Source organism: Lactuca virosa, chromosome 4 (genome assembly GCF_052849685.1).
Source record: "Lactuca virosa cultivar CGN04683 chromosome 4, Lactuca_virosa_CGN04683_v6, whole genome shotgun sequence".
Lineage (NCBI taxonomy): Eukaryota > Viridiplantae > Streptophyta > Magnoliopsida > Asterales > Asteraceae > Lactuca > Lactuca virosa.
In genome coordinates this window covers 105916529-105988617 of record NC_136429.1, presented here as the reverse complement: position 1 = coordinate 105988617, position 72089 = coordinate 105916529, and positions in this window count along the sequence as shown.

The window sequence follows — 72089 nt, the reverse complement described above, 5'->3', positions numbered from 1 at the left end:
GCTTATCTTCTTCATCAGTCTCCGTCAACGAGGGTGGCGGCTAGGGTTAGCGGTCTCGGCTGGTGAACGGCAGCAACAGCAACGGCCGAAGGTGGCCGTCGAACTAAAGAGTGGATGCCGGTGGTCCCTGTCGTCGTCGTCGATGATCGGAAGTGGCATGGCGGCGGCTCCGGAGATAAAGAAAGGGAAGGTGGCGATCTGCGGAGGGGATATAAGGGGGGGGGGGGGGTTGCGGCTGCTAAGGCTCCTAGGGTTAGGGTTCCTGAAGAGTGACGGGTTTATATACCCGGTTACTTCAAAACTTCCCATAATATGCAATTCCAGCCTCTTCTTCTCTTATTCCTTTCAATCTAAGTCCTTATTTTACCCTTTTAACCCCATCCTCTGAAATTCTTTACAATTAAACTACGGAATTTACCAATTAGCCCCTTGACCTCTAAAATCTTCTCAAAAGAAGTCCCATAAAGTACCATTTAGTCCCTGCCTTCATAAATACTTACAAAACTAATCTGAATTTACACTTTTAACCTTCGACATCTAAAATTCTTTGCAAATCAGTCAGGGACTTACATTTATTAATTTATTTAAATAAATGGGGCGTTACAATAAGGGACCCACACCCTACGGTGAAGAGTCAACAATCCCCGGCTATCATAGTCGAGGGAGGAAACCTGACCCACAATTCGCTCACTCTTCCGATGTTCCTCCTTCATGGCCTCCTGTTGGGCCTCCCGCATCCGTTCCAACAACAGAGTCACAACTGTCATTCTCAGACAGATGTCCCTGATCGGCGCTGCCTTGCGGCTAAGCACATCGGCCACGACATTGGCCTTCCCCGGGTGGTAGAGGATCTCGCAATCATAATCCTTCACCACATCAAGCCACCGACGCTGCCTCATATTCAGATTTGGCTAGTCCATGAGATACCTCAGGCTCTTGTGGTCCGTGTAAATGGTACAACGAACCCCATAGAGGTAATGACGCCAAATCTTAAGGGCGAAAACAACATTCCCCAACTCCAAATCATGCGTTGGATAATTCGCCTCGTGAGGCTTCAACTACCTCGAAGCGTAAGCGATAACATGCCCTTTCTGCATCAATACCACGCCCAAACCTGAGATGGACGCGTCACAATATACAACAAAATACTCCATGCCCTCCGGCAGGGCTAAGATTGGCGCCTCGCATAATCTCTGTCTCAAAGTCTCAAACGCATCCTGCTGCTCAGGCCCCCAGCGAAAGACCATGGCTTTCCTCGTCAGCCTGGTCAGGGGCACGACTATCTTGGAGAAGTCCTGAATGAATCTCCGATAGTAGCCTGCCAGTCCCAGAAAGCTCTGAATCTCAGATGGAGACCTCGGAACCTCCCACCTCATCACGACCTCTACCTTGGCCGGATCAACCGAAATCTCGTCCTGGTTGACAAGGTGCCCAATAAACTGCACCTCGCAACCAGAACTCACACTTGGAGAACTTAGCATACAAGCTCTCCCTCCTCAAAGTATCTAGAACCTCCCGCAAGTGCTCCTCATGCTGCTCTCGCATCTTGGAATAAACCAAGATGCCATCAATGAAAACTATCACAGAACGATCCAACATTGGTCTGCACACGCGGTTCATGAGATCCATGAATGCGGCAGGAGCATTGGTGAGTCTGAAAGGCATCACCACGAACTCATAGTCTCCATAACGCGTCCGAAACGCAATCTTCTGCACATCCTCCTCTCTAACCCTCATCTGATGATACCCTGAATGCAAATCAATCTTGGAGAACCAAGATGCTCCATGTAGCTGGTCAAAGAGGTCATCAATCCTCGGGAGTGGGTAACGGTTCTTCACCGTTACCTTATTCAGCTCCCTATAGTCTATACACATCCGATGCGACCCGTCCTTCTTCTTCACGAACAAAATCGGGGCTCCCCCCGGTGAACTGCTCGGTCTAATGAATCCTTTGTCTAACAGCTCCTGCAGCTGTGTAGATAACTCTTGCATCTCAGGAGGAGCCAACCGATACGGTGCCTTGGCTATCGGAGCCGCACCAGGGACTAGGTCGATCCTGAACTCTACCTGCCGCTCCGGAAGTATCCTAGGCAATTCCTCGGGGAATATGTCCGCAAACTCTCGTACTATTGGCACATCGCCCACAGTCGCCTTACCCGCCTCCTGGGTATCCATAACATAGGCGACAAATCCTGCGCAACCCTGCTGAAGGTAGCGCCTAGCCCTCGCTGCCGAACATAAGGCTGGTACTCGCTGTGGCCTCTCGCCCTGAACCACTAGCTCTCCCCAAATTGGGGTCTTGATCCGCACCAACTGCTGCGCACAGTCAATCACTGCCCCATTGGGGCTTAGCCAATCCATACCAATAATAACCTTGTTCCCCCGCAAAGGTATGGGAACCAGATCTACCAGATAACGCTCCTCGAACAGCCGCAAAACACAATCTCGGTAGACCTCTGATGCTCGCACTGACCGGTCATCCGCAATCTCGACCTCTAGAGGGCAATCCAACATGCCTGAAGACTCAGGAAACTTCTTGCTAAGCGCAAGAGAGACAAATGACCGGGTAGCATCCGAATCGAACAACACCTGAACTGGGATACCGTTCACATGGAATGATCCTAAACAAGACATATGTATGGCACATCAATATCATAAGAAACATAAAATAAAAGCTAGAGGGAAGAAATTGTTGGGTTTTAGTATACTACAACATCCTATGGTACACATACAACCCTAAATACCTTGGATCTGTGTTTTCTCTATTATACATGCAAATATGAAGTTTCCAAGATATTACCCTATACTAGCATACAAATATCATATACTTGGGTAATAAAATAGATAGAATACATACCTTTTTTTTTGATGTAACTTGTCTTCATGAAGCTTGAGTGCCTAGTGCCCCAAGTGTGACACCTCAAATGGTTCACACAACACCATGAACACTTGGAATAACCTTGAGAATAAGGATACTTTGGTTCTCTCTAGTGAAATCGGCCTTGCCCTTTTGTGTACACACACCAGTGCCCATTTCACCAACCAATGACATCTTTATATAGTGTGGAGATTAGGGTTAAACCCTAATACTCATGACCTTTCATTTCATATGATCCATGGGTTAAACACTCCATGGACTATCCATGAAAGCTTAGCCCAACCTAAATGAACTTGGCCCATCACACACATATATCTTAGAGTCCATATTTAATTAGTTCCTTTTGATCACTTAATTAATTATAAATTAATTCTTGATCAATACTAATTAAATAATATGATTATATATTAATATATTAGAACTTATAGTATATTAATATAAATCACTAGTATCCTTTTTCCTCATCTTGTCTATCCAATTGTCCCGATGCCATGCAACCCAAATGGACCATGCCGGGTCGGGTCAAGTCTTACCAATTATAGTTATGGACTTAGACATTAATCCAACAGTCTCCCACTTGGATAAGTCTAAAACTATTATTGAGTATGACTTCAAATCCTGACTAGCAATCGTAGCTCTCAAAAGCTTCTGTCGAACTCTGACCTTGCCGATGAACTCTGACCTTTGTCAATGACTTGTCCATTAGATAAAGGATCATATATTCCTCCATTCTAGATATCATATGGACTGAGACATGGATTATAAATCATTCTCTCTGTCCATTTGTTGTTTCCCGATTTCCGATTCATGATGACTGACTGATTGAACAAATCAAATCAGTCCTGGCTTGGCCAAGCACTCACATGTCTCATCACTAAATCATCGAGGGGCCCACAGATATCGCTTTTATCCCAAAGGTAAAAGGAATGGATAAACTTCGAATCATATGGCTTGTTCTACTACTTGTTGAATCATACACAAAGGCACGTTTTATAACATCGAGTTACCAATGCGTTTTCATGCAATCAATGTATAACCAACTCATAGTAACAACTCATATCTCTAGGTTTGAAGAATATAAGATATTATCGTCTCATGATCACTCGTGATAAAATCCATGAAGTGATTCAAATGAGCGTGGGTTGAATCCAATACTCAGAACTTATGAGCACTCATGAGTGTTGTAGCACCACTTTGTCCAACATCTTAGACCTCTACAAGCAACCCATGACCGTCTTGATTCATATCTACTTCCAACATATGACCGACTGTGGATAGTTTGAATAACTTAGTCATTCAGGAAGAATGACCTGATTTATTCTGGAAGTCAAAACATGCAAAGTGAAACACAAGAATAATTGAATCTAATATGGTATCAAAACCTATGAATATAAATAAGAAACTTTTATTTATCACCATACTGATTACTCATTATTCATTGTTTCGGTTTCATCAACTTTATGCTTGAATTAAAAACACTAGTTGTCCCATGCTCCAAGCATGTACACTATGTTTTTCTAAACAATAGCTTTGACATACACCAAGTATGCACTCTATGTTTGTCTATGATCCTTACTTTGTGAAATAAACCAATTGAACATAATTTCAATGATTCTAATTTCACACTCCCAAATCCTTATCGAAAAATGTGAGAACTTCAAATTCCTATCATTTATCGAAATCTGTTTAGATTTTAAACTTATATGCACTGACCCTCCTGTAATGAATATGTACAAAGTCACAAAGACTTGTCAACAGTCATTATAAGGTATTCCAATGGAGATCAACTCCATGGAAACTAAGTCTCATATTCAAAGTACATTGCTTTGGACATGCTTCTTGCATTAAGTTTTCTAATCTTACACAGATAACTTCCACCTATGGAGACAACTCCATATTCTCATTTTAACTATCACTTCTGAACAAGAGATGCCTCTTTTCAGAATATGTCAATATGGTCCTTCCAAAATTAGCACTATATTTCCAATTGTCCCTGAGCAACCAATCTTTGGTAAACCGTAGATTGTCCTCGACAATTGCTTAATCATTTTAGTCATATCCAATTCTAGACCTTTTCCCTTCTTAATGCCTCTAGGCATTTGGAAAAATTTAGAAAGGACAAATATTATAGCACATGCAATCGATCCTGTACCCAAAGCAAATGGGACACGATTCATGATGTCTCACATAAAGACATGATTCTAGACCAGTCTTTTGCTACAATATTTTTATTTGCCATGTTTTCAAATTTTGACTATAAAGAGGGATGCCGTAATCATAATCGAATTTTGAGAACGCAATATATAGAATTTCCTTAAGTTGAACCAATCCAACATGAAATTCATATATATATTCTTGACTAAAGATGATTAAGGTCTCAATCTAAGCCTTTAGAACTGAAATGAAGTATATCCTCTCCCTTAATTATAGCAAAACAACTCTTTCAACCCCTGCAGCCTCACGAATTGAAACTTTTATTTTCTATAATTAACATTGCAACTTGCAACACTAACAATAATTATCATGCTCCCACTAACATGATGATTATTAGCATAACACTTATGCTCCCACTAGCTTTGACACATAGTCAAAAATCAGCTGGACTTCTAGAAGTCAATACTTTACAGACTTTCTTACCAAAGTTCAGATTTCTGAGACGAGATTGCCTTGATAAGACTTTATCAAAATCATACACCTTTCCTTAGATAGCATGCATGTGTGTCTAAACAATTTCAGCACTATGACAAGGGATGCCGTAATCATAGTCTCAATTGTTTAGACCTTTTGCCATCTGCTTCAAATCTACTTGGTGGAAGTGTTTCCTCACCATCATTTTCATGAATCGGAGAGAAACCTTATGACCCTTAGATTTTATGGAGTATGTGTTCTTATCCATGTGAATCTGTCAAAACCATAATCACAAGATAAGGTTAGTGACAAATCCAAACTCATATGGACTGAACTAAATCTTAATTTCTTGCCACCTGGCAGCACAAGGGCCTGCCATTGCTTCCAAGTTGTTATGCAACCAATTGAGAACTCTAAGAACTCATCTGCAAAACCAACTTTAACTGGAATGGGCACAGAAATAGAAGTATGTCAACACGATAGGTTATTAACCTCAAGTCATGTGCTAGTGAAGAACCTCAGGTTTTACTCTTGATTAGTTCTTGAGACTTTCAAGACCTTTAAGACTCCCACTGTCCGCTTGACATATAAGACTCTCTTATCAAATATTCAAGGGATAGTGTGGATTCTTTATCAAGACAAACACTTCACACAATTGACCTTAGTTGGTCTTTGTTTAATCCAAAACATCACAACTTACCAACTTCAAATGTACAAGAGTAGGACACTTTTACTCTTACATTTGACAAGTGTTATGAACCTTTCTTTAAGATATGTCACTCAACTTATAGTCTTGGAATATGACTCTAAGACTTGTTTTGAAACGAAGTATGACTCATTTTCTTGATTTAACCATTTCAACAATTCATGACTCCTCTTCTTAGTCATAAGAATGCACTAAGATGTCCTTAGTAGACTAATTATGATGTGGTTCTTAAATCATTAAGATGATCACAAAACATGATACTAAAGTACTCTCCCATCTTTTCAGATTTGAGAAACTTTTATCTTTCTGCCTAATTTGATTCTTCTCATTCGTTCTGCCATACATCGAGACTTTTCCAATGCTTCAGAATTACACTTAAGCCTGTAAGTATAACCATATTTAATAAACTTTAGTAAATCATGACGAATAGTCTTATCGATCTTTGTGGTGGACTTGACCAGTACACAAGAATGTGTACTCGATCCCTTTAGTCATTTACTTAACTCACATATACATGTGAACAAGGAATTAGTCTTAATTTTCGAAAGCTGAAAGTTCTCATTCATCATACTATACAACTTGCATGATTCCAAGTTTCGGTCCAATTGAAACTTGGGTGATGAGAAACTTTCCTTATTTGGTAAATTTAGACACTACCACAAATGAAAGAATCAAATCCATTTTCCAATATTGCTATCAATGGAAACATGTAAACAACAATTTTTCACAAATGTCATTGTAAGGATACTTAAAATAAATAAATCAAAACTGTTTTTTATTTTAAAACTTCCGGAAAAAATTATCCTTACAATGCAAATGCATATGAAAAACTTTTTGTTATCTATTCCTAAGCAATATATCATAACTCCTAAGCAACAGCTCAAAATTCTGATTACCGAACCATGCGATCGAAAACCATCTTCGTGATCAGAATCAACATATACTTCCTTTAAGTTTCTTCACTTTTCTTTGATTTTTAAAACATCAACATGTGACCAAGTCACATCATGTAATAAGAATCTCAGAATAGAAACTTAACAGAGTTAGATAGTGAACTTTACCTGAAGCAGAGTCAAACTTATTGACTTGATCAACCTTATGATCTTTCAGGTAAATAGGCAGCTTCGCAATCAATGCCCCTTCCTTTGGCAAGAGAAACATATGGACTCACTAGGAATGGTACATGGGACTATTGCAGACTTAGCCTTTCTCTTTACCATTTGGTCAACCTAGTTGACTATGGTCAAACCCTTTCTTTGGGATGAGAAGGCTTTTCTAGATATCCAATGTTACCATTGTCAATGTCCATTGGGAAGTTGATCTCGTAATCAATTTGCTTTACTAGTCCTCAAATCATTGCTGACCAAGCAAATAGATAAGATCATTAAGGGTCATGTCATAGTCTGTTTCATAGTAGTCCCAAAGGAACTCACTAAGTGACTTAGAAAGTAATTGAACATCCAACCTTCTTAAGACTTTGACACCCAACTCTCCTGGCTTGTCAATATGTGACTTCATCTCCAAGATGCGATCACACATAGACCTTGCTTGCCAATAGGGATTGAGTGACCTTTGAACTTGTGGGTTAGGGAGAATAATTGGAGGAGGTGGAGGAAGTAAAGTTCCAAGAGATTTGGGAAGATCATAGATTTCTGAGCTAGATATCTTTTGGGAGATATTCAAGATAGTTGATTTAAAGTCCTTAATATAACACCCAACATGAAATATTAAGGCTAGGATCCAACAACCTATTTATAACTGGAAGAGGGATGCCGTAATCCGAGTTATAAAATAGTTGAAGGTAGGTAAACGACGATTTACCAATTTCCACCATGAAAAACGAAATATAATTAAGTTTTAATTGGATTTGAAACTCCTAGATCTTTTGAGATTCATTGAACTTTTCAATGACATGTTTCAATCTCGAGTGTGCCCTTCAGGTTTTGTGACTGGGATGCCGAGGATCACAAAAAAAGGTGTGAAGTAACCATGCAAATATACTTGGTACCCTTAATATTTACCCCTCAATCGATGTGCCGGTTAACCACACGAGCTCCACCGATACTATGATAAATATTAAGTTACCCTTTGCCTACCTTGTTAAATCCAGGTTAGTGTGTCGGTTAACCACACACGCTCCACTAACGGTTTAAGCAAAGTGCAAAGTGCAATTTCATGGATTAGCACCTTATTCATATTTTCCTAAGTAACTAAGATTGGGAATTTATAAGTGTTTAGTTACTTAGTATTTATCATTAATACTTTTAATGAAGGGAGAATTATAGTCCTTGTCCTACCTGTTCGGCTAACGACCCTCCACCAGTCAAGGAAGTGGTGGGTGAGAGTGGACACCCATTAAGCTGCAATTTTATAGACGACAACCTTATACCCCCCTTATAGACCGGCTTCGTGAATGAGGCCTACTAATGGTAAGACTGACTTGCTCTTATACATATATATATATATATATATATATATATATTATTAACTTATAATATTATAAAGTATAAGGGTTGAATTTTAAGTTTTAAAATTCTAAGGGCCTAACTTGGAATTAAAGTATTCATTAGAGATAACTTTTCAAATTCCAAAACTTGAGGGAAAGTTTTGAAACTATTCAAAACTCTTGGATTTTCATAACTTATGAGTTTTAAGTAAGGCTTTAAAACCTTTAATGAAGAGACTCTTGGATATCCATAACTTGAGGACAAGTTATGGAGCCATAAAAACTATTTATAAGAAAAGACTCTTCATATTTTTTGTAACCTAAGGCATATTTATGAGTTTTAAGATTCATAAATGTGAATTTTCATATAACTTGAGGACAAGTTACAAAAAAAAACACATTTTATGAACAACTTTTAGATTAATTAGGATTGAAAACAACTAAAACACATATTTTTTTTCCATTAATCTAAACTAACTCATAAATCAAGGAAACATAGAACTTTTGGTAATCCATAACTTATGGAGTTAAATGCTTGTTTTATGATGAAACTTTTCATATAATTAGTTTTTCACAAAACAAGTAATTATATTAAAATTTGACAAACTTCATGTTTTTTTTTTAAGTTTGAAAATCAAACATTTGCATGAATATAACAGAAAACAACCTGGCTCTGATACCGCTGTTGGGTTTTAGTATACTACAACATCCTATGGTGCACATACAACCCTAAATACCTTGGATCTATGTTTTCTCTATTATACATGCAAATATGAAGTTTCCAAGATATTACCCTATACTAGCATACAAATATCATATACTTGGGTAATAAAATAGATAGAATACATACCTTTTTTTGATGTAACTTGTCTTCATGAAGCTTGAGTGCCTAGTGCCCCAAGTGTGACACCTCAAATGGTTCACACAACACCATGAACACTTGGAATAACCTTGAGAATAAGGATACTTTGGTTCTCTCTAGTGAAATCGGCCTTGCCCTTTTGTGTACACACACTAGTGCCCATTTCACCAACCAAGGACATCTTTATATAGTGTGGAGATTAGGGTTAAACCCTAATACTCATGACCATTCATTTCATATGATCCATGGGTTAAACACTCCATGGACTATCCATGAAAGCTTAGCCCAACCTAAATGAACTTGGCCCATCACAAACATATATCTTAGAGTCCATATTTAATTAGTTCCTTTTGATCACTTAACTAATTATAAATTAATTCTTGATCAATACTAATTAAATAATATAATTATATATTAATATATTAGAACTTATAATATATTAATATAAATCACTAGTATCCTTTTTCCTCATCTTGTCTATCCAATTGTCCCGATGCCATGCAACCCAAATGGACCATGCCGGGTCGGGTCAAGTCTTACCAATTATAGTTATGGACTTAGACATTAATCCAACAGAAATCATACCCGTCACCACATCGGGTGAGGCGCGTGCCTCCTCGGTAGTCAACTGGAAGGCTCGGCTCCTTACCACTGGAGCCTCTGTCTTGCCCTGCCGGCCATCAGTAATCCGCAGGGTCGCTGGAGCTGGTACCTTCACTGGCGCTGCTGCTGTCAACTGAGGGCAATTGGCCTTTTTATGGCCTCGCTGGTTGCAGTGAAAAAACAGCAACTCTAATGCCTGGAAAGTGGGCGCAGGGGCGGTACAATCCCTGCTGAAGTGTCCCGTCTTGCCGCACTTGTAGCAGCCTGATAATCCCCTCATGAGTCTTGCCGCACTTTCTGCAGTGGCCCCGGCCCTGCTGGCCCTTCGACCTAGAGTCGGATCCCTTGGGATTCTTCCCCGATGCCTCAGTAACCTGTCCCTCCTCCGCCTTCCTCTTCCTGATATGCTCTAAGTCTATCTCTTTCTCCCTCGTCCTGGAAATCATGGAATCCAGGGTCGGACATGCTGAGAAGCTAACATGCTCCCGAATATCCGCTCTCAACATGTCGTGAGAGCGGGTCCTCCGCATATCCTCATCTCCCGCATACTGGGGCACCAACAATGCCCTCTCCCGGAACTTGGCGGTAATCTCCGCCATCGTCTCTGTTGTCTGCCTCCTATCAAGGAAATCCCTGGCCAACCGCTGAAGCTCCACAGCTAACGCAAACTCAGCCCTGAACCTGGTCACAAAGTCCGACCAAGTCATAGCCTCAATAGCCGAGGCTCCCAACGAGTCACCAACCGACTCCCACCATTCTCTGGCCCTATCTCTCAAACAACCCACAGTATATCGCACCTTCGACCCCTCAGGGCAGAAGCTCGTCAACTATGCAGACTCAATGTCTGCAATCCATCTCCTGGCTGCGATGGGGTCCTTAGCCCCATGGAAATCCGGCGCACCACTGCCCCTAAAGTCCTTGAAGGACAGTGTATGTGAACCTGACTGGCTATGTGCCATGTCACTCCTGAATGCCCTGAGGCGATCCTCCATCAACTCAATGATCCCTTCCTCGATCGACCCGAAAATCACCGGGATCGACTCAAGGATACCCCTCGTGATCTCAGAAGCAATGAACTCACGTAGTCCCTCATCAACTGGCTCGGTACCTGCTCCCGAACCTAATCCTGAACCGGATCCTAATCCTGAACCTCCTCCTCCATGACGTGTGATCATCACCATTCTGAAACATAACACATAAATGTCAGAATCATACATAAACCTCGAGAGGTTTCACATACTCTACAAGTTTCCTGGTTCCATCTCGGCCCTCCTCGATTCGAGTACGGATCCTCTACTTTCAGTAGTACGGGCCCATACTACCTTCCACATCTATCCGTATTTTCCTCGAGGATTGCTTCGACTTCACCAAGTCCCTCTTATTACTGTTGCACTCTTTTCCAATCTCGTCCTAGGCTTACCCTAGGGTAACTCTCCGACCTACTCTCCGCCATCAGCTGCATAAGGAACCCCTGCTACCTTTACCTAACTAGCTCGCGAATCCCATTACATATTACTAAGACCAGATAATTCTTCGAATGAAAGGTCCTACCCCACAACGGTTAGACTCAAACAAGAGTTGCGTAGTAGGGCTAGACCTAACCTTCTGGAATTATTTCATCCTTGCAATATGTAACTTCACATATTCGCTTACTAGTTAGCTAAAAAAATAACTAGGACTCCCGAAGCACAAAGCAACAACATTCGGGCATTGAGTAACCCAATCCAATCGTACTCTGTCCAAGCTATCATATAACTGACTAATCAGTGACATCTCGCAGCTCAAAAGCACATATAGCAGGCATATGAGGCATCTTCCTAGATCCTTAGCCCTAATCTAGCATGCATTTCTCATACATATACAGTAGGCATATAAGGCATCCTTCCTAGATCTTCTAGCCCTAATCTAGCATGCAATTCTCGTAATCATATCATATCATAACATAACATGTATGGGCATCTTGGGGAAAACTTACTTGAGCTCGGCCGGTCGCGCATATCACACATCTTGTTTTTTTTTCAACTTCTATTCAAGTTCCTTTATATAAAATGATTTTACTTTTGAAAATTTCTATACCAAGTCCTTAGTTTGAGTCCAGACACACTCGAGAGTGTGCCCGAATCCCTCAAACCAAGGCTCTGATACCAACTTGTAACATCCCAATTTTTCAAGGCTAAAAATTTCATTTTTAATTAAGTAATCATGTGAAATCATTTATCAAACATTGCTAATATTATATTAATTCATAAAACCATTATGTCGTGTCTCAAAAACATATCATCGGATAATAGTAATAATCAGAGTACAATCCCAGAAAACTCAATGCGGAAATCATGCGTGAGTGTGATGTGCCGCTACCGCGCCGACTCCTTCCCCTTCGCTGAAGAGGTACCTGAAACAAAACTGAAAACTGTAAGCATGAAGCTTAGTGAGTTCCCCCATCATACCACATACCATATAAACACATAACATACGTACTGCCATACATATCTGGGTGCCCGACCTACCCCTTCAGTCCTCTCGACCGGTGACCTTGCCTAGCATATCTGGGTGCTGGCCTACCCTTTCGGTCCTCTCGACCGGTGACCTTGCCTAGCATATCTGGGTGCTGGCCTACCCCTTCGTCCCTCTCGACCGGTCTATCTTGCCTAGCATATCTGGGTGCTGGCCTACCCCTTCGGCCCTCTCGACCGGTCTATCACATACACTCACGTAATCATAATCTAACATAACTGGGTACTAAACTACCCCTTCGGCCCTATCGGCCAGTAACTTGGGGACTATCTCCCCCTACTACTACCATCATCACGTAACATCATATCATGCTAGCACATAAAACATAACAGGTAGTAGCAAACCTAGATGAATATCACAAAGACAATCATCTAACATACAACTCCTACTGGTGGGCCGGCATTGTGGCTGTAGACCCACCGCTACTAGAAGGTAACTCACCTCGATGTCGTGTAGTGTCTGAACTGTCCTTGGTGTGAAGGTCGGCTCTCCTCAACCCCTCAATCCCTACACAATAACCCTCAAGTCATCAAACAGAACAAACAAACCTAACCAGGGTCAATACTAAAACGAAGCAAAGTCAACATTGGTCAAAGTCAACACTCAGTTGACCTGACTCGCCGAGTTGGTCTACCAACTCATCGAGTCCATATTCCACTACCCGATCCAACCCCGACTCTACTCGTCGAGTCTAGCAAGAACTCGACGAGTTCTCCTTCATTCAAACCATCGGGACCATCTTCATCCGACTCCTGAACTTGTCGAGTTCATCTTCCTCATAAGAATGTGTCCAGTCTATGACTCGCCGAGTAGTATGAACAAATCGTCGAGTCCATCTTCAAAGATCGGGAGATTGCCTTGGACTCACCGAGTCTGTTCATCCACTCGTCTAGTCCCATGATTCCCAGGTCCATTTTTATGACTAAACATCTACGGGACTTTTCCTTCCTAACAACTGTTCCGTCCACATAAAGGATTTGGTGGTCATTACACCGCGACTCGCCGAGTCCCAAGAACGACTCGTCGAGCCCATCCATGACCATTACTATACAGTCGATCTAAATGGGTCTTAACTCATCAAAACCATAGATCTGGTCCCCTAATGTCCATTTTACACGTAAAGTTTCCAACTTGGTGCACATGCAAGGGGTCTTTGGCCCAAAAGGCCATAAAAAGTTGTCCACAAGGTGCATGGGGCTCTCATGGCCATAAAGTTGGCACCTTTATGCCATGAGACCCTTCCAATGACTCAGATCTGAAGTCAAGACCTTATATAACACTCCACAATTCCGAATATGGCTTGGAAAGCCCTAAATGTGTCCAAAACCCAAGTCCAAAGATGAATAAACACATAGAAGACCAAGACAGGGGCATTTTACCTTGATTTAGCTGAAAATGGAACTAGATCCCTGAATCTCTAAGCCCCAACTCGAACTCTCAAGCTTCCGTATTCTTTTCCAAGCTATACCACCCACCAAATACACCAAAATGGCCTTAGAACACACAAAAATGGCTAGGGTTTCGATACACAACTTTCTGGGAGTGATAAGGGCGATGGAGGCTAAGATAAAGTGTTTAAATAGGGTGCAAACCCTAAATATTAGGGTTTTGTCAAGACAACTCCTACTCGTCGAGTCAGTCTTCAGACTCGTCGAGTAGGTCACTTAAACCCCCGATAAACAGTCGAGTCTACTCGGCGAGTTGGGCCTCCAACTCGCCGAGTCCCAAGGTAAATTGCAAAAATCCTTGAATTTAAATACGTACCAGGAATCGGGTGTTACATATATTTTCCAACAAAATACATTCTCATCAATAACATTATTTGAAACAACAATATTCATGTCTAAAGAAGTTTTGATAGGCTTACAACCAAGCATGCCAAACTAATGCAGCATTTAAGACAATATTTCCTTTGAGTTAAACACAGACCATCATCAGACTCAATTACCTCAATTCCTAGAAAGAACTTAAGTTTTCCCAAATCTTTTATAAGAAATTTCTATTTTAAAAAATCTTTTACTTTATTAATCTCAGGCATATTATTTCCTATTAAAACAATATCATCCACATAAACAAGCAACCAAACTACAAAATCACCTTTATTTCTTACAAACAATAAATAATCATTAATACTTTGAACAAATCCAAATTCAAATAAATCACCACATAATCTTTCATTCCACTTCCTAGGTGACTGTTTAGGGCCATACAAACACTTGAGCAACTTACAAACTCTATTATCACCATATGTATGATATCCTCGAGGATGAGACATAAACACCTCTTTATCAACACTACCATACAGGAAAACATTATTCACATCAAGTTGATATAAACTTCAACCACTATTACAATAACCATTTTAGGTACAAGAGAAAAAGTCTCGTCATAGTCAATACCCTCCTTCTGATTATAACATTTTGCTACTAACCTAGCTTTATAACGCTCAAACTCACCATTAGCTTTATATTTAATTTTATACACCCAACGACAATGTATAGGTTTTCTATTGGGAGGCAAAGTAGTAATAATCCAAGTGTTTTTACGATATAAAGCATCCATTTTGGTATTCATAGCTTCTACCCAATTTGGGTCAATAGAAGCCTCAAAATAACAACGTGGCTCGATAGTTTTATTCAAACTAGAAACAAAAAAAAATTCAGAGGACAGCTTAGAATAATTTAAAGATTTTCAATGCCATACTTATATGTACCCTCTACAACATAACCAGACAATCTCAAAGGAAGTCTAGACATCCTATCAGACCTCATAACTCCTATAGACTCACTACCAGATGATCCATATTCAAAAATCTAGTTTCTTCATACAAACCAGATGAGCCAGATACAACCTCCAAAGAATGAGGACTAAGTACCTCACCACCCTGGCTGCTATCAACAGGCTCAGAAAAATGGTTGCACTTGTACCATCAGTCAGGCTGCTTGAACCAGTCCCATCAGGTTCAAGTACATCAACTATAGTAATTTTTTTTTGGCAAAAATCATCATAGAAAATAAAGTGTCTGGAATTTAACTCATCAGTCAAATCAAAGAAATCAGTATAAAGATTTACTCTACCAAAATCATTTTTCATTTTAAAAGGGAAGACATCTTCATAAAACTTTACATACATGGAAAAAAAAACAGAATAACTATCAAGACTATAAAGTTTGTAACCTTTTTTCTTATTTGAATAACTAATTAAAACAGATTTGTAGACCTTTTAGACAGCTTATCAGAAACATTCAACTTAAAAACAAAACAAAGACAACCAAAAACTCTTTAATTTTCAAAATTAGGAAACTTATTAAAAATCATTTCAATAGGAGACATCCCATGTAAAACAGAAGTTGGAAGACTGTTAATCAAAAAAGTTGTAGTAAGAAAAATTTCTCCCCAAAACTTTAGAGGAAGCCCATACTGGAAAATCAAAGCTCTACAAACATTTAGTAAATGTTTATGCTTTCTTTCCACAACTCCATTTTATTGTAGTAGAGTATAAGCACAAGTAGTTTGATGCATAATACCATTAGTTTTGAAAAACTCATGAAATTGATTATTAAAAATTTTGCCCCATTATCAGATCTCACAGTTTTAATACAAACATTAAAATGATTTTTAAGGATATTAAAGAAGAGAGAAAACCAATAAAACACTTCAATTTTAGACCTTATCAAATAAACTCAAACACCTCTTGTGAATTTATCCATAATAGCTAAAAAGAATCTGAAACCATCAGAAGTAGTAACCCTATAGGGACCCCATACAGCAAGATGAGTTATTTTGCCTAACTTAGTGGTTTTATGTTCCCTTAGTTTAAATGAATTAACGAGCCTTTTTAGCTTTATGATACACATCACAAGGAGGAATACTATCAGTACCTAAATTAAGACTTTTCCTAATAACATTGAGAGACTAATATGCATGATATCCTAGTCTGTTATGCCAAGTTAACATTGAAATACACCATTGAATTTTGATTAAAGTGAAGGTTTTACCTAAACCACATGAGCTATCAATGTAATAGAGCCCCCCCTCCCCCCAAGATTCATTACCAGTCCTAGTCACCTTGGATTATGTATCATGAACAACACAACTAAACTCATCAAAAGTAACCTTACAACTATTATCCTCACACAAATTATAAATAGATAACATATTCAAATTACAATCAGGAACCACAAAATGTAATGTCCCGAATTTCAACCCAAAATTTTCATTTAAAAGTAAAAGCATTTGTTCCAATTACAACTTCAAAGATCTAAATAAAACCTCTTCGTTCAAACATTTATCAAAGTATACAATAAGAGTTATTAAGTACGGAAATCTCCAATGGATGCAATGCAATCAAACCACGCCCATCCTTTAATATAAGAAAACCCGAAACATTTTACACATAAAACCGTAAGAACAAAGCTTAGTTAGTTAGCTGAAAAACCACATATCACAAAAGAACATGCCCCGCCCAACATACATGCTTCGGGCGCAGCCCACGCATTCGGGCCCAACCCATATCATTCGGTCCCCGCCCATATAACATACATAATCGGGCCCAACCCATATAATCGGGCCCCGCCTATATATAACATACATAATCAGGTCCAACCCGTATAATCAGGCCTCACCCATATATAACATACCTAATCGGGCCCAACCTTTATAATTAGGCCCTGCCTATATATAACATACATAATCGAGCCCAACCCATATAATCAGGCCACGCCCATATATAACATACATAAACGTGCCCAACCCATATAATCAGGCCCCACCCATATAATCAGGCACCACCTATATATAACATAGATACATATGCGAGAGTCCCAAAGACAACTAGCATCCTACAAACATAATCTAGTGGGTTGGCATTAGTGCCTTCGACCCACGAGTACAGTGAAGAGACTCACCTGAAGCAGTTACATAGAATAAAACCATATAATTAGCTAAGATTGGTTTTCAAATCTTAGGATACCTATATCCACATGAATAATCCTTACTTAGCTCATATCACGCATATTACCTATTGATACTTCGTAATATACTTCTTATTCACTTTTATTATCATTGTAGCAATTGGTTTTGTGAGACATTAAACCTCACTCAACCTCCATACCCATGAAAGGTTGATATTACTTGTAATACATTTCTTTATCTTTTCATAATGCGGGACACATTCTCTAGTTAGTTTTATATTAAACTCTAAAGATTTCACAAGTGGATTATAAGAATTGTCCCCTTACTGGACCAATTAGAAAAATGGCCATCAACACCCTAGAAGGGATGAGAATCCTTCCGTTATAAAATTATGTGACAAGCTAGACCCTTCCATCTAAATGAATCCATTGTGTTTAGGCAATTTAGATGTTTCTAGATTTAATTACGCATTTTACAAAAATGACTAAAAAAACAACATGTTTCTGGACCAACCTGCAAGAAATGCCAATTCCATCTAACTTAGGAATGGAATCAGACCAATAACCATTTATCACCGAAACTACACATAAATATTAACATTTAGGAAAAACCTCATTAAAAATGATATATACACTAAAGTCCCAATATTTTCATTGATTTGACAAGAAAGTCCTAAACTTTATTTTTTTTACAGTAAAGTCCTAACTACCAGCAGTTTTTGACATGTTTACCTTTTTTTCTGGTTAGCCGGTAATTAGGACTATACTATCAAAAAAATAAAGTTTAGGACTTTCTTGTCAAATCATGAATTAGGAATTTACTGTAAAAAAAATAAAGTTTAGGACTTTCTTGTCAAATCATTAAAAATATTAGCACTTTAGTGTATATATCCTTTTTTTGGTTAGAAATTTAATGGTATGATAACTTTTAAGCATAACAGTTATTGAAACCTGCTCTAGTCAGCTAGATCCTATTGAAATCCTTAACGTTTGCTTCTTGTTAAATAGATTTTTTTTAATCTCAGCAAACCAAAATTGAGAAAAACAAGATAATTAAGAAAGAAAAATAGAACCAGGGTTGTGTTGGATTTTCGTTGTCCTAAAAAATGAAGAACTGAGAAACCGAAACTGGCCTCTTTACCCCTTCTCCACATTCACACCTTTTTAACTAGGCGTGTGTTGTTTGTGTTTGTACAATCTGTCCCCTCTTTTCAGTTCAAGATTTGGCACAGAACCAAAAAGAAAGCTTTACAAGTCTTCTCACCCTCTCTTGCTCTCTCTTGGGCTACAAAAATACACTAAAGTCCCAATATTTTCAACGATTTGACAAGAAAGTCCTAAATTTTTTTACAGTAAAGACCTAATCCACGATTTGACAAGAAAGTTATATACTTTTTTTTACAGTAATGTCCTAATTACCGGCTTACCGAAAAAAAAGGGTAAACGTGTCAAAATCTGCCAGTAATTAGGACTTTACTATCAAGAAATAAATTTTAGGACTTTCTTGTCAAATCAATGAAAATATTGGTATATACTTGACCCGACCCGGCAAGGTCCATTTGGGTTGCATGGCATCGGGACATTTGGATAGACCTTTTGTGAGAAGAGGATATTTGTGACATATTAATATATTATAAGTTCTAATATATTAATATGAAATCATATTATTTAATTAGTATTGATCAAGAATTAATTTGGAATTAATTTAGTGATCAAAAGAGACTACTTAAATATATGAGGATTGATTGTGTAAATAATTTATTCTTATATATGTGGGCTTATGATCCATGATTCCTTATGTTGGGTTTAACCCATGTGGTGACCCATGGATACTCCATGAAGGTTAAAACCCATGGAGCATAAGGAATGGGTAAAGTCATGAGTTACATGGTGTAACCCTAATAGCCACACTATATAAAGGCCTCATTGGTTGGTGAAATTGGCACTAGTGCATACACAAGAGGGCAAGCCAATTTCTATGAGTCAAATATCCTCTCTCATGGTTATTCCAAGATGTTCATGATGTTGTGTGAACCATTTGAGGTGTCACACTTGGGGCACTAGGCTCTTAAGCTTCTTGGAATCAAGCTACAACAAAGAGGTATGTATTCTATCTAGTTTGGTTATCCAATTACATATGATTGTATGCTAGTTAAGGTAATACCTTGGAAAATTGATATTTGCATGTATAATAGAGAAAACATAGATCCAAGGTATTTAGGGTTGCATGTACACCTTAGGAGTGTTAGAATGCTCAAAACCCAAAAATGGTATCAGAGCCTAGGCCTGTTTTCAATTATACTTGCTTATATTTGTTGAAAATCGAAGTTTTGCTATTCTGGGCTGGGGACTCGCCGAGTCCACCGATGGACTCGACGAGTCCATGTGTAAAATCATCCAACTCAACGAGTTGGTTCATGCACTCGACGAGTTGGACCCCCTGACAGCATATCTTCGTGTTTTAAGGCTGAAATTGGTCTAGAATCATTACCTTAAACTACTTTGGACTTATAAAACATGTTTTTGATGTGGTAATGATTATGGTAAACCAATTTCAAATTCATTATCAAAGTTTCAAGTTTTATCTATGTTTATATGATTCTTGAAAATTGTTGATGTGGATTGTTCATGCTTATGAGTTTTGATAGATCATAGGAATTATGTGCAAATTGTTTGTTAGTGTAATTCTTGATCTTAATGACATTGTATGGACTCCATAAGTTGTCCTCAAATTATGGAAAACCAAAAGTTTGTTTTTGTGTCACCTTGTTTTATGAGTTAATTTAGATTAATGGAAAATTATATGATAGTTGTTTTCAATCCAAATTGATCTAAAAGTAGTTCATAAAATGTGTTTTAGTAACTTGTCCTCAAGTTATATGAAAAGTCACATTTATGAATCTTAAAACTCATAAAAGTGCCATAGGTTACACAAATGAAGAGTCATCTTTGTCATAAATGTCACACCCCAAAACCGGAACGGAGGAAACGTTCTGGGGTGGAGGACGTCATGTTTAGTATCACAAGACATACATCATAGTAATCAAAGTAATAAACAACCATTTCATTAGAAAGAAAGTGTTTACAAAGTGTGTGTTCACAAAACATAGAATACAATAGCAATTAACAAACAAGACTTGAAGCTATACTGTTCCATCTTCGGGATCCTAGTGCGAGTACCTGTCTAATAGTCTCCTGAGAATACAAGTTAATTGAAAGAGTTGATCAGCAATTAAGCTGGTGAGTTCATAAGATTTTAGTTATATTAGTAAATCGTAATTTCTATTTAGAAAAGTTCGCTAATTCCTCTTAGAAAATCCTATATTTTCTACTTTGGTGAAAGATACGTAAAAATGATTCTACAATCCTTTCTATGAGTACTAAATGGATACAAGTGATATACAATTCAGAGTAAACAAACAATCGATTGAGCGCATCTGCTCTAAGGCGGAAAGCACACATCCCATTGTTTTTTTTATCATTGTAGTATATAATCCCGGTGTATTCACTTGTTACTCATGGAGTTAATTGTAATAGTTCCTTTACATTTAATGAAAAGATTCTTTAAGGAAAACTCTTATTTCTTATAATAAAATGGTGACCACAGTGATTACTCCTATAATCACTTAGTTTATGCTGACTATATATGATCTAATATCGAATAGAGAGTTAATTGGGTGAATCTTCCCTAAGCCCACAACCAAACAAGGAACAGGGAGTAAGGCGGAAAGCACACATCCAACTACCTATTGGGTATTAATAATATATATCTCTGTGATGTATAAACTAAAGTATTATAGAGTTAATCACTTAAGGTCCTTTAAGTTTAGACTGGTTTAATAAAATGGATTAAACCCTCAGCTGGTGAGTTTCTAGTTTTGTATACTAAACGTTCTGATTTGGAAAGTATATTCCGAACTAGAAAACTGTGCATTGACTCTGTGTCCTATGTCTTGACCATACCTGGTACCCTCATGATGACTCAATGTATACTGCACATATATATCTAGAATCGGATAGATAATAGACTGGGTGAATCTGTTCCAAGCCCACAACCAAACAAGGAACAGGAAGTGAAGTGGAAAGCACACATCCTATTACCTGTCGGATCCTTTTTATATATATGTATCCTTTGATGTATACATTAGGGAATCATACGGTTAGCATTATGGTCCTTTCTACTAAACGTAGCCTTCTACCAAGGCATCAAATGTTATGGGTGTTCTTTCCTTGTATTAGTAGGTATTTTCCCAAATGGGACTATCTTTAACTAAATATAGTTTATACATTAATGAATATGTGAGAAGATCACAAGTAAATGTAATAGGGAAAATAATGTTTCACCTCAGCAATGGCACTGGTGGTTATAAAGTAATAAAATACTGACTCCAGGTAGTATTAAATGAGCAATACACCTCGGGGAGTCTAAAGTAGCCTTTAGTCCTAAGTCGGTTACTTAAAGGTTTATCACCTCGTGCCTGCTAGTCCTGGTACGTGAAATCGTACCAGTGTCAATGCAAACCCGGCAAGATATATTATTAGGTTTATCACCTCGTGCCTGCTAGTCCTAGTACGTGAAATCGTACCAGTGTCAATGCAAACCCGGCAAGATATATTATTAGGTTTATCACCTCGTGCCTGCTAGTCCTAGTACGTGAAATCGTACAAGTGTCAATGCAAACCCGACAAGATATATAACGTGATTTTTCCCAGTACTTAGTATGGTGTATTCCTCCCTATTTCTCTTTATAGTGGGTTCTGTTTATATTATCGTGTATTGTATCTAGCATGAACTGGATTTCTAAACTATACCTATTATAGTTTACTATTGTTTTCCTTGAACTGATATTGAAAAGACTCTTTTATCTACCAAGTTATGCCAGTACTTTAAAAAACGGAGTTTTGTGAAACTATAAAGTAACATAACTTTAAAAGAGTTTTTGAAATGTCTTGACGACTTATAAATGACATAAGTAATCCTCTTGAAATATTTAAAACAACCAATTACACAATTATCATTGTGTTCAACTTGTATTCCCCCCTTAAAACATTTAAAATAGTTAAAAGATTCATTTCGGGGTGTGAACTCACCTGATGTGGGTGATTCAACGAATATGCGCGTAAGGATGAGAAGTTCCACGGGTGAAGTCCCGAGACATAACAAGTCCTAAATGACATACATTGACATATACGGAGATAAATATAGTGCTTGAAAGCAACCAAATGCAAGGAAACACCTTACGGGACTAGGGAACACTTTGACCAAGTGTTGGAATCACATGTGATTCAACTAAAGAGTGTTTAAGGCCATGGTTTGGTGTTTACGGTCCAGAGTTTACGGCCAAGGGAGTTTACGGCCGTAAACTCATGGTCAAAGTTACATATGATGGGGTTTGAATGCTAGGGAAGCTTGAGGGAATTTTACTCTACACTAGTATGAAAAAGGCCAACCCATTGAAGGCTTTTGATGAGTTTACGGCCCAAAGGGGTTTACGGCCGTAAACTCATGTACATTATGAAGTGGGTGTGGTTTAAGGTCTTTCAAAGCACCTGGGAGTGTTCTAGCCTCAAGTCCAAGCCTTAGGAAGAGTTTAAGGCTCAAATGACACACTTATAGGGGTTTACGGCCAAGGGAGATGACTTGACCGTAAACTCCTTTTGATCCTTCATTTTTGATGTTTTCAAGGTCCTAAGCATGAACCTTAACTGGATATCAAGTATAGGGAAGAGTACTTACGATGTAGAGGCTTGAAATGGCCGATTTTGGCCAAGAACACTAGTGTGTGTTCTTGGTGTTCTTGGTGAAACTTGAAGATTTGAAGATCTAGTCAAAAATGGATGTTTTCATGGATTGAATCAAAGAGTGTGACTAGAAGATGAAGTGTAACAACAAAACTAGGAAAGAACACTTACGTTTGAAGATCTCAAGTGAATATCGGGATGATAGTTGAGAGAGAATAAGAGTGTTCTTGAGGTTGGAATGTGAGAAAACGGCTGAAAATGATCAAGGACCACATATATACTCTTGGGTTTACGGCCAAGATTGGGTTTACGGCCGTAAACTCCATGTTTATGGTCGTAAACTCCATGTTTACGGCCGTAAACTCCACATGTTAGAGTTTAGGGCTTTAGTGTTGCACAATGTCTCTAGCAGGTACATTCTAACACTCCTTCCTTAAGTATACTTGGTTTAAAACTCCTTAGAATGACCTTTAACTAGACTAGGACTCATTTCCAATAAGTCTGACACTTAGTTGAGTTGACTGACTGTGATTTTCAAAGCAAAAAAATTTTCGGGTTGTCACAATAAATAGTTTTATGAACTCCATAACTTGTCCTCAAGTTATGGATGTTCAAGAGTCTCTTCATTAAAGTTTTTAAAACTTTAATTAAACTCATAAGTTATGAAAATCCAAGAGTTTTGAATAGTTTCAATACTTTCCCTCAAGTTTTGGAATTTGTAAAGTTTTGCTTATGAATGCTTTAATTCCAAATCAAACCCTAGAATTTTAAAAGTTTAAAATTCAAACCCTATACTATTATTATAATTTTAATTATATAGATATGTATAAGATAAAGTCAATCTTACCGTTAGTAGGCCTCATTCACGAAGGCAGTCTCTAAGGGGGGTATAAGGTTACTGCCTATAAATTGGCAGTTTAATGGGTGTCCACTCTCACCCACCGCTTCCTTGACTGGTGGAGGGTCGTTAGCCGAACGGGTAGGATAGGACTCTAATTCTCCCTTCATTAAAAGTATAATGATAAATACTAAGTAACTAAACACTTACAGATTCCTAATCTTAGTTACTTAGGAAAATGTGAAATGGTGCTAACCCATGAAATTTCACTTTGCACCCTTGTTAAGTCGTTAGTGGAGCGTGTGTGGTTAACCGACACACTAACATGGGACTGACAATGTGTGGCAAAGGGTAACTTAATGTTTGTCATAGATTGGTGGAGCGCGTGTGGTTAACCGGCACATCAATTAGGTGATAAAGTTAAGGGTACCAAGTAAATTTGCATGGTTATTCACACCTTGTTTGTGATCCTCGGCATCCCAGTCACAAACTTGAGAGGGCACAATCGAGATTCAAACATACCATTGAAAGTTCAATGTATCTCAAAAGATCTAGGAGTTTCAAATCCAATTAAAACTTAATTATATTTCGTTTTCATGGTGGAATTTGGTAAATTGTCATTTACCTACCTTCAACTATTTTATAGCTTCGATTACGGCATCTCTCTTCCGGTTATAAATAGGTTGTAGGGTCCTAGCCTTAATATTTCATATTGGGTGTTATGTTAAGGACTTTAAATCAACTAAACTTGAATTTCTCCCTCATAAATGTCTATTTCAGACAACTATGGTCTTGACAAATCTTTAGGAACAAGCCTTCCTAATGAAGATGATATCCCACATGGCAATGAAGGTGAAAGAATAATCCCTTTGTTGTGCATTAATGGGACTGGAAATCATGATTCACTTCCTCCACCTCCTACAATAATTCTCCCTATCCCACAAGTTTCAGGACTTGAAAAGTTCCAAGTCACTCAATACCTATTGGCAAGCAAAGACTATATGTTCTTACATCTTGGAGGTTAAGTAAAATATTGGCAAGCCAGGAGAGTCGGGTGTCGAAGTCTCGAGGTAACTAGCTGTTGACTTGGTTCTTCAGTCACTCCCTAATGACAGATCACGACATGACCCTTAGTGATCTTACCTATTTTCTTGATACTGCTAAATCAGCAATGATTTGGAGCGTTGGTAAAGCAAATTAGATTGGAAGATCTACTTCCCAAACCCATTTGGACATTGACAATGGTGACATTGGAAGTTCAGAAAAGCTTTCTCTTCCCAATGGAAATGGATCGGCCATGGTCAAGTCGTTTGACCCAATGGTAAAGAGAAAGGCTAAGTCTGAGATAATCTCATGTACCATTCCCAAAGAGTCCATATGTTTCTTTTGCCAAAGGAAGGGACATTGGTTGCGAAGCTGCCGAATTTACCTGAAAAGTTCATAAGGATGGTAAAAGTCAAAAAGGTTTGACTTTGCTTCAGGTTAAAGTCCATTATCCAACTCTATGAAGTCTATTTTGGAGATTCTTAATACATGATGTAATGTAATTACATTTTGATGTTTTTGAAGAATCAAAGGAAGCTTAAAGAAAGAGTGTGCTGATTCTGATCGCGAAGATGGATTTCGATCGCATGGTTCGATGATCATAATTTTGAGCCGCTGCTTAAGAGTCATGATATATTGCTTAGGAATAGATAACAACATGTTTTCATATGTATTTTCATTGTAAGGATAAGTTTTTTCCGCAAAGTTTAAAAATAAAAGAAAATTTTGATTTATTTGTTTTAAGTATCCTTACAATGGCATTTGTGAAAAATTGTTGTATATATGTTTCCATTGATAAGCAATATTGGAAAATGAATTTGATTCTTTCATTTGTGGTAGTGTCATAATTTACCAAATAAGGAAAGATTCTCATCACCCAAGTTTCAGTTGGATAGAAACTTGGAATCATGCAACTTGTATTGTGTGATGAATGAGAATTTTCATCTTTGGGAAATTAAGACTAAGTCCTTGTAAACATGTAAATGTGAGTCAAGAGAAGGACTAAAGGATCGGGTGCACTAGGATGTGCACTGATCAAGTCCACCACAAAGAATGATAAGACTATTCGTCACGATTTACTAAAGTTTAGTAAATATGGTTATGCTTACAAGTTTAAGTGTAATTCTGAAACATTGGAAAAGTTTCAATGTATGGCAGAACGGATGAGAAGAATCGAATAAGGCAGAAAGATAAAAGTTTCTCCAATCTGAAGAGATGGGAAAGTACTTGAGTATCTTGTTTTATGATTATCTTAGTGATTATGAAACCATATCACAATTGATCCTCTAAGGACACCTTAGTACATTTGTCTGGTTAAGGAGAGGAATCGTGAATTGTTGCAATGGTTAAATCAAAAGATAAATCATACTTTGTTCCAAAAACAAGTCTTAGAGTCATACTCCAAGATTGTAACTTGAGTGACATAATATTTAGAAAGTTCATAACACTTTTCAAATGTAGAGTAAGATGTTACCTACTCTTGTACATTTGAGATTGGTAAGTTGTGATGTTTTGGATAAGACAAAGACCAACTAAGACCAATTGTGAGAAGTGTTTAACTTGATAAGAATCCGCACTAACTCTTGAATATTTGTTTTGTCAAGGAATGATTCTTGACAAAAGAGAATCTTATATGTCAAGAGGTCAGTGGGAGTCTTTAAAAATCTTGAGATGGTTTCAAGAACTAATCAAGAGTATTGTTAATCACTAGCCCACGAATTGAGGTTTGTAACCTATCGTGTTGACATATTCTTAATTATGTGCCTATTCCAGTTAAAGTTGACTATGCTAGTGAGTTCTACGAGTTCTCAATAGTTTGCATAACAATGTGGAAGCAATGGTAGGCCCTTGAGCTGCCAAGTGGCAAGAAAGTAAGATTGAACAAGTTCAGTCCATATGAGTTTGGGTTTGTCACTAACCCTGTCTAGTGATATGTTTTTGACAAATTCACATGGATAGGAATACATACACCATAAAAAAATCTAAGTGTCATAAGGTTTCTCTCCGATTCATGAAAATGATGGTGAGGAAACGCTTTCACTAAGTAGATTTTAAGTAGATAGCAATTGTGATATTTGCATTCTCATGTTGTTAGTGGAGCGCGTGTGGTTAATCGGCACACTAACTAGAGAATGGCAATAGGTCTAGACAAACATGTGAGCTATCTAAGGAATGGTGTATGATTTTGATAAAGTCTTATCAAAGCAATCTTGTATCAGAAATCTGAACTTTGGCAAGAAATTCAATAAAGTATTGATTTCTAGAAGTCCAGTTGATTTCTGAGTACATGTCAAAGCTAGTTGGAGCATAAGTGTTGTGCTAGTGAGATAATAATCATTGTGCTAGTGGGAGCATGATTATTATGGTTAGTGTTGCAAGTTAGCAATGTTAATTATAGAAAACAAAAGTTTCAATTCGCTTCAAAAAATTGTTTTGCTATAATTAAGGGAGAGGATTTGTACTTCATTCCAATTCTAAAAGCTTAGATTAAGATTTTAGTCAACTTTAGTCAAGGATATATATGAATGTTATGTTGGAATGGTTCAACATAAGGAAATTCTATATATGTTTCATTCTCAAAATTCGATTATGATTACACTATCCCTCTTCATAGTTAGAATTGTGAGAACATGGCAAATAAAATTTTTTATAGCATGAATCGTGTCCCATATGCTTCGGGTATAGGATCGATTGCATGTGGCATTAAGACGGAAAAGGATTAGAAGTGGATATGACTAAAATGATTAAGCAATTTTCGAGGACAATCTAAGGTTTACCAAAGATTGGTTGCTCAGGGGCAGTTGGAAGTATAGTGTTAAACTTTGGAAAGGACCATATTGACATACTTTGAAAAGAGGCAACTCTTCTTCACAAGTGATAGTCAAAATGGGCATATGGAAATGTTTCCATAGGTGGAAGTTATTCTTTAAATCTGTGTAAGGTTAGAGAACTTAATGCAAGAAGGGTGTTCAAAGGAATGTACTTTGAATGTGAGACTTCGTTTCCATAGAATTGATCTCCATTGGAATACTTTGTAATGTTTGATGCCAAGTCTTTGTGACTTGGGCATAATCATTACAAGGGAATCATTGCATATAAGTTTAGAATCTAATAGATTATAGTAAATGGTAAGAGTTTGGTATTCTTACAATTACAGTAAGGATTGGGATTGTGAAATGAGCATCATTGAAATATTGTCAATCGATCTGTTTCACAAAGTAGGGATCATATACAAACATAGTGTGCATACTTGGAGTATGGTATAGCTAGTGTTTGGACAAACATAGTGTGCATGCTTGGAGCATGGCATGACTATTGTTTTAATTCAAGTATTAAGTTGATGAATCGAAACATTGAATAATGAGTAATCAATATGGTGCTTAGATAAAAGGTGTTTTATTTACTCTCAAAGAGTTTTGGGGCCATATAGGATTAGTATTATTCTTGTGTTTCACTTTGCATGTTTTTGACTTCCAGAATAACTAGGTCGTTCTTCCTGAATGACTAAGTTATTCAAACCATCCACAGTCGATAATACGTTGGAAGTAGGTATTAAGGCAAGACTGTCATGAAGCTGGATTGTAGATGTCCAAGGTAGTGGACATAGCAAGAGTTACTGCAACATTCATGAGTGCTCATAAGTTCTGAGTATTGGATTAAACCCACGCTCATTTGAATCACTTCATGGATTTTATCACGAGTGAATCATGAGACGATAATATCTTATATTCTTCAAACCTAGAGATATGAGTTGTTGACTATGACTTGGTTATACATTGATTACACGAAAACGCATTGGTAACTCGATGTTATAAAACGTGCCTTTGTGTATGATTCAACAAGAAGTTAGTACAAGCATATGATTCAAAGTTTATCCATTCCTTTTACCCTTAAAGGGATAAAAGCGATATCTGTGGGCCCCTCGATGATTTAGTGATGACACCCTAAGTGCTTGGCCAATCCTGGACTGATTTGATTTGTTCAATTAGTCGGTTGTCATAAATCGGAAATCAGGAAACAACAAATGGGCAGAGTGAATGATTATAATCCATGTCTCAGTCCATATGATATCTAGAATGGAGGAATATATGATCACTTATTGATATGGGCTTATTTAGTCATAAAAATCAGTTTTAGTATAGTGGTAAGCAAGTATGAAACACACATTAGCCTCAAAATTGGAATCTAAGTTGATATGGGCTTATTTTGTATGTTATTGTCTTATGTAGTTTTAGTATGTTAAAATTCAGTTTTGCTTGAACTTGATGTGTGTGAAACGAACTAGTTTTAATCCTACTAACTTAGACACAAAATAAACACACGAAAGGCAGTGTACCGATCGATTAGTAATATAGTTCAAGCAAGTAGGGTATCGAACACAGGGAACGGTAAACAATTAAAATAAATGCTAATATTATCTAAATAAAACAAGTAATAGAAAGGGGGGTTTCTCTAGTTTTGCAAGACTAGAAACTTAACAATGAAATAAAACTCAAACTAAGCAACTAACAGCTAAAGCAAATAAACAATCACTAAATTCAATAATGGAGAAGACTTCTGTTTAGGTTCGAATCATTTACTCCTATGGTTGATTTTATGGTAAGTGCAATGGATTATTCGTTATTGGCTACCGATTAGTGTGATTAGGTTCACGTTCGCTATTACTAATCCTTAGTAAACAAATTAATTCAAACATTGGCCAATTGGTTAAACTAATGAGTTTCCTAGACTATTGATTCGGGTTAAGTAAGACTTGTAATTAGCTAATCAAATTACTAATTCAATTAACCTCTTGTTGATGGTTCGTCACACAAGGCTCACACATTAATTTACCTATTTTCTAGTTAACCCTAGTTTCACATTCATTATTCCTAGGCACATAACAACGTGTTCACATAAATCACATGAGATAAGCAGTTAAGAGATGTTCATGCAGCTTAATTACTTAGCTAATTAACAGAAAATAGTTGTTGTTAACACATGAGGATCTTTAACAAGCTTAACAAAACAAATTCACCAATTTCAATTAATCCAACCACAAAAATCAACACATAGTCATAAATTCATCTACCCTAAACAGAAGATATGAGTGTTAGCTCATGATTACAGCAGGAAGTTTATCAAAAACGAAATCTAATAGTTTACACATAGTTCAAACAAAAGATTAAGTAAAGAGTAAACCTAAATTGCCTTTTATCTTCTCAAAATTGAAAGCTAGGGTTGTTCCACGAGTTCCAGGGCTTCTAGCTGCACCTCCAGTCGCAAATTAACCCCCAAGGGTTCCCCCATTCGTTAGGGTTCGAATGAGAAGTGTTTCTATATATACATTCTGAAAACAGGGGCTACTCAGCGAGTCCAGTGACCTACTCGACGAGTCCATCACTTAAAATCCCGTGTACGGCAAGGCAAAGTCAAGAATCGCGAAACTTCTGACCAACTCGTCGAGTTGATGGACAATTCGTCGAGTCCATTTGGAATCAACATTTTCTCAAAACATGAAAGTCGTCCGAAATTGTGTCTAGTTTTCAGAACATTTTGAATCTCGTCAATCGGAGTTACGGTTCATGAGATATGGCCAAAACACTGACGAGGGGTCAAGCTGTCCAACAACATCCTTCTTTCTTCAAAATCCAATATCCAAGCTTCCAATCGCCAATTCTGCTTCATTTTCCTTTCGAGCATGTATTTGTTACTGAAAATGAAATATTTAAGCTAATTAAGCACCTTTGGTTCATTATTTGAGATAAAATTAACATAAAGTATTAAAAGATCATGCATGATTCTTATGACTAAACATGCCCATATCAAAATACCCCACAGTTGACTTTTGCTTGCCCCCAAGCAAAACTGAATTTTAACATACTAAAACTACATAAGACAATAACATACAAAATAAGCCCATATCAACTTAGATTCCAATTTTGAGACTAATGTGTGTTTCATACTTGCTTACCACTATACTAAAACTGATTTTTATGACTAAACAAACCCATATCAAAATACCCCACACTTGACTTTTGCTTGCCCCCAAGCAAAACTGAATTTTAGCACACCAATATCACATACGACAATCCCAATCAAACCCAGCCATTATGTCAAGACCGCAACGCATGCATTTATGTCTAAAATTTTTCCGAAGGACCCCCCTTAATTCTAAATACTCACAATCCTCATAAACACTCGCCCACTTCTTTTGAACAATGCTCATTTTATGCATCCCTCCGAATCCATCAGCAGAAAACCTCCTAGCCTCAAGGTATTTTTGGTTGAGCAACCCAAGCATACATAATCTAGACAATTACAATTTTTGATACCACAATGGAGCGCTTTGGAATTCTTCACTTCTTTGTTAATTTGATCTTTGATTTCTTTGAATTCACCACCTTCTTTGTTTGATTTTTGGTATCTTCAACTTTTTGAATCTTCAAAATTTTGATCTTTTGATCTTCACTTTAACTGCTCCAAAATTCTTACAACTTTTCTTGTAATTTTTTCTCTCTCTTTTTTTTACATGTAACTCACTTTTTTTTACTCAAAACCTACATGCTTAAGCAAGGGCGCTCAACTTCAACCTTTATTGATTAAAGATAAAAAAATTTCTTGGATGCATTTCTGGTACACGATGCTAAACATATTGCATCCCTCAAACTAAGCGAGGTTGTGTTTTTGTCCCATGATTTCACTAGAATAAAGGGAGCCACAAATGCATTATAACGTGTATAGGCTCAACTAAACATTTGGGTCTTTATAAAATCATCAAACATAATACTAGCATGAACCCTAATTGCTTTTACCAAAATTTTCTAATTTAGCCCTAGCAATTTTAATGCAAAAATTTCAAAATTTTCAAAATTTAACTAAAAATTTTAACTAATGTAACCAATTCCCTACCCCACACTTAATTTATGCAATGTCCCCATTGCATATTATGCATGATAAAGAACAATAAAATAAAGAGGGAATTGGAACAAACTCCCCTGGGATAGTAGTGGCGAGGTTGATATTTCTTCTTTTGAGCTCCAACTTCAATCGACTTTAGACATGGGAACATCTCATCCATGTCTTGGGTGTCAAAATCTCGTGTGGTTGACAGCTCTAAATATACTAGAAAAAGCTTCTTGGAAAACTTCAAAAATATATCCAAATGCCGCCTTGAATTGAATCAAATCGTCGACTCAAAGATAAAAGAATGAGCAACTCGTCGAGTTTTATGTGGAGACTCGCCGAGTTGAATCGTCATATGGGCACGCTGGAACTCGTCGAGTTATAAGGGTGCACTCGACGAGTTTTCGGCTCTGATCGTGCAAATTCTTCTTTCTGCTTCAGGTCTGTTTTTGAGGTCAAAGAGGGTATTAAGGTAATACACATCCTTATATTCTTGAGTGACGAAACTCCTTTTTAACCATTAAAACCATCGGACTTATAAAATCACTCAAATCTTCTAATCTTCTCGTCTACGACTCGACCCCTCACTTTATTTCCTCACGCTTTATTCGTTCATTCTATCCCTCACCCTATATTCTGAAAAGATCAAAAACAAATACCAAGTAATAAAAAAACATCAAAATAAAAATCCTAAATTATCCCTAAATACTAGAAGTTTAGAAAGAAAAAGAAAAGCAAACTCTAATGACGGGTTGCCTCCCGCAAGCGCTTCTTTTTGTGCGAGTCTTTAGCTGGACTCCCAACTTAATAAACTTCTAATAAATTCGATGCCCATCCATCCATTGCATTAAATATTTTCTTTGGACCAATTTGTAAAATTCAACTCTTTGCTTCTAAAATTGGCCAAACGAGCTTGAATTTATGTAACCCAAGAATCTTGACAAGGGTTGGAACCGGTCAGGTACAAATCAGAAATGGATTGTGCCTCAGAACTTTCTCCAAAGTTGGAATCGTCACCCCATGCTTCGAAACACAAACCGGAAAAACAGGGAGCCCTATCGTGGTAATGGTCAAACCACAACTTGGTTCCTGCAACTTAGGTTTTTCTTGTTCTTCATCTGACCTCTCTGCTAGCAATCTTTCCAGCTCCTCCAAATCTTTTTCTGGATTAAATTCTTTATCATGTAGATTTAGCTCTTGTGACTCAAATTGTTCTTGATCGTTAGACAAGATGTTATCTAACCATCTATCAAATTTCTTCAAATCTTCATCCGATCCACACTCCTCATCTTCTTGCTCAATTTCCTGTACTACTTCCTCAAGAAAAGCATCAAAAGCATCGAGATTTGGAAAATACATAATAAATAAAAATGAAACTATATCAAAAAAATAAAAATATGTGATAACAATTAGCAAATAAAATTAACTATTTAGAACCGTTCCCTGGCAACGGCGCCAAAAACTTGATCTGTGTGAAACGAACTAGTTTTAATCCTACTAACTTAGACACAAAATAAACACACGAAAGGCAGTGTACCTATCGATTAGTAATATAGTTCAAGCAAGTAGGGTATCGAACACAGGGAACGGTAAACAATTAAAATAAATGCTAATATTATCTAAATAAAACAAGTAATAGAAAGGGGGGTTTCTCTAGTTTTGCAAGACTAGAAACTTAACAATGAAATAAAACTCAAACTAAGCAACTAACAGCTAAAGCAAATAAACAATCACTAAATTCAATAATGGAGAAGACTTCTGTTTAGGTTCGAATCATTTACTCCTATGGTTGATTTTATGGTAAGTGCAATGGATTATTCGTTATTGGCTACCGATTAGTGTGATTAGGTTCACGTTTGCTATTACTAATCCTTAGTAAACAAATTAATTCAAACATTGGCCAATTGGTTAAACTAATGAGTTTCCTAGACTATTGATTCGGGTTAAGTAAGACTTGTAATTAGCTAATCAAATTACTAATTCAATTAACCTCTTGTTTATGGTTCGTCACACAAGGCTCACACATTAATTTACCTATTTTCTAGTTAACCCTAGTTTCACATTCATTATTCCTAGGCACATAACAATGTGTTCACATAAATCACATGAGATAAGCAGTTAAGAGATGTTCATGCAGCTTAATTACTTAGCTAATTAATAGAAAATAGTTGTTGTTAACACATGAGGATCTTTAACAAGCTTAACAAAACAAATTCACAAATTTCAATTAATCCAACCACAAAAATCAACACATAGTCATAAATTCATCTACCCTAAACAGAAGATATGAGTGTTAGCTCATGATTACAGCATAAAGTTTATAAAAAACGAAATCTAATAGTTTACATATAGTTCAAACAAAAGATTAAGTAAAGAGTAAATCTAAATTGCCTTTTATCTTCTCAAAATTGAAAGCTAGGGTAGTTCCACGAGTTCTAGGGCTTCTAGCTGCACCTCCAGTCGCAAATTAACCCCCAAGGGTTCCCCCATTCGTTAGGGTTCGAATGAGAAGCGTTTCTATATATACATTCTGAAAACAGGGGCTACTCGGCGAGTCCAGTGACCTACTCGACGAGTCCATCACTTAAAATCCCGTGTACGGCAAGGCAAAGTCAAGAATCGCGAAACTTCTGACCAACTCGTCGAGTTGATGGCCCACTCGTCGATTCCATTTGGAATCAACATTTTCTCAAAACATGAAAGTCGTCTGAAATTGTGTCTAGTTTTCAGAACATTTTGAATCTCGTCAATCGGAGTTACGGTTCATGAGATATGGCCAAAACACTGACGAGGGGTCAAGCTGTCCAACAACATCCTTCTTTCTTCAAAATCCAATATCCAAGCTTCCAATCGCCAATTCCGCTTCATTTTCCTTTCGAGCATGTCTTTGTTGCTGAAAATGAAATATTTAAGCTAATTAAGCACCTTTGGTTCATTATTTGAGATAAAATTAACATAAAGTATTAAGATCATGCATGATTCTTATGACTATATATGCCCATATCACTTATCTAATGGACGCGTCATTGATTTGTTCAGAGTTCGACAACGGCTTTTAAGAGCTACAATTGCCGGTCAGGTTGGAGTCATACTTGCAATAATAGTTATTAGACTTATCCAAGTGGGAGACTGTTGGATTAGTGTCTAAGTACATAACTATAATTGGTATATACTTGACCCGGCCCGGCATGGTCCATTTGGGTTGCATGGCATCGGGACATTTGGATAGACCTTTTGTGAGAAGAGGATATTTGTGACATATTAATATATTATAAGTTCTAATATATTAATATGAAATCATATTATTTAATTAGTATTGATCAAGAATTAATTTGGAATTAATTTAGTGATCAAAAGAGACTAATTAAATATATGGGGATTGATTGTGTAAATAATTCATTCTTATATATGTGGGCTTATGATCCATGATTCCTTATGTTGGGTTTAACCCATGTGGTGACCCATGGATACTCCATGGAGGTTAAAACCCATGGAGCATAAGGAATGGGTAAAGTCATGAGTTACATGGTGTAACCCTAATAGCCACACTATATAAAGGCCCCATTGGTTGGTGAAATTGGCACTAGTGCATACACAAGAGGGCAAGCCAATTTCTATGAGTCAAGTATCCTCTCTCATGGTTATTCCAAGATGTTCATGATGTTGTGTGAACCATTTGAGGTGTCACACTTGGGGAACTAGGCTCTTAAGCTTCATGGAATCAAGCTACAACAAAAAGGTATGTATTCTATCTAGTTTGGTTATCCTATTACATATGATTGTATGCTAGTTACGGTAATACCTTGGAAAATTGATATTTGCATGTATAATAGAGAAAACATAGATCCAAGGTATTTAGGGTTGCATGTACACCTTAGGAGTGTTAGAATTCTCAAAACCCAACAATATCCCCATTAAAAATGGAGCTTCCTAGATTAGTTATGCTTTTTACAAAATTACCAAAGTGATCAACGGAATTTCTGGACCAATGTGGGTTTAAAGTGAAAACTATACAATTGACCTAAAAAACAGGCTATTCCATTGATATGAGTGAAACTAGGCATTCATAACTTTCTAGGGATATATTTCTTTTAGAATTTGGATCAATCAATGATTTTATATGATTTTTCAAAAATCGGGTACAATTTCAAAATTTTACAAAACAATTGAGTTTGTGCTTATAATCCACTTATCTCATTAAGTCCTTAATGGTTAACCCCCAAAACAACCAAAACAGTTAAAGGTGACATTAAACCAACTATTTTCAATACCAAATAGTAAATGACTTAATGAATTAAGAACATATTCAAATAATCAACATATAAACCCACTTCTTCACATCAAGCTCATTAGAAGAGATTTATGAGTTTAGTTTTCAAACCAAACTCATTAGGTGCTTAACACAAAACATTTTAATCTGAAAAACACAATACCATTCAACCACCATGAAGTGGTGGTGACATGGTGGAGTAATAGTGGATCCTAGGTTGTTCAAAACCCTTACACCAAACCAAATTCAAAGAGAAATGCAACAAGAACTTGAAAGGAAATAATTGCAAAAATTAACAATCTATCCATGGAACATGTACCCATTAATGACCTCACCACCACCAATTGAACTTAAGGTGGTGGAAAATATATTTTTTAGCAGCTGCCACCTCCCAGAAGTGGTAGTTGAGTGTGGTGTGTGAAAGGAAGAAGAATGAAAACAATTCGGAGAATGTTATACCACTAAGATTCAAACGAAACAACACCCTCCCTACTCCTGTCCTAGCTCCGACGACAACATCGTTAGTGGTCTGACGATAAAATCCAGTGACTGCCTCCAACACACTTCCCTCCAACCTCCCTCCTCCTCGACCTCCCTTTCTCTCGGCAGTCTCGGCTTTCCCTTCTTTCTCTCTCACTCTATTGCACAAAACAAAGGCAGTGAACACAAGGACTTGATTTGGGCCGCACAACGTGCAAAAAAAGGAGGATGTGGCTGGATGAAGCATACGCACACAAGAGATGCGAACCCTATGTCTATTTTACGAATTTGACACTAATGGTCCCTCCATTCAAATTCCTAACAGTTAAAGTTAAAGAATTAACCCATATAGCCTATAGACTTATAATATTAACATTCAAGGCCATATGTGATATGTATGTTTATTTTTGAATTACTTATTTATTAATATTTATTTATTTTATTTATTTTATTTATTATGTTAAAAAACCATTTAATTTCATTAAAAATCATTTTTTTCAATGAAATGATAATAAAATCCATATTTCGATTTATTTAATAATTCTTAAAATCTCAAAGATTTTAATCGGAATAAATAATCATTTAGAATTATTCTTGTCTAGAAAAAAGGAAAACGAGGAGTTACAACTCTCCCCCATTTATAATAATTTTGTCCTCAAAATTGCTGATCTTGACTCTTGCTTCTGAAAAAGTACTAAGTCACCAAGCTACAGTTGCTTATGGTTCTGAGGTCCATGACACAACCTCACCATATGGCCCTTGCTACATTCTATTACATTTCCATAAAACTACGATTGATCTATTGCGGGACCGAGTGACGTGCCTACATGTGCTAATATGGATCCATACTCTTCGTCTAACTAATACGGTTTGACCATAGCCTTCAATACCAATTCCATCTCTAGCACAAGAGCAACCATTAACATTAGCAAAAATAACCCACAAAGAGAACACACGAACTGCCTTAAATCTGCTACCAATATTCACATAACAATGAATAGGGCATATAAGCCTCCTTCGATCCACTGCATTCCTTCTGTTGTACGACACAATTTAAAGAGTGTAGGACCTTGGAAATCGATAACCTCATCGGTTTTATCCTCAGGTCAAACCGACTGAAGCACAACAACTTACTAGCAACATTACTCGATTACACAACTGGAATAAGATTCGAGACCTTGGAAAGGATTTGAACGGTCCTACGATAAAAATCCACTATCATAGAAACTCTCAATCGCAGGGAGATTCCAGAATCACCCATAATAATGATGACTAGACCCTGGCTGGATCAACCCAATTACCATCCCCACCGACGCGACATCCCATAATTGAACTTCATGTAAAATCAAAGCCATACATAGAGAATTTAACGAAAAGTTGTTCCTGACATTTGAACTTCTATTACCTCATACCAGACCCTTCAAATAACTGCAGATGTCCATGATAATCACCGAATACAACCGATCCACCATTAGGCGAACAATCTCGATCCATAAACCTCCTAATTACTGTTGGTGCACTAGCAAACCTCAAAATACACGGCTACATACCCTTACGATCACTCCTAATATGAAAAATGTCCTTAAAAACTCAATTACTCCCACACTTATTATGATATTAGATCAAACTTATAATAAAGAAAATACAGATACCACTTGTAAAACCGATCATTAATTGACAACTGCACATCCTAGACCATAGATAGAGATCCTTGTTGCGAGCTAACCATTCTCTCAATAATCGATACCCAACTTGAGTGGATTAAATGCTTCTTGACCTAATACTTGGCGTTCCCGAAAGGAACTACTGGCCATAACAAGCTCCTCGCCTGACAACTTCCGCACTGTGAGGAAAACCAATGCATTCTTAAAGACATAGATTCGATGGCAACTTGCTTTGCACCTCCGATTTGACCAATTTTTGAATTCCTTTAGATCATGGAATCTGGTGGATCATTGAGAAGCGTAATGAGAAAATTTAATAACCATGATATCACACCCCCGGCTGAGGTGGCGGAATACGTCGGGCTGTGTGACTTAGTTCATGGATCACTAGCAAATTGAATATATATATATATATATATATATATATATATATATATATATATATATATATATATATATATGTATATATCATAAGTTATAAAAATAACAACACAGCAGTTATATTCCTCTTTAAGGTTTGAATACATGGTTGATACAAATATAAATATGAAGTTCATAAGTTTTCCTTAACAGATAGGCCGATATAACAAAAACTAGGTGAAACTAGGTTGCCCGAAATCCATGAACATTTCTTTTGCTAAAGGTTGGTTCAATGATCTCCTGAGAATATATGTAGTTTCAGAGTCAACACAAAGGTTGGTAAGAGTTACAAGTTTTCTACTAACCGCAGTAATGATACTTTTTTTTTAAAAAAAAAGTCTAAAAAGTATCTCTTTTTGTAGTTAAAACCATGTTTGAAAATGTTTGATAAAACGAAAAATTACAAGTAAATTAATACTTAAAGTGTTTGATAAAGAGAAAATACATAACTAAGTCCATACTTAAAACGTTTTATAAATAGAGAAATCAAATTAAATTCATACTTCAAATGCTTGATAAACAGAGAAACTGAATCTGTGGTTTCCAGGTAAAGAGATCCAGTTAATGCTTATAGTGAGTCCTATAACCGAACTATGTGACTAAATTACCCCCTACAATTCTTCATTGGACGTAGTAGAAATGAATAAGATATTTATCACCCGTTTCGATTGATCGGTCGAGGTTGTAGCTAGCAACCACAGGTAGGGGTGTCAACCTGTATAGATCTATACATACGTATCTCAGCTCCGAAGATTAACGGTTATAGTGGTGTGGGTATCCTAAGAATATGAATTTTTAGTAAATAATATCATTGTTGATCTAATCATAGCTACTTGTGAAAAAGGTTTGATCACAGTTAATGTCATGAGTGTGATGAGGACCATAGTTAATGACATGAGTATGAGAAAATCCTTTACTACAAGTCTTGCTTTAAATGTGTATGGTTGTCCATGTAATGTATTTTTTCTAGAAGAATCATTTTCTCCTTCTAGCCTTGCTATAAGGATAAATTTTAATCAATCTTGATTCTCATATATGGATTACATCTCATGTTCATGACACTAAGTCATTTATCAGATTCGAGATCTGACATAGAATCTTGGTACTTGATGGATTTTCTAGAAACCATCAATAAAAGATCATCAATGAGAGATTCCACATTTCTAAAGTCATAGATGATTTCTAGCACTAATGTGAACAATTTGTGTTTGTGAATAGCTATTATTCAATTTTAGCAATCCTTGTTAAAACTAGTGCCAACTATTACTACATAAGGTTATGGTTCTTGAGCTACTTCAAGTGCCATGTACCTCCCACTTACTTTGTCATTAGAAGCCTGCTTTCTACTAACTTAGCTTTCACAAGAATAAGAGGACTTATTCTTGGCGGGTTTGCATATAATAATCTAAGCCACATTTAGAGTATTATACAAATATGCATTTAGCAGATTTTGGGTATAGAAGATTTAGTCCAACATCGACTTCAAATCCACAAAACATTAAGTAAGATGAAGATGGATCCCTTCCATACTAAATCTTATAAAGTGTTTAATCTAATTATTAACTGGTATTTGTATTCAAGATACAATTTAATAGTGATTGAAGTATTATCCCAAAACATTAAAGGAGGATATTTCTACCGATTAGAAAGTAAATCATACCAAGTAAGATTTAATTCATCCTTTATTATCATTAAGGCCTTAGATGGTTCTTACGGGTTTGTATCACAACTTTTGAAACCTTCAACAAAGATTTAACAATTATGCTTTACCATGTAAAATATAATTAAAACTACTATAGTTAATAAAATTGACATGGTATCTTGTGCTTAATCTCAAACATTCATCAGAAAGGAAGTCATACACCAAGGTGTATAGTTCCTTCATTATTTTCTCTACACTTTAGTGAAAATATCATTAGGAATCCTTTACATATAAATAAGGTTCACATATGTCAAATAAACTATATTATTTGCCTTCAAAGATCCCTTTCTTGAAGTTGGAATATGTGAATGCCATTTATATAATAAAGATAATAATGTCAAAGATGAGTTTGATTTAAGTCAAAAGGTGCTTGCATACAGAACTTAATTTTATTTATAAAAATGTTGATATTTACTTTACAATTCTATTAAGAGATCTAGTCTCATAAATAGAAGTTAATCAGTTCAGAATATGAATATTATCGTTATAAAAACGATTAAGTAAATGATCAAACATTTGAATAAAATAACTAAGACATAAATTTAGACATGCTAAATTGAAACATACATTGTTCCAAAACAAATATTTTTTTACATTACAAGTAATTTATGTTCTAAGCATAAATAATAAACTAAACTCCGAGAGTGTAGTTCCAACTTGATTGTGCTCAGCTGGCACTCTTCAGTAAATATACGCAAGCGATTTACAAATATTAGATTAACATTTAAGTACCAAGTACCTAAGTGTTATATCAAAAGTATGATTTCTATCTAGTAGATACACGAAGTACTAGTCTCTTCCAGACTTTCTTTCCAAATAAGAGGAGTAAATCCTCTTCCAGTGTCCAGTTTCTTCACAAAAGAAACAAGATCCAACTATGTGGGCTTTAGTAGATTTCTTAGGCTTAAAGGTGTTCAGTACATAAAACATGGGCTTCTTAGATCACACTAGGTGAATCTTTTAGCCTTGTATTATTCCAATGTTTAAACTAGCTTTAAATAAAATATCACTGTATTTATTGGAATATTGCTTGACCTGTTATATCATCATATATATGTTTAAATTATTCAAGATTTCCTAGAAGTCATGAATAACTATTCCTAGCTTGATGTTAGAAGCATATTTAGCATCACAATGATGCCTTTACTAGGTATCATGTTCAGGTTTATTGCTCAAAGCAAATATATAGTTTAGTACTAGGACCTTTAAGTGTATACAATTTCATATCTCTTATGAGATTGTCTCCAAAGACATGAACCCATTCATTGAAGTTGTTTCTATTGAATGTTATTGTTTCATTAAATCATTAAAGAAAATGACAATTCATGATAATGAGAATGGATTATTCAACTACAAAATTTTAACAAAATTCAATTTAGTATTTTCAATATTTAATCTTAAATAATTAATACCCTTTTAGTTTTCAAAAACATTAATTATGAAAGTCTAGGATCCAAGTTGCAAAAAAAATAAATAGTTAGGTATCCTTTATCCCATCCATTTGAATTCAACCCGGTAGATATCGATTATCAATTATATCTCACTATATAATTCCTAGATTTATGGGATCGCTAATAACAAATTTAATTAGACATGTTTGATCCCATCTATGGCTCAGAACTCTCTTGCTTAGGTATCCTTTGTCACAAAAGATTTCCGATCAAATCATCCAATTTGAAAAACTTGTGTAATCGGCTTATAACTTGGTTATAGAAATCGCGAATACACCACGTCCATCAAAAGACAACACTAAGCGGTTAGTTATACTTTATCCCACTAGTGCATACAAGAGATGTGCAGGTGTTTTTCGAAAGGCTTGCATAGATTTGAGGTTTGTAAAAAGGGTCTTTATATGTTTCATAGATCTAGTTTAAAAACATATGATATCATGGTTATTACATGCATATAATAAACCATGGTATCAATTTTCAAAAGAAAATCACTTTTAAAGGTTCTATATAAAAAGCTAGTTTTTATATAATTTGATGCAATTCAATTTTAATAACCAGTATTAAGTTTGAGTGCATTTGAACCTTTTATATCTTTAATAAAACTTCATTTTATTACTTATATATTTGGAGTTTGTATAAGTTACAAAAATCACCATTTTAAAACTTATAATGGAGTATTTCAAAATTTGCTGTTATTAACGATTTTATAAAACCGGGTTTTATTTTTAAAATAATAACTTATTACATCTTATGTCAAATTTTGAAAAACCCAAACTCCATGTGATGTTTATTTTATCCAAAATTATTTTAGCAGGTGAAAAACTAATTTATAAACCACACATAATAATTGCATAAAATAAACAACATAAACATGCATAGAAAGATATGTGCATAAATATAGCCAACTAATGACATTTTTGTGAGCCAAAACAAAAGATGCCAAGTCCATTCCTAAAGGGAAATTTAAGGGGACCAAAAAACTTCTTGTAATGTTGTTGTAGAAGCTCCCATTTTGAGTAAACACCCATTGCTTGCAAAAGATTGGAAAAACTTCTTGAAGGCTAAAAGTCAGCAACTGTCGTTAAAAGTCCAACACCCCTTTGTAAACAGCATTAGTGACACTTTTCAGAAAATGTCACTAAAAATAATGCACACATTTTAGACTCGAAAATTGCTCTTTTGACTTCAAAAAATGGTTCCAACTTCATCTCTTGTTACATTTTTGTACACATAAATTAATTCTAAAAACTAATCTATAACATACAAAAATGAACCAAGAAAACTAATCTATTTAATTTATTACATACTATATCAATAAATAAATTATTACAACCAATTTTATAAAATAACCAACACAACAACACAACAAACACAATGGTCCTTGGCTAGTTTATGCACATCATATACATACACATACACATAAAACAACCTTTGTTTTTCTAAGACAACTTTAAATGACAAAAGATGCATGAAACTTCTGTCACATAAAATAACAAATATAAAGTTGTCATAGAAAATATGTATGAACTTATTTTTATACAAAAACAAGTTATCTATATTCTCCAATAACTAAGATTTCCAAAAATAAGAAAATGTAACCAAACTTGCAAGGTGGCTCTGATACCAATTGTTGGGTTTTAGTTTAAAAATAGTTTCATAAACTAGAAAGATTTGGCAACGGAAAACTTAAAATTTTGAACATAACATAAAATTTCATACCCACCAAGGATCTCCTTGCAAGTTATAGAAAGATAAAAAAAAATACCAACCATAGAAAGGATGAATAAATAACAACCTTTGCTGTTCTTTGGGTCCTCTTGGGAGGCTTGGAAGTTAGTGAAGAATGTGGAACATTTGAGACACCAACAATGACTCAAGTTGATGTAGATGCTAGTCCATGAACTCTTAAAACCTTAAGCTTTAAGTTCATAACCAATATGGACTTAAAGAGGGTATGTAAAAGCAAGTAATCTTCAAAGCTCTTAACTAATTAAGAGAGAATGAGAGGAATAAGACAATTTTCGGCCATTTGAATCAAGAAGCAAGAGTGAGTGCAAGCCTTATCTTTTATATGCATAAAGTGATTTTATGGACCATAAGCCCTTAACACTTTAAGACAATAATGTCTCCTAAATCCTACTTGTCTCCCATGCCTTTAAAGCATGGTTTCTTTCTCTTTAAATAATCAAAAACCCATCACTAGCATGCATGCTCACAGTTTTAAGAAGAATAAAGAAGTCAAACTTGGTAAATTTTATAAACTCTTTTCTAAAATATAAACCTTAACCTTTTGGTAAAAGACAAAAAGTCCTTTTGGTCCAAAATGTTGTACATGACTTAAAAAAGCATACATTATGAAATAATATGTTACTTGCTAATGAAAATTATTATTTCCATGAAATAAATAATTTCCAATTTAACTATAAGAGTTTTATTGAATATTTGTTAAAATCAATTTCTAATAAATAATCAATTATATCAAGTTGTTGTTAGTGTGACCCATTAGTATCATATGTCAATTAGCAATACCACTTTAATATGACTCTTGAGCATACTAAACCTTTAAATGGGTAGTATAGTTTGTTTCATTTGGATTAAGTTGCCCTGATGCGTATGCAATGAACTTATCCCTTTGCATCAATACGCATCCCAATCCTTGGTGGGAGGCGTCACAGAATACTACAAAGCCCTTTGTTCCCTCTAGAAGAGACAAAATCAATACATTACACAGCAAATCTTTCAATTTCTGAAAGACAGACTCTTGTCTATCTCCCTAATTGAACTTCTTTTCTTTATGGGTTAGAGAGGTGAGAGGATTGGCTACTTTGGAGAAGCTCTCGATGAATCTACGGTAATTACCTGCAAGCCCTAGGAATTGGCGTACTTAGTTGGCTTTTTGGTGCCTTCCAATCCCTAATTGCTTCATTCTTCGCAGGGCCGACATGAATCCCTTTGCTACTAACCATATGACCGAGGAAATGCACTATGTTGATCCAGAACTCGCATTTGGATAACTTTTCATAAAGTTTCTCCTTCCTTAGTAGTTCCAGAATCAAGTTCGTGAGTATATTAAAATGTCGTCGATAAAGACGATCATGAATTTATCCAAGCGGGGTTTGCACACCCGATTCATAAGGTCCATGAATACGGATGGTGTGTTGGTCAACTCGAAGGGCATAACCAGGAACTCGTAGTGACCGTACTAAGTCTTTAATGTCATCTTTGGAATGTCTTCTTCTTAAACTCTGAGTTGATGGTAATCGGATCTTAGATCGATCTTCGAGTAGTAGTAGTATCCTTGTAGTTGGTCGAACAGGTCGTCGATCCTCGGAAGTGGGTATCGGTTTTTGATGGTGAGTTTGATAGACTTTTGATAGTCGATGCACATCCTGAACAATCCATCTTTCTTTTTAACAAATAATACCAGAGCTCCCCAGGATGAGAAGCTTGGCCGGATAAAGCCTTTGTCAAGTAGTTCTTGAAGTTAACTAGATAATTCTTGCATTTCCGATGGTGCCAGGAGATAAGGAGATCTTGCCACTAGCGTTTCACCCGGGATTAATTCGATTCAGAATTCAACATGTCTGACTGGGGGTAGTCCAGGTAGATCCTCTGGGAATAGTCCGGGTAGTCGTACACTTGTAGAATATCTTTGATTTCCTTACCCTTGTCGTGCATATCCACCACGTGGGCCAAGAAAGCGAAGCATCACTTTTGTATGTACTTTCTTAACTTCATGCAAGAAATGAATCTTAGGTTCTTCCCAGATTTATCTCCGTAAATCACAAGGGCTTCATCGTTGGGTAAGGGTAGTCAGACAACTTTCTCATAACATAGAACTTCGGCTCGGTGACGTGATAACCAATCCATTCTGATAATCACATCAAAACTTCTAATGGTCATAAGTATTAGGTCGACATGAAAGACATGATTGTTTAGGGTGAGAATACAATTGGTAAGTATTTCTAAGGTGCTTTCTACTTGGCCGATTTCCATTTCTATAGTGTAAGTTTTATTAAGTTGGCAGAATTTATGTTTTATCGTGTTTCTAAACCTATGGTCAATAAAGCTTCTATCAACATCAAATTTAATCCTAATCCAATAAGCCTTCTAATTTTCGAAAATAAAAGGATTAGGGTTACTAGGTTTTAGTTATCCAAATTTTAAGGCATTTAAAATTATAATTAAGGAAACTAGAAACTCTAAGGGAAACCCTGGCATTTTCGAGAATAGGGGTGGAGGCTAGGATTTCAAGAACCCTAACCTTTTGCGAAAATTTAAGGCCATTAGGGTTTAATTTTCATAAACCCTAATTTTGATTAATTCACTATTATGCACAATCAAGTAGAAAACTAATGTTCTGATACCACAGATGGGTTTTCTAGGTTATGAAAAAATTCATGTGGCTGAAAAACACTTAAACCCTTAAGTTCACATGCAACCTAGAAAATATCTATGTTTTCTCCATTGATAGCAATAATCTATGAACATCAAAAAACCCAAATCGAAATTAACATAAATATTATGGTCACATACATTTTGATTATTATAGCAAATAATCAAATCAAATCCTCTTGAAGTTCCTTGGAAAGCAAGAACCAAAAGGACGATGCCTCTAATGGCTCACACCCAAAACCAGAAACCCTAGAATGAGGAGGAGAGAGGAGATATGAAGGGAATTTCGTTCCTATGCCTTTTGGTAATGTGTTGAACCAAAATTGCAAGCAAATGAGTCCTATTTATAGTATAGGTAACTTACAGGAAAAGCAAAATTTAACTTATTTAAATAATAGATTTAATCCTAATTGAAATCCTTTCCTTTTATGCAAATAGGAGGCTTCCAGAAACCCTAGGAAACCCTCCAAACCGTCCATACCATGGAGGGTTCTAGAATTGCTTCTTTTTTTCAACTATTAAACAATTATAATTCACCCCTTGCACCTTTAATTAATTCCAATTATTCCCAAATTAATTTCAGATTAATTATGATTAATAATTAATCAATTCTAATTGATTTCATATTAATTTATTAATCATATAAATTAACAAATCATTTATTTAACAATTGATCTCATATTAATTTATTAATCACATAATAAATCAACAAATCAACTGTCTATTTCCAATTAATATATTAATCACCTAATATATTGTAACACCCCGACTCCTAGGTATAAGTTTTAAAGCATTTTGTACATGTTTATGGACTTACTCGATGAGTTGGTTGCCCCAACTTGTCATGTAGAGGCGGGTTAGCCCGCGTGGATTATTGGATCTACTCGACGAGTCGGAGGACCCGGACTTGACGAGTAGGCGTTGGAAGATGAAACCCTAATTTTTAGGGTTTGAACCCTATTTAAAGGACCTTAAGTCTGTACCTCTAGTCCCTTACCACCTCTTGACGGCCAGAAGAAACCCTAATCAGTCTAGATCTTGTTCTTGAGTGTTTGTGAGATTTAAATAGTGATTTGGTGCATTTTGTGAAGAAGGTTTGGAGCTTAAGGAGCTTGGTGCAAAGAAGAGATTGTGGATCTGACTCTAATTCATCTTGGCATCATTCAGAAGGTATCAAGTCGTTACCTTGACTTATCTCTAGCTAGATCTTTCCATGCTTATGTTTAGGGCCATTTTTAGCATATATGTGAGCTGTTTCGAGTATTAGCCATGATCTGAAGTTGCAACTTTAGATCTGGACTCCTCCAGGTCTCAAACTCATAAAGCTATCAACTTTATCGCGTATGAACCCCTCACCATGCCCTAAACCTCATTCTAGACTTGGCTTTAGTGTTCTAAGCCTTTAAGACCTTGCATGCACGTAAAGTTTGCAACTTTACGTGGAATATGTGACTTAGGAAGCTGGATCTACGATATGGAGCTTTGGAGTGGCTTAAAAACATCTGGATAAGAAATGGACTGCATGAACTCGACGAGTCGCATAGCCAACTCGGCGATTCGGATGAAGATTTCCCGTATTTGATTCTGCATGAACTCGGCGAGTCGGATGAAGATTCCCTCGTTAGCACATATCAAGGTTTGGGGTTGCGAGGCTTTCGTAAGACGAGAGACTCACGACAAGCTCGAAACTCGTAGTGAGCGATGTATTTTCATCAGCTACCCACAAAAGTCCTTTGGATATCTCTTCTATAGACCGAGTGACAATGTTGTCTTCGTTGCGAGGAGAGGGGTTTTCTGCGAAAGAGAATTCATATGCCAAGAGGACAGTGGGAGGCAAATTGACCTTGAAGAGCTTCAAGAGTTAAGTAATGAAGGAACCTCAAACACTAGCACTCAACCCGAGGAGGAAACTCATGTTGAACCAATTGACGAGTCCTTACCTCTGAGATGTTCCAGCAGGGTTAGTGTTCCACCTGTGTTATATGGTTTTCATATAACAACCAAAGGTGATATGTTTATCAGTAATAGTACATTGATAAATTTGGATGAACCTAATAAATACAAGGAAGCCATGGCAGGCCCTGAGTCTACAAAATGGAAAGAGGCTATGAACAGCGAGATTCGGTCCATGTATGACAATCAAGTTTGGAACTTGGTTGACAATGTACCAGGTCGTAAGACGGTCGGGTGCAAATGAATCTTCAAGAAGAAGACCGACATGGATGGGAAAGTACACACATATAAGTCGCGACTGGTTGCGAAGGGCTTTACTCAAACTCATGGAGTTGACTATGAGGAGTCCTTCTCACCAGTAGCGAAGATTAAATCTATAAGGGTGATGCTAGCCATAGCTACATTTCATGATTATGAAATATGGAAAATGGATGTCAAAACCGCTTTCCTTAATGGGAAGTTGGATGAAGATGTTTACATGAGTCATCCAGAGGGTTTTATCAATGAAAAGTATCCTAATAGAGTCTGTAAGCTTGAGAAATCCATTTATGGATTGAAACAAGCATCTCGCAGATAGAATCTTTGTTTTGATGAGAAAGTCAAAGAGTTTGGATTTTCGAGAAGCGAGGATGAGTCTTGTGTATATGTCAAAGCTAGTGGGAGTATAGTTAGCTTTCTGGTGTTGTATGTGGATGACGTACTTCTCATAGGAAATGACATTCCAACCTTACAGGAGGTTAAGTCCTGGCTTCGGAAGTGTTTCGCTATAAAGGACCTTGAGGAAGCTGCTTATATTCTAGGGATAAGGATATTGAGAAACAGGAGTAAAATACTAATAGGACTTAGTCAAAGTACCTACTTGGACAAGGTGTTGAAGCGTTTAAACATGGAGAATTCCAAGAAAGGTGACCTGCCTATCCAAATCAATACCAAACTGAGTAAGACTCAGAGTCCGAGTACAGAGGCTGAGATATCAGAGATGAGTCGAGTACCATATGCTTCTATAGTTGGCTCGATCCTGTATGTTATTTCTTGTACTCGCCCTGATGTGCCCTTTGCTTTGAGCATGGTCAGGAGATATCAAGGGAATCCTAGTAAAGCTCACTACACTGCGGTAAAGAACATTCTTAAGTACCTGCGGAGGACTAAGGACTGGGTCCTTACCCTCGGTGGGAGTGATGACTTAAGAGTGACAGGTTATAGTGACGCCAACTTTCAGACCGACAGAGATAATTTCTGCTCTCAGTCGGGCTGGGTATTTACCTTGAATGGAGGAGCAATAACTTGGAAAAGTTCCAAACAGGAGACTGTAGCTGATTCAACGTGTGCATCAGAGTACATAGCAGCAAGCGAAGCGTCGAAGGAGGTGATATGGCTGAAGAACTTCATCGGAGACCTTGGAGTTGTACCAACTACAAAAGGAGCCTATGGAAATTTTCTGTTACAACGAGGGTGCGGTCGCCTTAACTAAGGAACCAAGGGATCATGGCAGATCCAAGCACATCGACAGAAAATATCACTTCATAAGACATCAGGTAGAAGAAGGACTCCTCCTAGTAAAGAGGGTATCGTTAGAGGAGAACCTAGCAGATCCCCTTACGAAGGGACTGAGTAGGGTTAAGCACTTGCAGCATGCGAGGAGCATTGGGCTGAAGGACGATATTTGTTTTAATGATTAGATAGCTGTTTAGAAACTTGTAATAGATAAAATGTATTTGACATTTGATGATTAAATAAAAGGAGCTTTATTTATGAGTAAAGTTACTATCTTGTGTCAATTGTTTACTATTGTTTCATTTTGCATGTTTTGACTTCCAAAATAATAAGATTATTCAAACTATCCACAATCGATCATAATTTGGAAGTAGGTATTGAGGCAGGACTACCATGAATTTGGCTTGTAGATTGTGTAAAGTGTTTATACATATCAAAGGTTTGCTAAAACATTCATGAGTGCTCCTGAAATAATAATTGAGTACTGGATTAAACCCACGCTTGCATGAATCACTTCATGGAATTTATCACGAGTGATTGTGAGACGATAATATCATATAGTCTTCAAACCAAGATATATGAGTTGTTGACTATGAGTTGGTTGTACACTGATAGTACGAAAACGCATCAGTAACTTGATGTTATAAAACGTGTTGTTGTGTATGATTTAACGAGTAGTTAGTACAAGCATATGAGTCGAACTTTATCTATTCCTTTTAATCCTTAGAGGATTGAAAGCGATATCTTGGGCCCCTCGATGATTTCGTTTTGACTTATGTGTCGGGCCCGGTCAGGACTCAATTGATGTGTTCAGTTAAGTCTTATGTCAAACAAATCGGAAATCGGGAAACAAACTGCTAGACAATAAGTATGACTATGTTCCATGTATTTATCCGCATGATACTTGAAGAACAGAGGATTATATGATCCCTTATCTAAAGGACACGTCAGAGTTCGACAGCGGCTTTTGAGAGCTACGATTGCTAATCGGTTTTACTTTCAGTTATAGTTATTAGACTTATCCAAGTGGGAGACTGTTAGATTAGGTGTCTAAGACCATAACTATAATAGGTATGTACTTAACCTAATAGTAGCATGGTCCTTTTGGGTTGCCTTCACCAGAACAATCTGATAAGATGGATATTTGAGAAAGAGGTTAATTGTGATTTATTAATATATTATAAGTATAATATATTAATGGAGAAATCATATTATTTAATTAGTATTGATCAAGAATTAATTTGGAATTAATTTAGTGATCAAAAGAGACTAATTAAATTAACGGGGACTAATTATGTAAATTAGTGATACATATGGTTTGGGTTATTGATCCATGATGGACTAAGTTTATGTGAGAGTCCATGAAGAGTTAGTCCATATGAGTTATGGATCATCAGCCTAAGTGTAAGAATTAGGGTTACATACGACTCTTGGAATTCTACGCTATATATGTAACCCCTTGGCCCAAAATCGATGTAGAAGTGATATAACAAGAGTATAGCCGATTTTAGGGTGTTCCTAACCTCTCTCTCAACTCCTCCAATTGTTGGTGGTGTTTGTGACTTATTAGAAGTATCACACTTGAGGTGCTAAGCTCTTGAAAGGCCAAATTCAACAAGCTACAACAAGAGGTAATCTTCTAACTAGTTTTTATGATTCATATATCAAGTTGTATGCTAGATAGGCTACATGCTTTGGAAAAATGAAATTTGCATGTATAACTAGAGAAAACTTAGATCCAAAGCATTATGGTTCTATGTGCACTATAGGGATGTTATAGTGCTCAAAACCCATCAGACTTTGAGGATACTTTGTTGTTTAAACTATTTTGAAAACAAATTGTAATCACTTAATGGTTTTAAATGTTTTTAAAAGTTCAAATTTGGCATGATTTTTATGGATGTTACATATATTAACAAATCATTTTCCCATAATTTCCTAGTTTATAATCATATAATAATCTAATAAATTATACTTCTCTCTCCTAATATCAATTCTAGTTATTTCTGGTCATGAGGGCAACCCAAAAAGGAATTTGCTTCTGATTACAAGAATATACCAATTTAGTTACTGGCTTAGACACCTTAATCCAACAGCTTGAACTCAGGAAAGATGAACATCCAATGATGAAATGCAAAATCTAGTTGATTGAAAAATATAGAATCTTCAATGTCGTAGCTTTTCTTTGGTCTTACAACAAAATCAATCTTCGCCAAAAGTGGCGCTTTAAATTGTTTCATAACACTAGACTTTGTTGGGATCACCCTTGTTAAGACCTGGTGGTGAATTCCCTATTAACCTTATTATGATGTCTAGTTGCCTTAATCTTTCCAACTCAAGCTCTTGAAGCTTCTTCTTTTATTCATTTGTTGGTTCAACGTGAACACCTTTTCCTTTATCTTCAGGATCAAATGTTGTAATAGGATTAGCTGTTGAAGAACTTGAGCCTCCCTCACTAATGTTCAACCTTTGCTTTGATTGGAGCTTGGGAAAATCCACTTCGGCATTTCGAGCAGAAGTAGTTGTCGAAGTTGTCATTATAGCTTTCATTGGTAGAGAAGTTGGAATTTTAGTAGAAATTAACTTCCCAAATATTTTCCCTTTATCTTCACCACAGTCTTTTGATGACCTAACGCCCTTTCTCCCCCTTGTGACACATTCGTAGAAGGACATGGACCATTGGTGGGTAAGTGAAGAACCATATCAAGAATGGGAGAAATCTCATACTTGAAACATGACTCCACTGATGAAATCATGGAAGAAATTTGCTCTTGAGATATCAAAGTTGATGATGTAAAATCAAACTTCGATAATCATTCATGAAAACCAGCAAGCGAATTCTCAATTATCAAAAAAAAAAAAAAAACTTTATCAACAGCTTCCCTCTTAAGCTTCAAATCGCTAGCGTAATCCTTATTCAAGGCGCTCACGTCTTCAATTAAGGTTCGAGTAGCATTCATAAGAAAATCAACTTTGTCCTTAATGCTCTTACAAAACTTGTCAAGCTTCATCACTTCTTTAGAAAATAAATCACTAAAGTCCTTAAGCTTCGACTCAGTTGACTCTTTGGAAGAGTTCACTAGCTTCTCAAAAATCTCATGTCGCTCATGAGCAACATTCTGCAATTCTTTGATTTCATATTTGTAAGATTTAGATTGATCAGAAATATGTTCCTCCAAACTCGAAACAACATTATTGATTAAAGTATTTGTCCTAGACTCTTGAGACTTCAATAAAAACTCGACTTCTTCACCATTCACAGTGGACTTCCCAACATTTTCATTCAAAAACTGAAGAATTGAGTTAAGTTTAGAGTTGAAGATTTTGTACTTTTTTCCTGACATGATCACGTTATCATCCACATTGTCTTCTTCAGGATCAAACTCCAACTTAGCAAATCCAACCATTTCATCCTCGTCCTTATCTTTGTTAGTTGGCATCTCTGGTTATGTTGATTGAGAAGAGAATAAGGCAGTGATAGACTCATTCATGACACCTTGAAAAGTAGGAGAAATAACAGGAACTGTTGTTGGTAAAATTATTGAAGTTGGTGGTGGTGGAGCAGTTGAACTTTCAATTGCAAATGTCGAATTCCCTTCACCCATAGTAACATTTGAGTCCTTATTAGATAAGTTCTCAGTGATGCTTGAAGACCTTCCCTCCTGCACATTGGACATGGAAATAGGACCTTCTGATGGTGTGACAGTAGTCTTCTTAGGGATCGAAGTAATAATTGGTTCACTAGAAGCAATATTTGTATCCAAATCAGATGCATTTACAGTGACATCAATAATACTTGTCTCCTCGATATTCGATTCGATAGTGGCATCCTTTCTAGGTGAAACATGAAAAGTGAGATCGTCATTCTCAAAAGTTGCATCTTCAGTTTCTTTTCTATCACAGTCATCCTCAAAAGTTCTTGATGTTGTCATAACTTTGGTAGAAGGCTCTTCGTCTGTCAGAGACCTAATCTTCTTAATTCATTTCAACACACCAACAAATTTGCATTTCCTCTTTTGTTGTGCTTCTTCCTCAGTGACATCTTTAATCACAACTCCTGAAGACTTTGACTTCGTCTTCAATTTCTTTGACTTCCATACCATAATCTCAGGAATGGATATGTCTTTAACAACCTCTTGAACAACCTCCGTAGGAACAACTGGATCTTCCTTCTAATAACCATTTTCAACTGACTTCTCAGTAACAACTTTTGCATCCTTCTTACTTTTCCCAGACTTCTTAGAGACAGTTTTTATTGTAACATCTTTCTCAACCACAACCTTTGGTTTTGATTTAGACTTCTTCTTGATATCTTGAGAATCAGTCGATGTTCCTTATATGGCTTTAAAGGTCACCTTCTTTGGGATAGCACCAAAAGAAGTAGAATCCATAGAAGCTTTGTATTTTTCCAATAACGAATTCGACGAAGACACCAAATTGAGCATGTCATCAGGAATTCGTCCAACAACAGGAAAAATAATTGGATCGTCAATTGCAGACTTTGTAATATAAAGATGGGAGAATTGGGAAACCTCAACATCTTCAGGAACTAGAATACCTGCCTGATTATAAGCTTCGTGTAAAATGAGACTCCAAAAACAAGCATTGGAAATTTCAGTCATTTTCTTTGAGTGCTTAATAGATGAAGCAAACTCAGACCATAATAATGAAGCATAATCAACCTTCACCCCATAGTAAAAACCAACCATAACTGAATAGAATTGAAGTTTATACGTGTTGAGACCAAAACTCCTTCCAATCAAACAACAAAGTGTAATTCCAAAGAAAAAATATTGGACTTCTTGAAGTTACTAACAAGAGAAATTGGAGGTTGATAACCCATCTTATTGAACATTTGAAGTACATGTTCATTCGTAGGAACCTCAAATGGTCCTTATGACGGCAGTTGAAGAAATTGGGCAAATTGCTTCTTGTTCTTTTTCGATGCATTTGGAATGTTATGATCTCCGTCGTCTTGTTGTACATGGCCATGGAACCAACAATTGATAACCACTTCATCGGAATGGAAAAGGAAGCCTCCTTCATACACTAAACTAGCATCTTCAACTCTTGAGGGTAATCTTCAATCGACGGGTTAAACTAGACATTACTGGATTGAACCTTCATGTTGGGCATATAAACCTCGTCTTCAGTTGTGTTGAATTGATCGACAACAATTTTGGCAGTAGACATGATGATCGAGAGAGAATTTTGAGGTTGATCACAAAGTAAGGTTAGGGTTCTTGTGTAAATGTTGGGAATTAGAAAGATGGAATTGTATCCCAAGTTGGATTTTATAACCGGCGTCAAATTCAAATTTAAACTAATATCCAATAAACCAATGCCACGTGCAAAGTAAGTAACTGAAGCAACATTACCCAATCCGCCACGTGTAAAAGTAATGAACAATTTTCTCAAACCACGATATAGCAACTTGAACTTCACATCCCAACGGTTACTTCGTTATCACCAATAGAACTGAACAGTCAGCAAGCCTCGTTAGTTACCAGGAATCAATCTTCGTCGGTTAAGGTTGAGCCTCATTCACTTATGGGAATAATAAATAAAATCATAAGCCAGACTCTGCGAAATCTTGGTATGGGTTGGTAATACCCAAAACCTTGATGATTTTAATTCTAATGTATTCCAAGAGAAAAGATAGAAGCAAAATAAGAAAATTTTGGATATTGGGATATTAAAGAAACTTTGATATAAAAGCAGTAAGATCCCCATAAAATATACTTTCATTTGATATAAATAGAGAAATCGAAGTGCTTATGTGGTTTCCAGTGAATTACAATCAAATACTTATAAAGAAGTATTGAATGACCTCTTTTAACAAGCTTTGTAGGTGGCTTAATTTTCAAACAAGTTTCAAACCTAACATAAGAATGAATCATTGTAAGAAAATACTTGTGTGATCAGTGTTATCAACAACAAGTAAGCTTTGGAAAAAATGAAGTGACTTAAGATTGAAGTAAATGTTCATAAGGAAATCTCATTTAATAAAGAAAATTAAAGAGTATGATCTATTGGGAAGAAATGACTTGAGATTAGTACATTTCTTTAAGATCACGCATAACAAATGAAAATGAGATCTTGAACATTTGAAAAGGTACATTGAAACATACGGTTTCGTCAAAATCTTGAACAATATAATTATTCACCGTCAAATCCTTAGGTATAAGTTTTGTTGGGTCTCACCCTCATCATGGAAAAATGATTAAGGATTATAAACACATAGTATTGGCACACCTCCATTCTAGTTGTTTTTTAGTAGAGATGTCTTAGTATATGCGTCTTTGTGTGTGCTAGTGTAAGAACTTTAGGGTGAAAAAAAATGGTTAAGAAGATCCATTGTACCTCTGCAAAAAATTGTGACCATGCAGTCATCTCTTAACTGAAAATGAGAAGAGAAAGGTAGCTCGAGGACTACTGTTAATACAACCTATTGGGAAGAAATTTTTAGAGTTACGAATGTTACCTAATCCTTGCTGAGCCTCGTTTTTGCATGCTTATGAACAACATATATTACAATGAACTTCCCAATCAAGATAAAAAAACCAAAAATAAAGAAAATATTTTTAAATTTTTTAATTTTTGAAATAAAAGACAAAAATGAAGAAAATCTTTTTGTATTTTTAATTTTGTGAAAAAAAAGAACAAGAATAATGAAAACCTTTTTGGGTTTTTAATTTTTAGAAACGAAAGATAAAAAAATAAAATAAAAATTGGATTTTTGAATTTTAGTAATAAAAGACAAAACTAAAGAAAATCTTTTTGGGTTTTCAACTTTTTCTAAAACAACAAGGAAAAATATTACCTTCGTTTGTCCTTCGATATTGATAGTGAATAGTGCCGCAAAGGATTTGTGATTAGACCTTCTCAACTCAGTTAGAAACATAAGTAGACATTCACTACTCCTTCGCTAATGATAACAGATAGTTCTTAGTGAGACAGTCACTACCCATTCGCTATTTCATCACATTCGCTATTACCTCCATCAGTCCTTCTCTACACTTTCTCTTGTTGGCAACAATTGTTGAACGAGTTAGAGAGAATGTCGAAAACAAATCACATCGGAGCTCTAAACATGAACAGTAACCTCTGGATAAATTTATATCAATAGTCAATTGTAGTCCAAACCTTCGTTATTCAAATACAAGAAAAATTAGTTAGAGGTTGGAACATAACAAGCTTCCATCATTCTCAAACCATTTACTATTCTCAGAAAAGATTTTTCATCAAGTGGTTTTGTAAAAATATATGCTAATTGTTCTGTGGTTTTAAAAAAATGAACTTCAATATTACCATCCTCAACATGATCTTTGATTAAATGGTATCGAAGTGCAATACGTTTTGTTTTTTAATGTTGAACTAGATTATGACAAATGTGAATTGCGCTTTAAGAATCACAAAATAAAGGAATTTTCTTCATGTTAATCGCATAGTCATTGTAAGTCCCAAAAATTGCTTGATGTATCAATCAGATCCACTTGATGGTGCGGAATCCCAATCAAGTGGATGATGCAAGATAGAATGGAGAAGAAGAAGAAGAAGAAGAAGAAGAAGAAGAAGAAGAAGAACTAGATGAATCTTCAATGTATTGATGATATGAATGATGATCCAACATAAGATTCACACATACACACACACTTCTTCTCTCTTACTTTCTCTCTCTAGAACATGATATGAATGAATGAATGAAATGCTCCTCTCCTCCTAGACACCCACTAAACACTCCTCTAATGACTATTTATACAAATGGACCGAAAACCCAAGCCCACAACTCAAAGGCTGGACCGAAAACACATGAGTTTTCGGTCCAAGCTACAAATAAACCCAATAATATTTTCGCCCAAGACTAAAAACGATAAATGCTTAGAAAAGCAAAGTATAAACCAATATTTAGACCCAACAATCTTCCCCTTGGTTTATAGCTTTCTTTTCTTTTGACCCAACAAACTCCCCCTAAAATTGTAGCTTGCTTTTCTTGACAGTCTTCACTTTGTGCTTGGCTTCAGCATTTATCTTCGATTTCTTTACAACTTTCAAGATGAACATATGAATCTTCTGTGTGAATGACTTCATTTTGAACAACTGGGCTTTTCTTCAAAATTTGACTTTGAACGCACGTTGGGTGTGGAGGCTTCTTGAAAAGATTCTTGAAAAACAACACTTTCAGCTTGAGAATCTTCAGAGAGAATGATAGAGAGACCGAATTTTTTGGATCACTTTAGCAGGTTCATAGATAGCAACAAATTGATTGAGGAGGCTTCAATGCAATCTGTCACATAATCTTCAAGTACAGCTTCACCTTGTTTTTGGGGTTGAAATATTGAATATTGAAAGAATAATCTTCATTTCTTGTTCCTTTGAATGAGAACTCTTCGAGAATCACGGATGAAGCCTTAGCTCAGAAAATCTCGATACAGTCTCCATGAGTTTCATCTACATTTGAGTTCATTTTTCAAGAAAAAGAAAATTTGAGATAAAAACAAAACTAAAAGAAAACTTAGCACCCAATATTTTTGGAATATTCATATTTTCTGAAAAAAATAAAACAGAAACAAAAATATTTTTGGATTTTTGAATTTTCTGAAAAAGAAATAAAACAGAAATAACACTATTTTTGGATTTTTAGTTTTTCTGATTTTTGTTTGATTTTAAAATTTTAATTCTCCCCCTAAATTTTTGCATAGAGAAAAACTATGAACAAATTTAACAAACACAAAAATAATAGCTAAATTAAAGACTTTTGGGATCAAAGTTGTCAAACAATTCAATATTGTTTATCAGCACACGCCTGCATGTTTAAATCTGGTCAATCACCGGTATTGTGGTCCACTTAAACACAAAAGATATTTGACAAATTGGACAGATTATAAGTGACAAGTCATTATGATATATATTCCTAAATGGACCATTTGGCTGACGACGACCAATGATATTGTTGTCCACTTAAACTCAGCAGCGAGATCTACAGACAACCTATTAAATGGTTCAATTTTAGATGCCCTAGAACGTGTTCCCCGCTTCCTGACATACCCCAGTAATCAAGAACTTCCAAAGAACTCCTTACTTTAGGTGAGTATTCAATCATTAAGAAAGAAGTCAGATATAGAAGTGCATATGTTGTATCCAAGGTCGGATGTTTTCCAATCACGCATAGGGAACAACATATGACTAACATAGATAGAGGGTTAGAGAGATAGTAGGGTGCATATGATGTGTCCCAGGTCGGATCTTCCGATCATGCAGAAGGGACAACATATGACTAAAAGATAGAAAAAACTTCATAGATAAGGATATGCATAGAGATAGAGTTGCATATGTTGCATTCCAGGTCGGATATGTTCCAATCACGCAAAGGAAGCAACATATGACTCACAGATAGAAAGCAAGAAAATAATTTCCTACAGACCTACTTTATCAGAACCCCACAGTTACCCTATCAGTACCGGAATTAAGGACATGAGTCCATACATTGAGGAAATGTTGAGCCACAGTTCTAGATACATAAGACTTTAATGTATCCCGCAGGTTCTCATGTTTATCTCACTGCTTAATCTACCCGAGTGTCGTATTGTCAGTCCAAATGGGACTATCTATGTTCATATTGTCTAGTCCTTTCATTGTCAATCAATGTCTAGTTCTTTTGAAACCTGTGTGCCTACTAACACATTGAACACAGAGTCTAGACAATTTGGCTTCAGTGCATTACACGAATTTCATATAGCCCTTTAGCACTAGACTTCATATCACTTCCCAAACAATACCTACAAACCAAAAACTATAAGAAAATAAAATATTGTCTTCAAAATGAATCATTTTAAGAAAAACTCAGGAGTATCGAGAAGAAAACTCAAACCGTAAGTCACTAATTGAGTTTGCATCTAGAAGGTCTGAGAACAGCACACATATTTTAATCTCAGAATAGATCCAAAATTCTTCACATCATTAAGCACAAACCCCATGTGTGATCCTTTCCTTTCTTCCTTTCCCGTAAAGGACACATACTCTCAAACAAAGTTCTGAATGTTGTACAATTGAGAGATGTCCCTTATCATGTGCTTGGAACAACCACTATCAACAAACCGAAGTCTGATGATATGCCTCCATAGCTGCTCCAACACAAAGTGCGAAATCAGTTGATCTTTGGAACCCAGTCCATTTTGAAACTAGGTTGACCTTTGTCATCAACGCAAGGTACTCTCTCCCATGACATATCCTGCTTATCACAAACAAAATATGAAGAAATGTTAGAATCATTTGATGATTTGGGAGTGTGAACCTTCGGTACCCATCTGTAGTCGGGATTAACCCATTTCTTGTTCGATTGGTTGGGTGCCTTATCGCTTGCTTTGGGACTTGAAGCCAATCGCCGAGATGACTTTGACCTAACCCGTCTTGGTTTCACTGGAGCATCTCTTGAATTGGACTTATTGGCATACATTCTCTTCTTGACCTTGGGAGTTGGATTCTTGGCCTTTTGCGCCTTCCAGTCACCATTGCGCGATTGTGACCTTGAAGGGTTTCCATTAGAGAATCTTCTTCTTGACGCGTTCTACCATCCTTGTGCATAGTAGGGAATGTATGCGCGATTTGGACAATTTCTGGCAATGTGTCCAGGTGTTCCACAGTGAAAACATGTTTTTTGCTTCACGTAGGAGTTGTTTCTTCCTGCCCCTGGTGGCGTGCCCTTGCTTTGTCTCTGATTGTTCCCACAAGCACACTTACAGCACGCAGTCTGCTTCGCTTGTTTTGGTGGGATGTATTTACTAACAGCAGGTTGATTAGAAGTAACTGAGTTAGAAGCAACAGATTTAGATTTTAAGGAGACATTAGTTTGACAGTCAACAGAATCAACAGAACTAGAGTTAGTTTTGTTCTCCTTGTTTTCATCTTCTACTACTTTACCTACACAGGAAGTAGAATCATTAGTATCCTTAACCTCAACACTCTCAGTTGGCCCAGACTGTCCAGTCTTAACTGAAGCTGGCACAGGGGGTTGGCCAAACTGAGCAGGTATCTCTTCCTCGTTGGTCTCAAGGGGTGGGTTATAGTTGTCATTGAAAGGAGGTGGTACACTATGATACCCTAGACCCTTATTTTAATTATCCTTAAAATTTAATTGTTTTTCAATCATTGATGCAACTAGCTCACTTGACACATCAAATTTCTTAAAGGTAAAATCTGCATCTTTATATTTAGCTTTCAATGCATCAAGTTCGGCAGTCACGTTAGCAAGTTGTTCCTTAACATAGGTATAATTCGCACATTTGTTGCTATATTCTTCTTGAAGTTTTCTAAAGTCCTTGATTTTGGCGTCTACTTGTGCTTTTAAGAGTTTTTGACCTTTCCTAAGAGCATAGCCTTCGTACTTAAGGTCCTTATTTTCTCCTTTTAATAAATCGATTTGATCACGGAGAAACTTAATAGTAGCTTCACAAGATTGAGAACATGAAACTTCATTGACTGGGGTGATTGAGGAACTCATTATTTACCAAAACTGCCCTTTGACTATAAACCTCAAAAGTCAACCCTAAATATCAAATTTAAAATGTCAAACCGAAAAGCCAAACGTGAAAATTTGAAAGTTAAACGAGAAAGTCAAAGTTTAAAGTCAAAGGTCAAACTTGAAAGTCAAAGTCAATTATTAGGGTCAAAAGTCAAAATTGATAGTCAAAAATTAAAAAGTCAAAGGTTATGTCGAAAACGAAACTTAAAAATTCGATAAATTGATTTTTGGGCCAAAAATGTCAAAAATTCGAAATAGGACCGAAATTGCGAGGCTACTTGAACTAAACCGGGAAAATGTGAAAGATGTGGTGTACTAGACCGATTGGTAAGATGGTGGGTTATGTGTTTGTGAGACCCGAGTTCGATCCTTGCTACACCCCGGTTTTTTTAATTATTCGCTTCTGACCGAAAATCCGAGAACCGCATACAAAGGCAGCAAACGAGGACCGCAAACCTATGGGGACCGAACACGTGCGAGACCTCGCACTGAAAACCCTCCGAGACTGAACACGTGCGCAACCTCGCACCGCAAACGGCTTCCGGTCGTAAATGCTTCAGACTGAGAACCTGCTGACCGCAAATGTGATTTCGGCTGCAAACCCTCGCAAACCCTAGCTACTGACCAAAAACTGCCTCCACAACCTCGCTGGTTACAACCAAAAAACGCGATTTTTCAATTTTTTGACTCCAAAACTCAATCAAAAACTCATTTTTATGAAAAAAAAAACGAAGAACAAACCCCCATTATTTCTTCAAAAACTATCCAAAAATGCCAAATCCTTCAAGAAAAAGTCCAAAAACGTTCAAGATCTTGCCAAAATGATTGATACGATCCAAGCTCTGATACCAACTGTAAGTCCCAAAAATTGCTTGATGTATCAATCCGATCCACTTGATGGTGCGGAATCCCAATCAAGTGGATGATGCAAGATAGAATGGAGAAGAAGAAGAAGAAGAAGAAGAAGAAGAAGAAGAAGAAGAAGAACTAGATGAATCTTCAATGTATTGATGATATGAATGATGATCCAACATAAGATTCACACACACACACACACTTCTTCTCTCTTACTTTCTCTCTCTAGAACATAATATGAATGAATGAATGAAATGGTCCTCTCCTCCTAGACACCCATTAAACACTCCCCTAATGACTGTTTATACAAATGGACCGAAAACCCAAGCCCACAACTCAAAGGCTGGACCGAAAACACATGAGTTTTCTGTCCAAGCTACAAATAAACCCAATAATATTTTCGCCCAAGACTAAAAACAATAAATGCTTAGAAAAGCAAAGTATAAACCAATATTTAGACCCAACAGTCATGTAATTAAATTTGGATCAAGATCACTTGAGAAGTACATGCCGCAACAGTATTATATTAAGCCTCAACTATGGATATCGATACACACGTTTGCTTCTTCGACAACCAACTCACAAGCTTCCCGTCTAGAAATTGACATCCTCCAGTAGTACTCTTTCGATCCAATTTACAATCTCTAGATCTGCATCGGAAAATGATTGAATAAAGAATCCTATGTTTGTTGGATACCACAATCCTAGAGTCGGAGTTCGATGTAGATATCGATATTCGTAATATGTGTGAGATGTGGTTCTCTTGGATTTACTTTGTACGCAACAAAACTACAAACCGAAAACATAATATTAGGTCGAATTGCAGTTAAATACAATAATGCACCGATCATGATTCGATATGGCTTTTAATCAACTGTTGGATTATCCAACAAAGGACTTAAGTGTGTGTCGACTGCCATAGGAATCTTCACGTTTTAACAGTTGGTCATTCCAAAGCGTACAAGCAAGTTTCGCGTATAACTTTCTTGATTAATAAAGATTCCCTCTCTGCTTTGGTGAATGTTCAGTTCCAAGAAGTGATTAATCTTCCCCATTATACTTATTTCGAATTGACTCTTCAACAAATCTTCAAATTCCTTTGACAACGAAGGTTCAGTTGAACCAAAAATGATATTATCGACATAAATTTGAACAAGCATTAGATTATCCCCAACTTTCTTTCGAAATAGAGCGGGATCAACTGATCCTTGCTTAAACTTAGTGATCTTCAAAAAAATTGGTTAAACTGGCATACCAAGCACGAGGTGCTTGTTTTGTAACATCCTAAAAATCAAGGAAAAATTTTCAGTTTAAAAACCATCCCAAAATTCATAACTTTTACAAAACAAGTTTCCAAAAATCAATATCATGAATCAGAGTATCCCAAAATCATCAAAACACATAAAATCCTGGATGATGTGCACGATCAAGCCTTCACCTTTCCTTTGTTCTTTGAAGTACCTACAACCATAAAATCAAACTGTAAGCCAAACCTTAGTGAGTTTCCCCCAAAATAATACCACATAACATATAACAACATGCATACTGGGTCCACGAACATCAGACTGGATTACCCCTGAGCCCACAACATGAGTCTGGTTTGCCCACCTGGTCCCACAACTTATGTATAGATTGCTCCCAAGCCCACAACATAAGTCAGAATTGCCTTTCTGGCCCACAGCTTATGTCTGGCTTGCTCCTGAGCCCACAGCATAAGGCTGGATTGCTTTTCCGGCGCACAACTTATGTTTAGCTTGGTCCCAAGTTTGTTGGCTTCCACACAGAGCAGTATTGCGTCAAACCTACTACACTATGTCGACATATGCAACAGATAAACATATAACCATAAAACATAAAATCATGTAGATCTAACAGATCACTACAACATTACAACATCATATTTACCAGTATACATAATAACCTAGTGGGCTGACATTGGTGCCTTTGACCCACAAGTACAGTGAGGAAAACTCACCTCACAGTCTGAAAAATAGCCAAACAGATCACTGCTCCAAATACTGCCTCAACAGATCACTTATACAAATAATAGGGCCAAACTCTCAAACTACTATTCAAATTACCCACAATTCCCTTAATTCAAACTTGGTCACGTCCATAGTCAAAAAGTCAAGGAGTCAACAAAGGCGGAGTATGCCCTGCGTACTCCACTCTACACCCAACGTACTTGGGTGCCTTCCAAATTACGGGCCCTCCGTTCAGTATGCACTATATACATACAAGGTACACCCAACATACTAGGTCGGCTCCTATTTTCCCAATAAGTGCTTATTCCCTTAAGTCATTACGTCCAAAACTCAGATCCAGTCCTCAAATAACCACCTTAATCATAAAGTTTCCAACTTTATAACTTTGCATGGCTAGGAAATGCTCAAAATATAAACCCTAGCTTACTACCCAAAACCCAAGCTTCATAATTCTTGCATGGACGGGAGAAAGGGATCAAGATCACATTTTTATGACTATAAACACTCAAAAACGTTAGAAACGATAGCTCATTTGGTCTAGAGTAATCCAAACTTATATATGCCAAGATTATGGGACCGAAAGGCACAAAAACTCAAGAACTAGCAAGATCTAATAAAGTATCCATCAAGTTTAGAACTTTATACCTTCTGGAGGTCGCTAGAGATATGAAAGTTCCAGATCCACAAAGCTTGAAGCTCCTTAAATGCTCTCTAATGGACTCATTCTCCTGAAGAAAACACATTAACAACACTAAAACCTTAAACTCTCATAAATAGGGCTAGGGTTTTGAAATACTACTTTGGGACATAGAGGTTGAAGATAAGGAAGACCTCAAGGACTTAAGGTCCTTTAAATAGGGTCTAAACCCTAAAAATTAGGGTTTGGATGTTGTGGCTCTATGCCCTGTGTACTCCAGGTACGCCCAACGTAGCTCATTAAATACTCATGTCCCAAACACTCTCATTCACATCTAATCGCATACAGGGTACATCCTTTCGCATCCAAGCACTCCCATTCGCATCCAATCACATTTGGGGTACTTCCTTTCGCATCCAAGCACTTTCATTTGAATCCAATAACATCTAGGGTACTTCCTTTCGCATCCAAACACTCTCATCTGCATCCAATCGCATATGGGGTACTTCCTTTTGCATCTCAACACTCTCATTCGCATCCGATCGCATCCAGGGTACTTCCTTTCGTATCCAATTATCAAACTTTTAACTCCTTAACCCACATATCAATAACTCTTCGAAAATGGGTGTTACACTCTCCCTCACTTAAATTAGATTTCGTCCTCGAAATCATTCCTTACTACTTCTTCTGCCACACTAGTCGATCTATAAGGAACTTCCTAAAATCCAGTTAAGAGTAACCATAACTACTCTTCCCAAAATACGAAAACCTAATTTCATGTCTAACTTCCATCCATACAGAATCATTCCGAATCACATCCATATTGAATCTACTCCACAAACCGGACCAACAACTCCTCCAGCCCCGAGTCACCTTGCTGATCACTGGAAATATAGAATCCTTGGCATTCGTCGATGCCAACAACCTTGCACCCTAAAACAAGGGTGACTCCCAACACGAGCCTCAAGAATGGGTGCCATACCAACAACTCAGTTTCATCCTGCTGACCAACATTCTCATTTTCGATCGAACCGAGATCTTCTTGGTCTCGTATTTACCTAACAATAAACCAAAGTACCAGATATCCAACCGGTTGCTAAAGCGGATAGCCTCTGACACTACCTTACCACGAGACTCTGGTCAAGATTCTGATATCCTAGGCCTTTTGCTAACATGGATCAAACAACCTTCTTGTTCTAACTAGGAACAACATAACTAGTCATCACACAAATTCTAGATAGTACACTTCGCTCTAAGTGAATGCTATGATCCACCCTGTAGTCTTACATCACTACTACCATACCATTCCATAATCAGTCATGAGTCGAAACCTCACCCGACTATACCTCGATCAGGTATTCGGTTTGTGCTTCGAACCCCAAAGCCTTTATCAGACAAGAACATGCAGAGAGGACCTAACACGACCCTTAAGATGATCCTAATCACATAACCATTATGCTCCTTTGTTGATGCGGAACGAAATCGAAAAGGCAATCTTGAATCCTCGTTCCTTTCCTATAATCATTCCCTTGATCCATACGATTCTCCCCCATACATTCAACTACACTTTTCCATCCACAAAATTGCTAGATTTCCAAACTATCCCGCAACCTCACTACTCAAATCTGACGACAACCTGAGCTTACAAGAACTTCCATTCCATAACCAACCAATCCTAGTGAAGACTTACACATACACTTCTAAAATCTAATAAACACACCCCAAAATCTCAACGAACTCAATATCCCCAAGCACCTTCCACATTTCCACCTTGAGGTCTTCAGGAGTCTTTAACGAATGATGGAAATACCAAAATAGAATCGGTTGTTAGTCTTCCTCCACTGAAGGCTTGTTCTGTCATTGTTCAATGTATCCTACATCGAAGTCCTAAAACAGGTTCACCTGAACATCTTATAAGCACGGCTCTCGGTATGCAAAATGGCATATGAAGATACTCAAAATATAATGTCTAGATCAACGTGAGGAAAAATTCTAATTTCTAGGTGGAGACTTAGATAAACCACAAATAGCATCTCACACACACTCATATAATCATAAGCATATAATAAAATAACTTGATAGAATAAAATGAGAGCATACCTGTAACGACGTTAGGGGCCGACCTGGATTCCTCCGCTGTGAGCTGAAAAGAACGAACCCTAGCCTTCAGGGACTAAGTTCTCCTCTTTCATCCATCTGGAATCCTCAAGGTAGTTGGGGTTGGAGCCTGCACCGGTCTTACAGCGAGCAAGTGGCAGTTGGCCTTCATATAGCTAACCTGGTCACAATGGTAGCAAATCCTGACGCTCGATACTAGGGCCTGTTGATGATAATCCCTAGAAATATGACCCTCCCTTTCATATTTGTGGCACCCAGAAGAATATTGACAAACACCCTCTTGAACCTTTCCGCACTTGCCACAAGTACGACCCCTATGTCCCCAAGATCGTGAATCAGTGGGCTTGAACCACTTTGATGCATGATGTGGATGATCTGGATCCTGCCTCTCCTCCCTTGCTTGAGTCTTAATCTTAATCTCCTACCTCTGCACGGAATCCAAAAGCTCAGAAAGGCTACTATATCTCTGGGTAGACACAAACTGTCGAATCACAGTATTGAGCATGTTCAAGTATCATGACATCTGGGCCGGCTCCAAAGCAGAATACTCAGGACAAAAAAGATCCCTCTCAGCAAACATCTTGGTGATTTTCGTCACCGACTCTATCGTCTGCCTCAACGACAAGTACTCCTGATCCAACCTCTCTCTCTCTCACTCTCTCTCTCCATCTGGGGGACATACTCCGTGCGAAACATCTCAAAGAACTGCCCCCAAGTAACAACAGTCCTCTGTTTAGGAGTGTAACATCCTTAGTTTGAGTCTGGATTCACACGAATGTTCATCCAAGTCTCTCAAACCAGGGCTCTGATACCAACTTGTAACAAACCAAAAATCAAGGCAAAATTTTCATTTTAAAAACCATCCCAAAAATCATAAGTTTTACAAAACAAGTTTCCAAAAATCATTATCATGAATCAGAGTATCCCAAAATCATCAAAACACATAAAATCTTGGATGATGTGCACAATCAAGCCTTCGCCTTTCCTTTGTCCAATGAAGTACCTGAAACCGTAAAATCAAACTGTAAGGCAAAGCTTAGTGATTTTCCCCCAAAATATCACCACACAACATATAAGACTATGCATACTAGGTCCACAACCATCAGACTGGATTACCCTTGAGCCCACAAACCGAGTCTGATTTGCTCACCTGGCCCACAGCTCGTGTCTGGATTGCTCCCGAACCCATATCATAAGTTTTGTTTGCCTATCTAGCACAATGTTTATGTCTGGCTTGCCTTTCCGGCCCACAGCTTATGTCTGGCTTGCTCCCAGGTTTGTTAGCTTCCACACAGAGCAGTATTGCCTCAACCCAACTGCACTATGTCGACATATGCAACAGATAAACATAAAACCATAAAATAGATAATCATAGATATCTAACAGATCACTACAACATAGCAACATCTTATATACCAAGATACATAACCTAGTGGGCCGGGATTGGTGCCTACAACCCACAAGTATAGTGAGGAAAAGTCACCTCACAGTCTGAAAAATATTCGAAAAGATAACTACTCCAGATATTGTCTCTACAGATCAATTATACAAATAATAGGTCCCAACTCTCAAAATACTACGCAAATTACCCAAAATGCCCATAATTCAAACTTGGTCAAGTCCATGGTCAAAACATCCAAGTCAAAAAGTCAAGGATTCAACACAGGCGGAGTACGCCATGTGTACTCCAACTCTACGCCCAACGTACTAGGGTGCCTTCCAAATTACGATCCCTCCATTCAATACACACTGCGTACACACAAGGTACGCCCAACATACTAGTTCAGCTCCCATTTTCCCATTAATTGCTTATTCCTTTAAGTCATTACATCTAAAAATCATATCCAATCCTCAAATAACCTCCTTAATCATAAATTTTCCAACTTTATGACTTTGCATGGCTATGAAGTGCTCAAAATCTAAACCCTAACTTACTACCTAAAACCCAAGCTTCATAACTCTTGCATGGATGGGAGAAAAGGACCAAGATCGCATTTTTATGACTACAAATACACAAAATGTCTGAAAGGATAGCTCATTTGGTCTAGAATAAGACAAACTCATATATACCAAGATTATGATACCAAAAGGCACAAAAACTCAAGAACTAGCAAGATCTAATGAATTATCCGTCAAGTTCATAACTTTATACCTTCTGGAGGTTGCTAGAGATATGAAAGTTCCTGATCCATAAAGCTTGAAGCTCCTTAAATGCTCTCTAATAGACTCCATCTCCTCAAGAACACACAAGAAACACACTAAGGCCTTAAAATCTCAAAAATGGGGCTTGGGTTTTGAAATAACTGCTTTAGGATGTGAAGGCTGAAGATAAGAAACACCTCAAGGACTTAACATCCATAAAATAGGGTCTAAACCCTAAATATTAGGGTTTGAATGTTGTGGCTCTACGCCCTGCATACTCCAACTATGCCCAACATAGCTCAATAAACACCCGCGTCTCAAACACTCTCATTCGTATCTGGGGTATTTCCTTTCGCATCCAATCACTCTTAGTCGCATCCAATCGCATCTAGGGTACTTCCTTTGGTAACCAAGCACGCTTATTCGCATCTAATCGCATCAGGGGTACTTCCTTTCGCATCCAAGCACTCTCGTTCAAATCTAATCGCATCCGAGGTACTTCCTTTGGCATCTAAACACTCTCATTCGCATCCAATCGCATCCGGGGTACTTCCTTTCGTATCCAAACACTCTCATTCACATCCAATCGCACCTGCGGTACTTCCTTTCACATCCAATCATCAAAATTTTACCTCCTTGACCTCCAGATCAATCAATCTTGGAAAATGACTGTTACATGTTATAACCCATAAACAGCTTTGTCAAGGATATAACAATTGTTAGGATACATATCGTTCACAAATCCAATTCGTTTCTATAACATCCCAAAAATACAGATAAAATTTTTGTTTTTAAATTCATTCAATCTATAAGAAACTTATATCAAAATCGTTGTAAGAGAATAAATTTAACATGTTATCAGAGTACAAATTCCCAAAATCACTAAGTGCGGAAAACATAGAGTGATGGAGTGCGATCAGGCTGGGTCCTTCCCCTTCGAACCGGAAATACCTGAAACATAAACTAAAATTGTAAGCACAAAGCTTAGTGAGTTCCCCCAAAATACCACATACTAAACAAACATACTGCAAGGCATATATGGGTGTCTTCCTACCCATTCGGTCTATTTCAACCGGATACTGCCAAGCATATCCGGGTGCTTGCCTACACCTTCAGTCTATTTCAACCGGATACTCTCAAGCATATCTAGGTGCTTTCAATCCCCTTCGGTCTATTTCAACCGGATACCGGGTCTATTTCACCCCTACTACTACCATATAATAACATAATAGAAATCACATAGTCATCAAGCAAATACAGGCATAACTGACAATTATCACAAAGACAATCATCACACTACAACATAACTAGTGGGTCGGCCTTGGTGCCTTCGACCCATAGATACTGCGAAGGAAGACTCACCTCAGACTGTGGGTATCAAATCACACTCAACGGATGACTCGTGAAATCTTCTCCCTATCGCACAAACATAAAACCCTAATTAGAAATTAGATCACATTCTAAACCGAAAGTCCAAAACTCTAATTCTTGACTTAAGGCAAAAAGGCTCCTTTACCTTTGTCTTATTGGGCCTCCTTTCCTCCAAGGCCCAAATCCTGAAAAGAAAACCCCAAAAGGAATCTAGGCCCAATATGGCCCAAGAACACCTAACATGGCATAAGGCCCAAAAATAACCTGCTACAATCAGGTGGGCCCGAGGCCTAACTTACTCAAGTCCAAATCCCAACACCAAATGAACCCAAAAGCATCTACGCCCACTAAATGTGTACCCACAGAATACTTGGCTTGTACGCTAATCGTACGCCGGTGTTGACCAGGAGTCGAGGCGTTAACCTAGTACGCGCAACGTACACTGGAGTATGCATGGCGTACTAGTCTGCCAACCCATTCTTACTTCCATGTCTTAATCCATTAAGACCTAATGTCCAAAACTTAGATCCAGGCCCTAATAACGTCTTAAGCCATAAAGTGGCAAACTTTATGCTTTTGCATGCAAGTATGGGGCTCAAATCATGAATCAAGTCATAAACACACTTGGATGGTTCATAACACTTGCATGGTTGTAGTTTAACCATCAATATCCGATTTTTATGACTCAAAACACCTCCAAGAGTCTAGAAGGACCGCTCGTATGATCTGAAATTGCTCATACTCCAAGAATCTAAACTATGGGACCAAAAGATACCATTTTCTACCCTAAACCTAGATCTAAGCTTGTAATGATCAAGGCTTAAACTTTATACCTTCAATGGGTTAGAAATGGTGCCAAACTTCTGGATCTACAAGCTCTTCCACGTCCTTGCTTCTTCCCAAGCTTCCTTCTCCTTCAATGTCACTAAAGAGCACCACAATAACTCAAGAAAACTCACAAATGAAATCAAGGAGGCTTAGGGTTCAAGATTTGCACTACAATAGCAATGGAGGCTGAAAAGGTAAGGGACTTGGGGGACTTAAGGTCCTTAAATAGGGTGCAAACCCTAAAAATTAGGGTTTTCCCTGGCTTGATTACGCCCAGCGTACGCTGAGGATCCGCTGATGGCGCGCATGCAGTGAGTACGCCATGCGAACATAATGTACGCCCAACGTACTCACCATCCTTCCACCACCTTAACTAGAATTGCAAAGAAACTAAGTCAGAAACTTCATACTTGACGACTCAGGTGCTATAATTCTCCTCCACTTGAATCAGACTTCATCCTCGAAGTCCGGTGTCGTAAATAACTCTGGGTAATGCTCTCTCATCTCGTCCTCCTGCTCCCACGTCCATTCTGAGCCCTTGTGGTACTACCACTGTACCTTAACTAGCTCCCCAACCTTTTTCTGCAAGGTTTTCGTCTTCATGTCGAGGATTGCTACAGGTCTCTCAATGTAGTTCAGGCGGTCATCCACCTGAATGTCCTCCAATGGAACCACCGCGGAATCATCAGCCAAACATTTTCACAGCTGCGAGACATGAAAAGTATTATGTATCTGACTAAGATCC